Here is a 72,089-nt window from a genome sequence, read left to right on the forward strand (position 1 = left end):
TGCACCGATGACAACTTACTTACATGATCTTACTCAATCCTTAGGTAGGTATGGTGGACTCTTCAAATAAGATTTGGATTTAAGGGTTTTTGGATGCATAAGTAGTATCTCTACTTAGTGCGGAATTTTTGGCTAGCAAAGATGGGGGCAAGCACAACATGTTGAAGGATCTATGACAATATAACTTCTATGTGAATATGAACAAACATAAATCATTATGTTATCTTCCTTGTCCAACGTCAAAAAATTTGGCATATAATATTTTGATGGGGGCTCAAAATCACAAAAGATTTCCAAGATAGTATATTTGCATGCAAATTTTCTCTTCCCTTATTAATTCTTTCATGAATTGCATCATTGACCAATGCTATGTTTGTCAATCTCCAATAAAATTTTGTACTTATACTCTTCCTTATGTGATGCCATTACTTACCATAAGATTAGCATATGATCTTTTTCATCTATTTCCTTTCCCTTTTTATTGAACATTAAAGTAAAGAAAACTAAACTCAAACTAAACTTTATTATATATCTCGCACACGATTACAAAGATAGATCACTAGGCAAACTTTCGAAAAGAAAGGATCGAACTAAACTTTTATTCATCTAAAGCAAAAGATAACTATGGATCGAACTAAGGTAAGTAAAGGCAAAAGATAGTGGAGGTGATACAATATCGGGGCACCTCCCCCAAGCTTGGCACAAGCCAAGGGGAGTGCCCATACCCGATACTCAATTTTATTTTGGCGATGAAGAAAGTGGTGGTGTGGATGAAGTAGAGGGCTTGTCCGTATTCTTTAGCTTACGCTTTAGGATGGAATTTTCCTCCTTCAATTCAAAGATCGCCTGCTCGAGCTCCAATACCTTTTTTGCATAGATCTTTCTTGCTTTCCTGCAAAATACGAATGGGGATAAACTGGATCTTAGGTTTCTTTGCTTTGTTGGGAAGACTTGACTTCTTGAATTCCACGTGCATGGCCCCAGGTTGAGGCAATGGAACTTCATCCTCGTATTAGCTCATTTCCTCCTCCCCTTTAGGATCATAATCTGCTTCTTCCTCCGTAGTCTAGCTATAGTGCTCTACATCCCCACAAGCCTTAGGGTATGCGATATAATCAGAAACATAGTTCTCACTCACCAAGTCTTGGGATGACATATTTTCAGATCTATAAGGAAAACAACGAGAAAAGAAAACATAAGATCTCTCCATGATACAGAGGTCAATAGGTTCAGGGGATATATAAAGATTTTTTATCTTGAGAAACAAGCAAATGGAAGAAAAAACAGAGTCTGGAAAGTAGTCGAGTTGGGCACGGTCCACCTCGGCGCGCCTGGCAAGCCAGGCATGCCTTGGTGTCTTGTGCCCACAAGGGGTGCCTTCCTGGTTGTTTCTTATTTTCCTAATTTTTGTTTTATTCCAAAATGGACAGAAAATATTTTTGCGGATTTTTCGTAGTCCATTTGCTTACCGTATCACGTACCTCCCTTTTTCACAATTCTAGAGTGTTCCAGAAGGTTTCTTTTATGTGTTCTTCCAGTGTCATAGTTTGGATAATATTGCTTTCAACATTAATGGGTGTACCTGAGATATCTGTTTCATTCATTGCTCATTAACAACCTTGGGGTTAGTACCTTCAGCATTATTTAATTTGATGGCTCCAGGTCGATAAACCTCCTTGATAACATAGGGTCCTTCCCATTTGGAGAGGATTTTTCCTGCAAAGAATCTGAAATGAGAGTTGTACAAAAGAACATATTCTCCAACCTTGACCTCACTCTTTTGGATTCTTTTCATGGCATCTTTTAACCTTTTCTTTAAATAACTTGGTATTTGCATAAGCTTGGGTTCTCCATTCATCTAGTGAGCTAATATCAAATAACCTCTTTTCACAAGCAAGTTTCAAATCAAAGTTGAGTTCTTTAATTGCCCAATATGCTTTATGTTCTAACTCAAGAGGCAAATGACAAGATTTTCCATAAACCATTGTATAAGGAGACGTACCCATAGGATTTTTATATGTTGTTCTATTGGCCCAAAGTGCATCATCTAATTTCTTAGACCAATTCTTTCGGGACATATTGATAGTTTTTTGTAATATTAAGTTTATTTCTCTACTGCTAAGTTCAACTTGACCACTAGTCTGAGTTTGATAGGGTGATACAATTCTAGGGTTAACATCATATTTAGCAAGCATTTTACGGAAAGCACCATGAATAAAGTGTGAACCACCATCAGTCATTAAATATCTAGGGACTCCAAACCTTCGGAAAATGACTTCCTTAAGCATTTTAATAGAGGTGTTGTGATCAGCACTACTAGTTGGAATAGCTTCTACCCACTTAGTAATAAAATCAATATCAACCAAAATATGTGTATACCCTTTAGAGGAAGGAAAAGGTCCCATGTAATAAAATCCCCATACAACAAATGGTTCAACAACAAGATAATAATTCATAGGCATTTCTGGATGCTTACCAATATTTCCAATTCTTTGACATTCATACCAAGATAAAACAAACTTACGAGCATATTTGAAGAGAGTAGGCCAATAAAAACTGGATTGCAATACCTTGAGAGTAGTTCTATCTCCCACATGATGTCCTCCGTAAGCTTCGGAGTGTCAATTATGTAGGATTTGTTCATGTTCATGCTTAGTTACACGACATCTAACAACACCATCTACTGCTTCTTTATAAAGACGTGGGTCATCCCAAAAGTAATGTCTTAAATCATAGAAGAATTTTTTCTTTTTTGGTATGTGAAGCTAGGTGGTATGTATTTAGAAACAATATAATTTGCATAGTCAGCAAACCAAGGAGTGTCATGAGAAACATTTATTGCAGCTAATTGTTCATTTGTAAAACTATCATTAATAGGTTGTGGGTCATGAAGAATAGTTTCTAACCTAGACAAGTTACCATCTTCAGGGTTCTTAGCCCCTTTTCTATCAATGATATGTAAGTCAAATTCTTGTAGCAAAAGAACCCATCTAATAAGTCTAGGTTTAGCATCTTTCTTTTCCATAAGATATGTTATAGCAGCATGACTGATGCGAACAATCACTTCAGAATCAGCAATGTCAGATCTAAATTTATCACAAGCAAACACGATTGCTAAAATTTCTTTTTCAGTAGTAGCATAATTGCGTTGGGCACTATTTAGAGTTTTACTAGCATAATTAATAACATTTAATTTCTTATAAACTCTTTGTCCTATAAAAGCACCAACATCATAGTCACTAGCATCACACATAATTTCAAAAGGCAAGTTCCAATTAGGTGGTTGAACAACAGGTGCAGAAATTAAGGCTTTCTTAAGTGTTTCAAAGGCTTCTACACAATCATCATAAAAAACAAATGGGACATCCTTTTGTAAAAGATTTGTAAGAGGCCTAGAAATTTAGGAGAAGTATTTAATAAATCTCCAATAGAAACCAGCATGACTGAGGAAACTACGAATACCTTTGACATCTTTAGGCCATGGCATTTTCTCAATTGCATCAACTTTAGCTTTCTCCACCTCAATACCTCATTCGGAAATTTTATGTCCCAAGACAATACCTTCATTAACCATAAAGTGGCACTTCTGCCAATTCATGACGAGATCAATTTGCTCACATCTCTGCAAAACTCATTCAAGGTTACTCAAGCAATCATCCAATGAAGTTCCATAAACTAAAAAACCATCCATGAAAACCTCAACAATCTTTTCACAAAAGTTAGAGAATAAAATAGTCATATATTTTTGAAAGGTAGCAGGTGCATTGCATAAACCAAAAGGCATACATCTATAAGCATAAGTTCCAAAAGGACAAGTAAAGGTGGTTTTCTCTTGATCAGGTTGTGAGACATGTATTTGAGAAAAACCGGAATATCCATCAAGGAAGCAAAAATGTGTGTGCTTTGACGACCTTTCTAGCATTCAATCAATAAGAGGTAGAGGGTAATGATATTTTCTTGTAGCTTTATTTAATTTTCTAAAATCAATTACCATTCTGTAGCCAATGATAATTTGTTGTGGGGTAAGTTCATTTTTATCATTAGGAACAACAGTAATACCCCCATTTTAAGGGACATAATGAACGAGACATACCCATCTACTATTAGCTACAAGATAGATTATACCTGCTTCCAGAAGCTTCAATATTTCAGTCCTCGCCACTTCTTCCATTTTAGGATTTAAACATCATTGGTGATCAACAACGGGTTTAGCATCAGGCTCAATATTAGTTTTGTGATGATAGAGAGTGGGACTAATGCCCTTTAAATCATCAAGAGTGTATCCAGTAGCAGCTCGGTGCTTCTTCAGAACCTTCAATAATCTTTCTTCTTCATGTTCCGAAAGGTTAGCACTAATAATAAGAGGATATATCTTTTTCTCATCAAGATAAGCATATTTCAAAGTGTGTGGCAATTGTTTCAATCCAAACACAGGATCACCTTTAGGTGGAGGAGGACCTCCTCGAGTTTCAATGGGCAAAATTTGTTTAAGTAAAGGACCTTGTTCAAAGAAATTTTTATCTATTTCATTTCTTTCATGCAAATGCATATCACTTTCATGGTCAAGCAAATATTATTCTAGAGGATCAGTAGGAGGTATGGCAATAGAAGCAAGACCAATTATTTCATCCTTACTAGAAAATTCATTCTTATGGTGCTTTCTACTAAACTTGGAAAAATTAAACTCATGAGACTCATCATCAAAACTAACACCGACAGTTTGCTTCTTGCAATCTATTTTAGGATTAATAGTGTTCTAGAAAGGTCTACCAAAGATAATGGGACAAAATTCATCTTGTGGGGAACCAAGAACAAGAAAATCAGTAGGATTTTATTTTCCCACACAAGATTCAACATCTCTAGCAATCCCAATTGGTGTGATGGTGTCTCCATTAGCAAGTTTAATAGTAACATCTATGTCTTCTATTTCAACGGGTGCTATATCATTCATAATTTCTTGATATAAGGTAAAAGGAATAGCACCTATGTCTCTTAAACCATGATAATGGTGCTATCCTATTTTAACTGAGACAACAAGCATGCCAACAACGAGTGTATGTTTATCTTTTCATCGGGTTTGGCAATTCTAGCAGCTTCATCACAGAAGTAAGTAACATGCCCATCTATATTTTCAACCCGGAGATCTTTAACCATAGCAACACTAGGTTCTACTTTGATTTGTTTAGTAGGTTTGTAAGTTCTAATATAACTTTTCTTGACCACAGTTGAAACTTTAGCATGTTCCTTTATCCTAACAGGGAAGGTGGTTTTTCAATATAAGCAGCAGGAACAACTGGATCAAAATTATAAATAATAGTCTCATCTCTAGCTATTACCAGTTCTTTAATTTATTCTTTGATAGGTGAGTGATAGTTAAACCACTTCTCTGTAGGGAGATCAACATGAGTAGCAAATGATTCAAAAAAGGAGGCTACTATCTCAGAGTCAAGTCCATTTTTGGTGCTAAACTTTTGAAAATCATCGGTATTCATAAAAGATTTAACACAATCATACTTGAGCTTCATACCTGACTCTTTACCTTTGTCGAGTTCCCAATCTTCAGAGTTACGTTTAATTATTTCTAAAATATCCCACCGGAAGTCAATAGTCTTCTTCATAAAGGAACCAGTACAAGAAGTATCGAGCATGGATCGATCATCATGAGAAAGCCGAGCATAAAAATTCTGAATAATAATTTCTCTTGAGAGCTCATGATTGGGGCATGAATATAACATTGACTTAAGCCTCCCCCAAGCTAGAGTGATAATTTCTCCATCACGAGGCAAAAAACTATATATACAATTCCGATCATGGTGAACTAGATGCATAGGATAATTTTTTGTTGAAATTCCAATTTCAATCGATTCCAATTCCAAGATCCAATATCAGTGCATAGCCTATACCATGACAATGCTTTTCCCTTCAAAGATAAAGGGAAAACCTTCTTCTTAGCTTCATCTCCGGGTAAATCTGCAAGCTTACATAATCCACATATATCAAGTGCGTATCAGGATGTTCGGTTCTGTCTCCTGCATAAGGATTAGCTAGCAGTTGTTCTATCATACCCGAAGGAATTTCATAACCAATATTTTCAGTAGGTGCAGTAGGTTGAGGGGTAAATATTTGTGCTTCCGGTCGAGGTGAAGACACCACGAACAAACCCTTCAAAGGATTGTTTTCCATAGTAAGAAGTGACAATAAATTTCAGCATGTAGTAATATTTTTTTCCTTACCAATTCACAATTACCAAGAGCGCTTCACTCCCCGAAAACGGCGCTAGAAAAGAGACTTGATGACCCACAAGTATAGAGGATCAATCATAGTCCTTTAGATAAGTAAGAGTGTCGAACCCAATGAGGAGCAGAAGTAAATGACAAGTAGTTTTCAGCAAGGTATTCTGTGCAAGCATTGAAATTATAAGAAACGAGTAGTTAGATAGCAAGATAATATGTAATGAGCAAGTAACGGTAATGGTAACAAAAGTTCAGAAAGGTAGCCCAATCCTTTTGATGAAAAGTACAAGCCAAAACAGTCGCTTATGATAAGCAAAGTGTTCTTGAGGGTACACGGGAATTTCATCTAGTTACTTTCATCATGTTGGTTTGATTTGTGTTCACTACTTTGATAATTTGATATGTGGGTGGATCGGTGTTTAGTTATTGTTCTTACTTGAACAAACCTCCTAATTGTGATTAACCCCCTCGCAAGAATCTACAACTACGAGAAAAGTATTAAGAATAAATCTAACCATAGCATTAAACTTTTGGATCCAAATCAGTCCCTTACGGAATAGCGCATAAACTAGGGTTTAAGATTCTATCACTCTCACAACCCATCATCTAATAACTACTCCACAATACACTCGCTTAGGCCCAAATATGGTGATGTGTCATGTAGTCGATGTTCACATGACAACACTAAGGGAATCACAAAATACATACTATCAAAATATTGAATACATATCAAGTTCACATGATTACTTGCAACAAGATTTCTCCCGTGACCTCAAGAACAAAAGTAACTACTCACAAATGATAATCATGCTCAAGATCAGAGGGGTATTAAATAGCATAATTGATCTGAACATATAATCTTCCACCAAATAAACCATATCGTAATCAACTAGAAGATGTAATTAGCACTACTACTCACCCACAAGCACCAATATATATTTTTGGTACAAAGATTTAACTCAAGAGATGAACTAGGGTTTGAGAGGAGATAGTGTTGTTGAAGATGTTGATGGAGAATGCCCTCCCCAAGATTGGGGAGTTTTTTGTGATGATGATGACGATGATTTCTCCCTCTGGGTGCGCTTAGCACTAGCTCAAACCAGGCGGTGGAGCCGGCAGCCGAGGCTGGAGCTTTAGCCTTATCAGTGGCCATCGGGCGAGATCTCAGTGAGGAGGATCGACAGATCTGGAGGATTCTTCCAGCGTAGGGAGAGAAGGGAATCTGGAGCAAGACAAAAGGAAGGCAATGAAGGCTCAGCAGCAGGTGTCGGCCCTTTTGTCAGCCGGGAACGGTTGCCAAGTTAGCGTGGGGAAGTGGAGACGCCCACGTCCCATCAATCGCGATGCGTCGTCCAAGGCCACAGGCGGTTAGGGACCGTGGCGCTCCACACTTGCCCTTTGGCTTCTCCTAGAAGCCATGTCCGAGCGCGCCTTGGGCCCGGGGGCTACTGTCTGCGTGCTGGATACGGGGGTACCCAGACTTGCCTGCCTGCGGCCCATGGTGTGGCTCCATCGACGGCCTGGTATGGCCCATCAACTAAAGACCCTTGCGAGGGACCAATCCTCGTGAGGCGTACGACACAAAGACCTCCAAGGGGATCGGCCTCCTCAGGCTGGCTCCCGAGGAGCGGAGATCTCTATGCAAGGAGCACCTCACGAGCCTCAGCTGACAGGAGCCATGACCACCAAGGCCAGGTGGGCGCCAGGCGGGCGCTACTGGGTGCAGTGTACCAGCTTCCTCTTTGGTGCCAAGGGGGCAAGCAGCAGGCGCAGAGTCCCGAGGAATCAGCCAAAGGTTTCCATTTTGGTGCAACCACACCAAGACCACCAAGACGGCAGGTCGGAGGTCATCGCCGAGCCCACCACAGCGTCATGACCAGAATCTTTTGCAGGCGAAGACCACATTAGTCAGGATAGGATGTACTTGTTGTCTCCCTTCAAATCTGGCCGTTGTGGGATCCCTTCCCGCCAACATTTGGGAAGATGACCAAGGCCTCTATAAATAGGACCTAGCCATAACCATAGGGAATGGGGGATTGATCGGATCCATTCCACCGTCGCCATCTCACCAGCTCTCTTGAGCTCAAGAACACCTCACCTCCTGAGGATGTTCAACCACTGTACTAGTTCATCCTCGGCCCCTTGAGGCAAATCCACCACAAAGCAGGAGTAGGATTTTACGCCGCAAGGTGGCCCGAATCTGGGTAAACTGCTGTATCTTTCCTTCCCTTGGAGCTCGGTGCGCTAGGCTATGAGGTTTCATGAGTTAGCAGGCTAGGTAGATGGAGATCTCCACACGCACCCCAGAGTTTGAACCTCTCAAGGGTTTGCGGAACCCGAAATCCAACAAAAGTACATCATCTAGACCTTCCTGGCACACTTGATCTTGACGCTGTGGCTGTCAGTGTACTCGTCGGTTACGGGAAGTAGACACGCCCTCATGTCCAAGATCCGCCTGTACATGTCGTAGCATGCGTATGTGTCATGGCCGCATAGGTTATGTAGGCTAGATTCAGAGGTACCTCTCACGTGTTCAGGTTGTTGGTATCGACGTCTTCTTTCATGTTGTCATAGTAGGGGTTAATGATGGTCGTGGCAAGGTCAACCATGGAGTCCTTCTCCTGCCCGTTGCCGATGATCTTGTGTTGCTTCTGGATGTCAACAAGCTTGTTGCACCAGATGGCCGAATCGTAAAGCACAGTTGCGTTCTTCTTGCTCTCCACCATAGAGAAGGTGCAGTTTGCGATGCCAATGAAACGGGCGAATGCTCTAGAACCTCTGATGGCCCTACAACATTGTTAGACGAGAACCTTGTCCCCGCACGCATACCTGAGCGACGGTGATCCGCTAGTCCCTGTCAGGAGACGAATGGATTGGCACAAGGCCTAGTCCTGCGACCTTCTGCTTTCTCCTCCTTTAGGTACTGCTTAAAATTGGCGAGGCAGAGCTTCACCAAGTCCGGATCGTTGGTGTACATCACATTCAACTTGGTGTTGTCATGGGTCTGAAGGACGATCTCAAAGGTGAACTCCTTGCTGAAGTCCATATCCAGCAGGCTCACTCCTCGGATCGCCATTGGAGTCTCTTCAAGTGAACGAGTGGGTAGGCGGCGGCAGTAGCTCGTTTTTAGCTCTTGGGAACTGCATTCAACAGTAAACTGAGTTTGTACATGAGACAACAGTTACTACCCCTCCCACGCCCACTGCACGCCCGATAGAACATGCACCCTCGGCGCATTCAAATGCCTCCATTAAACCTGCGTGGAATCCGAGAAACCTATTTTCACCACACGTCGGTTAACGAGCGGGTCTGTATTGGTACTGTAATAGCAAGTGTTAGTCGTCACTTTACTTAAATTTTAATAGCTTTAATTAAAATTTATTCTTAAAACAAGCAAAGCATTGGCTCGTTCTAACAGTGCCACAACAATTAGAATTATTATTCTCAGGACGCACACGATCAGCTCATTTGCCACACTTTCATATAGACAATACTAGCAAGTTTGAATAGCTTTTTATGGTTGTCGTCCTCTGCATCATCATGTCGTGTTTCCCAGCTTGCAAGATTTAGAACCAACCAATAAGATTCAAATTGCAAGATCCAGAACCAACCCATTAGATCCTTTGGATAATCTCGGGATTGAATCCATCGTGGATAGCCGTGTCATACAACCCGAGAACTTGGCAAATGCTCTTGACCATCACAACATCTCTAGTTGAGTATTCCTGTTTGCACAGATAAGAAAGAGCATGATTATTATAATAGTGGCACTAGTTGAAGCAAACTTTATTTCCATAATGAGAAAAGATAGCATTATTTAAAAAAATACAATGTTAGCACTGTATGACAAAGCACAATCATGTTAAAAATGGACAGTACTGACCTGTGTGAGATGACTTTGGGAGATCAAGTTATTATTCATGTCCCCATATCTTGCCATGAAGGGAATTCGTTGACATCCATTAACACCTCAGTGTGGCAGTAGAAGGAGGAGCGTCGACTCATTTCAATCACTTTTTTTTGCAGTTCAACTAAAATTATGGCGCCCGCCAGTTAGAGAGGGGGTCGCGCCACCTCAACGGTACGCGTGATGGACTCAACTAGTTCAGTGCAGCTATGTGATTGATGTAGTGCACATGGGCTTGATTCTACCAGATAGGTCTTCTGCAAGCTATCTATATTGGAAATGAAATGGTAGCTAAGACATTAGCTCTATTTTAAATGTGTTATTACTTCATTTTATCAGTGGCAGTAGTGGCGCCAAAAGATTGCCTCAAATTATTAGTGGCATTAAATTAAGATGCAAAAATAATATCATTATTGCTTTCTCATAGCAGTGCCAAAACAGTAGCACAAGATCACTAGCTGGATGCAGAGTCAAAATCAACCAAAAAGGAACATACCTGGTCATGGGAACTATAACTGAGAGAGGGGCCAACGCCACCATGAATCGATGTGGTGAACCAGCATATCCACTCTGACGATTGCTACCTCTTGAGCACTGCGTTGGATTTCCCCGAAGAGGAGAGGATGATGCAGCAAAGTAGCGTAAGTATTTCCCTCAGTTTTTGAGAACCAAGGTATCAATCCGGTAGGAGACCACGCACAAGTCCCTCGTACCTACACAAAACGATAGCTCCTCGCAACCAACGCGATTAGGGGTTGTCAATCCCTTCACAGTCACTTACGAGAGTGAGATCTGATAGAGATGATAAATAATATTTTTGGTATTTTTGGTATAGAGATGCAAAGTGAAAAGTAAAAGGCAAAGTAAAAACAAAGCAAGTAATAAAGTAATGGAGATTGATATTATGAGAATAGACCCGGGGGCCATAGGTTTCACTAGTGGCTTCTCTCAAGAGCATAGATATTCCACGGTGGGTGAACAAATTACTGTTGAGCAATTGATAGAATTGAGCATAGTTATGAGTATATCTAGGTATGATCATGTATATAGGCATCATGTCCAAGACAAGTAAATCGAAACGATTCTGCATCTACTACTATCACTCCACTCATCAACCGCTATCCAGCATGCATCTAGAGTATTAAGTTAAAAACAGAGTAACGCCTTAAGCAAGAGACATGATGTAGAGGGATAAATTCATGCAATATGATAAAAACCCCATCTTGTTATCCTCGATGGCAACAATACAATACGTGCCTTGCTGCCCCTTGTTTCACTGGGAAAGGACACCGCAAGATTGAACCCAAAGCTAAGCACTTCTCCCATTGCAAGAACTACGAATCTAGTTGGCCAAACCAAACGGATAATTCGAAGAGACTTGCAAAGATAACTCAATCATACATAAAAGAATTCAGAGAAGATTCAAATACTATTCATAGATAAGCTGGATCATAAACCCACAATTCATCGGTCTCAACAAACACATCGCAAAAAGAAGATTACATCAAATAGATCTGCACGAGAGAGGGGGAGAACATTGTATTGCGATCCAAAAAGAGAGAAGAAGCCATCTAGCTACTAGCTATGGACCCGAAGGTCTGAAGTAAACTACTCACACTTCATCGGAGGGGCTATGGTGTTGATGTAGAAGCCCTCCATGGTGGATTCCCCCTTCGGTGGAGCTCCGGAATAGGCCACAAGATGGGATCTCGTGGATACAGAAGGTTGCGGCGGTGGAATTAGGTTTTTGGCTCCTTTTCTGTTCGTTTGAGGATACATAGGTATATATAGGAGGAAGGAGTACGTCGGTGGAGCAACAGGGGGGCCACGAGGCAGGGGGGCGCGCCCTAGGGGGGGCGCCCCCCACCCTCGTGACCACCTCTGTTACTTCTTGGAGTAGGGTCCAAGTCTCCTGGATCACGTTCGGTGAGAAAATCTCGTTCCCGAAGGTTTCATTCCTTTTGGACTCCATTTGATATTCCGTTTCTTCGGAACACTGAAATAGGCAAAAAACAGCAATTCTGGGTTGGGCCTCCGGTTAATAGGTTAGTCCCAAAAATAATATAAAAGTGGAAAATAAAATCCAATATAGTCCAAAACAGTAGATAAAGTAGCACGGAGCAATAAAAAATTATAGATACGTTGGAGACGTATCAGGCATCCCTAAGCTTAATTCCTGCTCGTCCTCGAGTAGGTAAATGATAAAAAAGAATTTTTGATGCGGAGTGATACTTTGGCATAATTTCAATGTAAATCTTCTTAATTGTGGCATGAATATTCAGATCCGAAAGATTCAAGACAAAAGTTCATATTGATATAAAAAATAATAATACTTCAAGCATACTAATCAAAGCAATCATGTTTTCTCAAAATAGCATGGCAAAAGAAAGTTCATCCCTACAAAATCATATAGTTAGGCTATGCTTCATTTTCGTCACACAAAGATGTTCCCAACTTCTATACCCCCGATGACAAGCCAAGCAATTGTTTCATACTTAAATAATCTCAAACTTTTACAACCTTTACGCAATACATGAGAGTGAGCCATGGATATAGCATTATGGGTGGAATAGAGTATGATGATGGGGATTGTGTGGAGAAGACAAAAAAGGAGAAAGTCTCACATTGACGAGGCTAATCAACGGGCTATGGAGATGCCCATCAATTGATGTCCACATGAGGAGTAGGGATTGCCATGCAACGGATGCACTAGAGCTATGAATGCTAAACAAAAGAAAAACTAGTGGGTGTGCATCCAACTTGCTTGCTCATGAAGACCTAGGGCATTTGAGGAAGCCCATCGTAGGAATATACAAATCCACCACCGTGCTCTGAAAGATCTAAGTGAAGTACTAGAGCAAAAATTATCACGCTCAAAAGATAAAAGTGAAGCACTACGAGCAAAACTATCAGGCTCAAAAGATATAAGTGAAGCACATAGATTATTCTAGCAAATTCCAATTTATGTATGGCTCTCTCAAAAGGTGTGTACAGAAAGGATGATTGTGGTAAACTAACAAGCAAAGACACAAATAATACAAGACGCTCCAAGCAAAACACATATCATGTGGTGAATAAAAATATAGCTCCAAGTAAATTACCGATGGAAGTAGACGAAAGAGGGGATGCCTTCCGGGGCATCCCCAAGCTTTGAATTTTTGGTGTCCTTGGTTTATCTTGGGGGTTCCATGCGCATCCCCAAGCTTAGGCTCTTGCCACTCCTTGTTCCATAATCCATCAAAAGAATTCACTCAAAACTTGAAAACTTCACAACACAAAACTCAATAGAAATCTCGTGAGCTCCGTTAGAGAAAGAAAACAAAAGACTGCTTCAAGGTACTGTAATGAACTCATTCTTTATTTATATTGGTGTTATACCTACTGTATTCCAACTTCTCTATGGTTCATAAACTATTTTACTAGCCATAGAGTCATCAAAATAAGCAAACAACACACGCAAAACAGAATCTGTCAAAAACAGAACAGTCTGTAGCAATCTGTAACTAAAGGAAACTTCTAGAACTCTAAAAATCCTACCAAAATAGGAATTCCTGTAAAATTTGTTTATTGAACAGAAGAAAAAACAATCAACACAAAATCACGTTCCTGTGATTTAACAAAATTATATTCGTGTGTGTAAAGTTTCTGTTTTTCAGCAGAATCAAATCAACTATCAATGTAGGTTATCATATAGGCTCTACTTGGCACAAACACTAATTAAAAGATAAAACCACATCTAAACAGAGGCTATATGGATTATTTATTCCTAAACAGAAGCAAAAACAAAAAAACAAAAATAAAATTGGGTTGCCTCCCAACAAGCGCTATCGTTTAACGCCCCTAGCTAGGCATAAAAGCAAGGATAGATCTAGGTATTGCCATCTTTGGTAGGCAATCCATAAGTGGCTCTCATGATAGATTCATATGGTAATTTTATTTTCTTTCTAGGGAAGTGTTCCATGCCCTTCTTTAAGGGAAATTGAAATATAATATTCCCTTCCTTCATATCAATAATTGCACCAATCGTTCTAAGGAAAGGTCTACCAAGAATAATAGGACATGAAGGATTGCAATCTATATCAAGAACTATAAAATCTACGGGCACATAATTCCTATTTGCAACAATAATAACATCATTAATTCTTCCCATAGGCTTTTTAATAGTGGAATCCTCAAGATGCAAGTTTAGAGAGCAATCATCAAAGTCACAGAAATCTAGCAAATCACACAAAGTTTTGGGAATAGTAGAGACACTAGCACCCAAATCACACAAAGCATGAAACTCATAATCTTTAATTTTAATTTTAATAGTAGGTTCCCACTCATCATAGAGTTTTCTAGGGATAGAAACTTTCAACTCAAGTTTTTCTTCATAAGATTGCATCAAGGCATCAACAATGTGTTCGATAAAGGCCTTATTTTGACTATAAGCATGAGGAGAATCTAGCACGGATTGCAACAAGGAAATACAATCAATTAAAGAGCAATTTTCATAATTAAATTCCTTGAGATCCAAAATAGTGGGTTTAGCAACATCTAGGTTTTTATTTATTTCAATCCCACTTTTATCAATTTCATCATCAAGATCTAGAAACTCCGAATTCTTAGAATGCCTTCTAGGTAAAGGAAGATCATATTCAGTTTCATCAAGATTCATATTGCAAAACAAAGATTTAATGGGGGACACATCAATAACTTTTAGATCTTCATCTTGATTTTCATAGGAATTGGAAGAACACGCTTTAGTAAAGGCATCTTTGGAAGCACGCATCCTAGCGGTTCTTTCCTTGCACTCATCAATGGAAATTCTCATGGCTTTAAGAGACTCATTGATATCATGCTTAGGAGGAATAGATCTAATCTTTAAAGAATCAATGTCAAGAGAAATTCTATCAACGTTCCTAGCTAAATCATCAACTTTAAGCAATTTCTCTTCAAGCAAAGCATTAAAATTCTTTTGTGAATTCATAAACTCTTTAACACTGCTCTCAAATACAGAGGGAATCTTATTAAAATTTCCATAAGAGTTGTTGTAGGAATTTCCATAATTATTAGAAGGATTACTAGGATAAGGCCTAGGATTAAAATTCCCTCTATACGCATTGTTTCCAAAACTATTCCTACCAACAAAATTCACATCCATAGATTCATTATTATTCTCAATCAAAGTAGACAAAGGCATATCATTAGGATCAAGAGAAGTATTTTTAGTAGCAAACATCTTCATAAGTTCATCCATCTTTTCACTCAAAACATTGATTTCTTCTATAGCATGCATTTTACTGGAAGATCTTTCGGTGTGCCATTGAGAATAATTAGCCATAATATCAAGAAATTTGGTAGCATCTCCTAACGTAATTTCCATAAACGTGCCTCCCGCGGCCGAATCTAAAAGATTTCTAGAAGCAAAATTAAATCCGGCATAAATTTTTTGTATGATCATCCATAAATTCAAACCATGAGTATGGCAATTGCGAAGCATCAATTTCATTATTTCCCAAGATTGGGCAACATGCTCATGATCAAGTTGTTTAAAATTCATAATATCGCTCCTAAGAGTGATGATCTTAGCGGGAGGAAAATACTTAGAGATAAAAGCATCTTTGCACTTGTTCCAAGAATCAATACTATTTTTAGGCAAAGACGAAAACCAAACTTTAACACGATCTCTAAGTGAAAACGGAAATAACTTCAATTTGACAATATTGTTATCCGTATCTTTCTTATTTTGCATATCACACAAATCAACAAAATTGTTTAAATGAGTAGCGGCATCTTCACTAGGAAGGCCGGTGAATTGATCTTTCATCACAAGATTCAGCAAAGCGGTATTGATTTCACAAGACTCATCATTATTAAGAGGGGCAATCAGAGTACTAAGGAAATCATTAATATTGGTATTCGAGAAGTCACACAATTTGGTATTATCTTTCGCCATGGCAACAAGTAATCCAACACGCAAGCAAACAGAAAGGCAACGGGAAAAGGGAAATGGGAAAAAAGGAGGAGATTGGGAAAGAGAGGGCGAATAAAACGGCAAGGGTGAAGTGGGGGAGAGGAAAATGAGAGGCAAAAGGCAAATAATGTAATGCGAGAGATAGGGATTGTGATGGGTACTTGGAATGGTTGACTTGCTCTTGCGTGAGCCTCCCCGGGAACGGCGCCAGAAATTCTTCTTGCTACCTCTTGAGCACTGCGTTGGATTTCCCCGAAGAGGAGAGGATGATTCAGCAAAGTAGCGTAAGAATTTTCCTCAGTTTTTGAGAACCAAGGTATCAATCCAGTAGGAGACCACACACAAGTCCCTCGTAACTACACAAAACGATAGCTCCTCGCAACCAACGCGATTAGGGGTTGTCGATCCCTTCACGGTCACTTACGAGAGTGAGATCTGATAGAGATGATAAATAATATTTTTGGTATTTTTGGTATAGAGATGCAAAGTGAAAAGTAAAAGGCAAAGTAAAAACAAAGCAAGTAATAAAGTAATGGAGATTGATATGATGAGAATAGACCCGGGGGCCATAGGTTTCACTAGTGGCTTCTCTCAAGAGCATAGATATTCCACAGTGGGTGAACAAATTATTGTTGAGCAATTGATAGAATTGAGAATAGTTATGAGTATATCTAGGTATGATCATGTATATAGGCATCACGTCCAAGACAAGTAGATCGAAACGATTCTGCATCTACTACTATTACTCCACTCATCAACCGCTATCCAGCATGCATCTAGAGTATTAAGTTAAAAACAGAGTAACGCCTTAAGCAAGATGACATGATGTAGAGGGATAAATTCATGCAAGATGATAAAAACCCCATCTTGTTATCCTCGATGGCAACAATACAATATGTGCCTTGCTGCCCCTTCTGTCACTGGGAAAGGACACCGCAAGATTGAACCCAAAGCTAAGCACTTATGCCATTGCAAGAACTACCAATCTAGTTGGCCAAACCAAACGGATAATTTGAAGAGACTTGCAAAGATAACTCAATCATACATAAAAGAATTCAGAGAAGATTCAAATATTATTCATAGATAAGCTGGATCATAAACCCACAATTCACCGGTCTCAACAAACACACCGCAAAAAGAAGATTACATCGAATAGATCTCCACGAGAGAGGGGGAGAACATTGTATTGAGATCCAAAAAGAGAGAAGAAGCCATCTAGCTACTAGCTATGGACCCGAAGGTCTGAAGTAAACTACTCACACTTCATCGGAGGCGCTATGTTGTTGATGTAGAAGCCCTCCATGGTGGATGCGCCCTCCGGCGGAGCTCCGGAACAGGCCCCAAGATGGGATCTCGTGGATACAAAAGGTTGCGACGATGGATTTAGGTTTTTGGCTCCTTTTCTGATCGTTTTGGGATACGTAGGTATATATAGGAGGAAGGAGTACGTCGGTGGAGCAACAGGGGGTCACGAGGCAGGGGGCACGCCCTAGGGGGGGCGCCCCCCATTCTCATGAACGCCTCTGTTACTTCTTAGAGTAGGGTCCAAGTCTCCTGGATCACGTTCGGTGATAAAATCATGTTCCCGAAGGTTTGATTCCGTTTGGACTCCGTTTGATATTCCGTTTCTTCGAAACACTAAAATAGGCAAAAAAACAGCAATTCTGGGCTTGGCCTCCGGTTAATAGGTTAGTCCCCAAAATAATATAAAAGTGGAAAATAAAGCCCAATATAGTCCAAAACAGAAGCTAAAGTAGCATGGAGCAATCATAAATTATAGATACATTGGAGACGTATCAACGATTCACTTCATGCGACTTTTTCTGCAGTTCAACTGAAATGAAGCAAAGATTGCATCATCTGGCTAGCAAGAAGTAGTTGCTCTCATGAGCTGGCAGGTTCTTCTTTAGTAGTTATACTAAAATTGTGCAACATTAAGGTTGGCTGTTCTGCTCATGCAAGGTGCAACTATAATTTGCTTACCTTTTGTGCAGTTCCACTAAAATAAAGTGCCATTGCAGTGACAGTGACAGTTCATCTTGCAAAGGCTAATAAAATATTGCATGAGATTACCAGCAGAGCTTGATGGAGATTCTGGAAACTTTGATCAGCATTTTGTGCAGTTCCACCAAAATTGAGAGACGTTGCCCATGTGACATTATAGTTGAACTGCACAAGACACTCATTCCAAAAAAAGTGTTTTGTGCAGTTCACCAAAAGGTCACAATAGCAACAAGGTGAAATGGATATCCCTATCCGTGAAATGAAAAGAAGCGTTTTAATTATGTTCATGGCAATCATGCAAGGATAATACACATTTTAAAATGGCAGCATTGCTTCATGTTACTAGAAGCATTACGGTCAACAATGACATCCGTGAAATATGGGATTACTTTAATGAGGGCATTGCTGTTTCCCAGATACAATAGATCGACAACAGCTAAAGAGTTGGTTTAAGGCATGGGACAGTGGGGGCACCAGGACACTCAACAGCGTAAACAAGCAACTTACTTATCATACTGGGAAAATAGCATGAGTTTTATTGTAGTGTACCAGTTTCCTCTTCGGTGCAAAGGAGGCAAGCAGCAGGCACAGAGTCCCGAGGAATCAGCCAAAGGTTTCCATTTTGGTGCAACGAGACCAAGACCGCTAGGGCGGCAGGACGGAGGTCATCGCCGAGCCTACCGCAGAGTCACGACCAGAAGCCTTGCACGCGAAGACCACTTTAGTCAGGATAGGATGTACTTGTTGTATCCCTTCAAATCCGGCCGTTGTGAGATCCCTTCCCGCCAACATTTGGGAAGAGAACCAAGGCCACTATAAATAGGACCTAGCCACCACCATAGAGAGGGGGTCGAATCCACAAAAGAGAGCACGGGATCAGATCCATTCCGCTGTCGCCATCTCACTAGTTCAGTTGAGCTCAAGAATACCTCACGTCCTGAGGTTGTTCAACCATTGTACTAGTTAATCCTCAGTCCCATGAGGCAATCCACCACAAATCTAGAGTAGGGTATTACACCGCAAGGTGGGCCGAACCAGGATAAACTACTATGTCTTTCTTTCCCTTCGAGCCCGACGCGCTAGGCTGTGAGGCCTCGCGAGTAGCAGGCTGGGTAGGTTGAGATCTCCGCACGCACCCAGAGTTCGAACCCCTCAAGGGTTTGCGGAACCCAAAATCCGACATTTGGCGCGCTAGGTAGGGCGGCGTCGGATCTTCACTTCCATCGATCAATTAACCGCTATTCCGACACTTCCATGGCTGACGCACGTCGGGCTCGTGCTGAGTGCCGGATTGAGGTTGCCGCCTGCGTCACTCAGACGGCACCGGCGGGCAACGCCTGTCCTTGTCATCCTCCATCACCGGTCGCTAATGCCCCCACTAGCCCTGCTGGCCACGAATGGCAAGCTTCATCGCTTCACCCCTCTAAGCGCCGCGACGGGCGCACCGCCACTCCGTCGCTGACTCCGGCTGCTTCATCTTCCCATGTGCGCCGTGGCCCGGTGAACGCGCAAGCTGCCCTGCTCATGGTGCGGGAGCTCCTTCGCTACTGCCCCGTCGACGACTTCTACAAGGAGTGGCTCGAATGCATCGCCGAGCTCGTCAGTGCCGCCAGAGACTCTACTGCGCCGGCCCGCTCACTGCCTCAGCAGCCGCCACCTGCGGGCGATGTGGCTCATGGGGCACCTCCATTGCCTCTAGTCCAGGGCGCCATCGTCAAGCCAAGGTAGGTAGCGCTATGGCATGACCCACAGTGTCAGGCGCCTGCGGGCGAAGGAGCAAGCTGTCAAGTGGTGCAGCGGCCCCATGAAGATGCACGTGCGCTTCCCACACCTCCACGTCAAGACCGTGCGCTGCATGTGGTGGTGGCATGCGAGCATCAAACCAGGCTCCACTACCCCGATGGGCTCCCGTGAGCCCAGTAGTGTGCCCTGCGTTCACCCCGGAGCTGCGCAACATCATCTGGCAAACCAAGTTCAAGCCTGACCTTCCCCCATGCTACGACGGCACCGCCGACCACGCCGAGTCCATGCAACTCTACGACCTGAGCATCGAGGGGGCCAGCGGTGACAAAAAGATCATGACAAACTGGTTCGCCATGGCCCTCAAGGACGGCGCACGCTCCTGGCTCCTGAACCTTCCTGTGTCATCGGTCTCCTCCTGGGATGAGATGCGCTACCGGTTCATCGCAACTTCTAGGGCACTCGCAACCGCACTTGGGCCGTGGGTGACCTACGACGCATCAAGCAGCAGTCCGGAGAGACCCTGCAGAAGTACATATAGCGCTTCAACAATGTTCGCCTCAAGATCCCCAAGGTGTTGGACGAGGCCATCATCTCACCGTTCATAGATGGCGTCCGCGACGTCAAGATGAAGGAGGAGCTCGCCATACATGAAGACCCTTGCACATCTATGGAGATGTTGAACATGGCGAACAAGTGCGCGAGGGATGAGGAGGGATGCCTCTCCCTCCTCGAGCTCCCCGATACAAACCCAGAAGTAAAGAAAGCCAAGGCCAAGGACGTGAAGCGCAAGGGACCTATTGTGCTCACAGCCGAACCAGAGATGAAGTGTGGCTGCGATCACCCTAAGTTGTCCAAGGGAAGATGTCCGTGCTACGTCTTCCACAACGTACATAGCCACAACACCAACGACTGTCAGGAGCTCAGGGCCCTCCGCGACGGGCGTCTTGGTCGTCGCCCCGAGCGCAATGATCGAGGCTACGGCCGCGGATGTGGCTGATGTGGAGGATGCTGGGACGGACGCGACCATTGCTAGGAGTGGTGAGACCAGCCTCTGAGGACCGCTGGTAGGGCCAGCATCGCAAAGGCGCCTGGAGGGACCAGCCTCGCGAGGATCGGCCTCAGGGCAACACTGGTCTTCCTCTGCTACCTCCACCACCAAGAAGGAACGAAGACCACCACCAAGACGAGGGGGCTAGGGGCTTCCAAGAGCCTCGTGCCATCGCCTGCATCTTGGGCGGCTCCTAGGCCCCAGCCTCTCATTGCGCCTTCAAGCAGTTCGCGCGTGAGGTGAACGCAGCCCTCCCCAAGCCAGAGGTAGCACGCCCGCTCAGTTGGTCCAAGTACGCCATCACCTTCAACTCCTTCGACCAGCTCAAGTGCACGGCCACAGCTAGCGCGCTCCCGATGCTCTGCTTGCCCATCATCAGCAACGTACTCGTCACCAAGACACTCATCGGTGGTGCTGCAGGGCTCAATGTTCTCTCTGTCCAGACGTTCAACAGGATCCAAGTGCCATACCACTAGCTCCAGCCTACCAAACCCTTCTCAGGTGTGACCGATGGCTCCACACATCCAATCGGACAAGTCCGCCTCCCTGTCACCTTCGGCAAGCGCAACAACTACCGCGGTGAGCTCATCAACTTCGATGTCGCCGACATTCGCCTACCATACAATGACATCCTTGGGTACCCAGCCCTATCCAAGTTCATGGCGGAGATGCACCTCGGCTACAACGTCCTCAAGATGCCAGGGAGCGGCGGCATCATCATGGTCGCATGCGAGGAAAGGACGCGGTGTGCTCTCCTGGGTGCACCTACCAAGCTGCAGCGGTTGAGAACCCCGAAGACAAGGGTGATGCCCTCCCTCTAGAGGTTTCCCCCAGGACAAAGAAGCAACTACTGGGCCAAGGATCTCAGGAGGAGGCATCTCCTCATGGTGGAGCATTGAGCCTCGCGTCCGTCGACGGGGCGCCTTCACCTATCGCATAGGAAGGCACACCCGGCGCCCTCCTCAGGTTGGGCTCGGGGGCTCTCCTTTGGAGGGCCTATGACCTAGCCAACTCCACGAGGGAGGCGCTCGAGCACCATGTGGAGGCGTGCTTCAGCGCATGCTTCCGAGGAGAAAGCACAGGGCGCGAGACACCAGGCTCTCAGGAGTTCATCAACAAGGCAGTCAAGGAGATTCTAGAGGCAAGGGCTCTGCAAGGCGATCGCCGCCCACCACCAGGCGTGGCTCCTTGCCCTGGTGAGGGCGAGGAGATCTGCTTTGTAATGCCCCGACACTGATGCTCCAGTTGCCTTCCATTTATTTTAGTTGTTGCCGTGTGCTTATTGTGTTTGTTGCATTATCATAATTGTTTTACATATTTCATTCCTATATGTTTATGCCATGATCATGTTGAGTGCCTTGCCATATTTTCTCTTCTTGCATCATGATCATCATTGGTTATGTTGCATTGCCATGCCAATCTGATTGTCATATTGCATTATGTTGTTGCCATGTTCATCTTGTGCATTTCCCCTTATATATCTTGTGTGTTTCTCTAGTTGATGTGTGTGCATCACCCCTTGCCATCTCTCTCTCTCTCTCTTGATCCATGGCCATGCACCACCACCTCCTCTTTCCTTCTTCTTTCTTTCATTTTGGCAAGTGACATTTTTCCCTCCTCCATAAATGTTTATTCTTTTCCTGATGCTAGTTCACCATGCCTACACCCTCTCTGCCAATTTTTAGCTCATTTGAAGATGTTTTGGTTGGGTTCAAAAATGGCTCAAGTTTGAATTTAATTCAAACTTGAATTTTTTTTCTACCTCTAAAAATGTCTGTCGGTGTCAAAATCGGCAGATCTCGGGTAGGGGGTTCCAAACTGTGCGTCTAAGGCTAATGGTAACAGGAGCGCGGGGGATACGATGTTTACCCAGGTTCGGGCCCTCTCGATGGAGGTAATACCCTACTTCATGCTTGATTGATCTTGATGATATGAGTATTACAAGAGTTGATCTACCATGAGATCGTAGAGGCTAAACCCTAGAAGCTAGCCTATGATTATGATTGTTGTTGTCCTACGGACTAAACCCTCCGATTTATATAGACACGGTAGGGGGCTAGGGTTACACAGAGTCGGTTACAGAGAAGGAGATCTACATATCCGAATTGCCAAGCTTGCCTTCCACGCAAAGGAGAGTCCCATCCGGACACGGGACGAAGTCTTCAATCTTGTATCTTCATAGTCCAATAGTCCGGCCAAAGTATATAGTCCGGCTGTCCGAGGACCCCTTAATCTAGGACTCCCTAAGTAGCCCCTGAACCAGGCTTCAATGACGATGATTCTGGCGCGTAGATTATCTTCGGCATTGCAAGGTGGGTTCCTTCTCCGAATATTCCGTAAAAGATTCTGAACACGAGAGTCATGTCTAGCTCTGCAAAACAAATTCCACATACCACCATAGAGATCACAATATCCCAAAAATCTAATATGTTGACAACTTTTCATAGCGTGACATCACGCCACGGCCCGGTCATTATGCGAACCATTTTTCTCCACCAGCCACTACACGTGTTGCGAGGCGGTTTTATTGGCACGTCTTGTCGAAGCAGAGATCGTGTTCCCCTTATCACGGGATTCTCATCAATACAGGTGTGGCTAACCCAACCGTGCTTGTTTAATATGACTCCTCGATTTTAGGCAAGTCCCAAATGGTCACGCGGGGGACGCTTGATATTCGTCCACTTTATAAGGGGGCCAAGGCCTGTCCTTTTCTTCCCATGCTTGATCCTTTCCCTCCAGCACCTCGAGTTCCGACACCCAAGGCTCAAGCTAAGTGCTTCGGATCTTCAACCATGTCTGGATCCAAAATTCAAGGCCGGTGGATGGCCTCCTCTGTCATAGAGGAGGACATCAAGAAGCTTAGGCAGGCCAGGTATGTCACGGCCGAAATCCCGCACAGGCTGCCTGCTCAAGGGCAGGTCATCCCCACTCCCGAACCCAACAAGAGTGTCGTATTTATTTCCCACTTCCTCCGAGGGCTAGGTTTTAGTATTGATCCCTTCGTGAGAGGGCTCATGTTCTATTACGGGCTAGATTTCCATGATCTGGCTCCGGATTCCATCCTTCACATCTTGTCATTTATCATCGTGTGTGAAGCCTTCCTCCACATCACCCCCACTTCGGCCTATGGCTCAAGAACTTCAATGTGAGGCCGAAGATGATTGAAGGGCGTCACAAGGAGTGCAGAGCCGCTACAATAAGCAAAGGCGCCGACGCCCCATGGCCAAAGGGTTCCTTCCATGGAGGTTTCCGACTTATGGCAGCGGGAGTGGTTTTACATCACAGCTCCCCGAGGTACAAAGTGGGCGGCCGCTCCAGCGTTCTGCTCGGGCCCTTCGCCTCAACTGGCGTCATGGATCAACAAGGGGCTGGACTGGGGGCCAGTTAATGGCGTGCTGACACTGCAAAGCCGCATCCGAGACCTCCTAAAGAGGGATGTCAGTCTTGTCAAAGTAATGCAAGTAATGCTGGTCCGTCCGGTCCTGCCATGCCAACGCCGATCTCTCAGTATGTGGGAGTTCAATTCAGAAGGACCACAGACTAATCAACAATTCTTCTGCGTGACGCTCAAAGAGATGTATGGATTGCTCTTCGGATCACGAATAAAGTGTCCGGACACCACTGAGGACGCGGGTCTCAACTGTAACCATCCGGATACCCACGTAAGTAATTCCACTACCGAACGTGCCATCCTTTATGTTTGTTACAACATCATTCTGAAAAATTGCTCTCTTCCAGGACTGGATAAGAAAGGCGGAGAGGATCAGGTGTTCGGCCCCCCTTCCTGAAGGTTCGGCGAATCCTTTATTAACTAGGATGCTTGAGCACGCACCGTATGAGGTGCCGTCAGGAGAAGATGAGGGGAGGAATAGAGAAGCCACAGTTGGGCTTCACACTTTACACATCCAAATCAGGGGAGTAAGTGCCTCCGCGAAGGAGGATAACCAGGGAGGTGAATCTAAAATCCCCTCTCCACACGGGAAGAAAAGGGCCACCTCTAAAGACTTGGAGATGGAGTTTTCCAAACGAGGGAAGAAACCCTCGCCAGGGGGCCCTGCCTCAGAGGGCGTCCTTACCGCACATCGCCCGCAAGGGGTCCAGCCCTCAACCGAGCTGTAAGTAAAAAAAGTACTTTGGTAAATATATCCTGTTTTGTCTCTGAGAATAATGACCGAGACATATTTGTTGTAGTCCGGCTTGTAGACCTTCTCCACAGAGTTGGTCTTCGGGGGATCTTCTTCCAGAGATGATGGAGAGCGAAACGCCTCCTCCTGCCTCCCCGCCACATGGGGCGGACGACCCCGAGGTGTCGTCACGGAGGATTTCTCCTGATCCGCCAAGGCCAGAAGCCAACACTTCGCTTCACGAAGTCCGAAGTATTTGGCTCCCAAAGAGATCAACAGAAAGAGTGCGGGATTGTCCGGCACACGACCAGACACACTGATGGGTCGTTTGGAGAGAGTGGTTGTCTCAGAGACGCATCGTACCTTAATGGGTACGGTGGTTGAGAGGATTTCATCCGCCAAAAGTGGCTTGAATGAAGCTTTTACGAGTCTACTGAGAGGCTTTGAGGTACGCAAATAATAATATATGTATTTTTGATGGTACCGCACATGCTAGGTGTGCTCTATATAGATAGTAGCCCCTGAGACTCTGGTTGCCATCCAGAGGTGGCAAACAGAGGATCATAATCCCAGGTAATTATCGTGCTGCTTTTATGTGCAGGCGGCTGATTGTCCGGCGGTTGACCGGACTGCTGATTTTGCTGAACTGAAGTGGCAGCTTGACGTGGCAGATGCCGACATCGCGCTTGTTAACAAGCGGCTTGACGAGGCCCAGGGTATGTATGTTCGGCTTGTCATCAAATGGTAAGAGGAGCATGATGCTAGTATCTATAATATACTATGACTGCAGATAGAGATGATGCCGTAGAGACCCTTGGGCGGAGCTTGCCCGAGCCAAGGAACAAGCCCGAATAAGTCATGCGACCGCCCTAAAGGCGGTCGAATAGTTAAGAGCCGAACAGGCTGCTCATCGCGAGAGCGAAGAAAGGATAGCCAATAGGTCCGTTGAGCTAAAAGATGCCACCGACCGCTATGAGCTCCTTGAAAAGGAAAGCCAAGCGAAAGCGGCTGACCTGAAGAAGGCCCTCGAGGCAGCCAAGGAAACCCGCTCTGAAATGAGAGGGATAAGGGAGGAGCTTCATGAAGCCGGATATATCACGGCTCGGAGGCCCGATTTGTTGTGGATGAAGTTCGGAGATCTGAAGTATGCCTCTCTGGATCAGTTGTGGAGTGCTGCAGACGCGTATGCAGACCTGGCAAAGAGTGATGCTGATGCGACTGAGTTTTACAAAGATCAGAAAGATCATGGGGTGGAAAGGTTGTTCTGGTCGCAGTTCAGTGCCCCGACGCATCCGCTGCCGTTGAATGAAAGAATGGCCGCATGAGCCGAACTCCATAGGCTGTCCGGGCTTGCTATGAGGTCTGTCGTGGATCATCTTTGGCCAAAGGGACCAAGGCCGGATAGTTATTTTGGCTTGGTGCAACAATTCCTTGGTGTTGTGTCGCATATTCTACACTGTGAAGAGGTCGGCGTGCATGGAGGGTGCGCAGATGGCTCTTGCCCGTGCTAAGACATACTGGGCAGGGATGGAGGCCACCGCTATTGCAACCCGGGGTCCGGTGGGAGGCCAGGACCCGGCCAAGCACTATTTTTAAGAAGTCTTAGAAAGCGCCCGTTTAATAGAAGCTCAGTGCTCGAAGAGTGCCATTTTCGAGTGACATGTATCTCAAATGTAAAAACAATGCTATTCTTGATTATAAAGGTTGTGTTTATACTTTTGCCCGAAAGTATTATAGTGCCTCTTGTGCGGCTGTTTATGTATGCATATAACCTGGTAGTTTGCAGTTGTCGGCTTCGGCCCCCACGCATATAATGCGGGGGTGTTCGAGAAAGCGTGTAGTCACACTTGATCCAACGTCTTGGTCCGTTAAGGAGGTGATAGCGCGGTGAACCAGGCAATCAGACTATATAGCTTTAACACTTTCACTTAGCCATAGGAGTTTGATGGTGGGGCTACTATATAGCCCCTGGTACTTTCGCGTTCATCCGAATATGGTGCACGTAAGTACATGACCGGGAAACTGGTCCTTCATTAATGCGGAGGAATCGCGAAGATTTCGCCGAGTCATCGAGTGGTTGACCAGTCTCTCGCTATATCATGACAGTCAGTTTTTGACTTTATCTACGGAGGTGATCATCCAGATGAACCAGGGCACAATCGCAGTAGTTCTCCCGGTGCCGCCTTAACCGATAGAGCGGAACATAAGGTAGCAAAACATGGGAGCCGGGCAAACCCAACATTTGACCAAAGACATGATTCGGAGCTGATGCATGTAAGGCCAAACTCGCGACGCCGAACACTCCCTAAGGTATTCGGACTTTACAACATATACTGACCTGAATAACGCCCTCGATAATGTGCCATGAGTTTCCAGGTACGTGCATTAGTCTGGCGTGACAAAATGCCAATAACGCCAGTATCCCTCCCGGTTTTGTTAAGTATCCGGAGGGGAAGAAGCAACAAGATACATTAAAAAAGGTTTACGCTGGGTGTTAATCTAAAAAGAAACCTTTGAGCGGGGCCCTGCTACACGTCTGCGCCTTTATCTCCATTGTGCCATATCCTGGAAGGCTGTAGCATGATGATCATCTGAAAAAAAGGAAAAACCTAGGTAAAAGACTTCGTGCGAAGAGTTGGTTAATCTGAATGAACCATGAAAATGTAATATGTTATTGTATTAATAGGGTCGAGCCAAGCTATGGGCTTTTTCTATTGCGAGCAGCCCCTAGCACCACTTATGGGGGTATATCTATCAAACTCAGCTCAGGTTTATCTGGGCTGTTACATCTGGTGGAGCGTCGGACTCGTCTAACCGTGTCCGGTCTTGACGACCGACCGTTTATTCTGGTTGGAGGGGCTGCTTAGTGTTCGGCTGCTAGAGCCGCCACATACTCTTCCGCACGTAAGGAACGCTCTGTATTTTCGCTAACTGTGATGACGCCACGTGGACCAGGCATCTTAAGTTTAAGATAGGCGTAGTGCAGTACTGCATTAAAACGAGCGAAGGCCATTCTTCCAACTAGGGCGTGATAGCCACTTTGGAATGGAGTGATGTCGAAGGTTAATTCTTCGCTTCTGAAGTTGTCGGGAGAACTGAATACAACCTATGGTACTAGAGAGCCCATGCAGCAGGTCTTGACGCCTGGTATCACTCCTTTAAAGGTTGTATTGCTTTGGCTGATTCTTGACGGGTCTATCCCCATTTTGCGGACAGTGTCCTGATATATTAGGTTTAGACTAAAGCCGCCGTCCATAAGGACTCGGGTGAGATGGTATACATCAATTATTGGGTCGATCACCAAGGCAGCCGATCATCCGTGCCGGATACTAGTCGGATGATCCCTGCGATCAAAGGTGATCGGGCAGGCCGACCAGGGATTGAATTTGGGGGCGACGGGCTCTACAACGTATACGTCTCGGAGTGCGCGCTTGCACCTTCTTTTTGGAATGTGAGTTGCGTAAATCATATTCACTGTTTTGACTTCTGGTGGGAATTTTTTCTGTCCCCCAGTGTTCGGCTGGCGAGACTCATCCTCGTCTTCACTTGGCGTCTCCCTCCCCTTGTGTTCGGCATTTAGCTTGCCGGCCTGCTTGAAAACCCAGCACTCTCTGTGGGTGTGATTTGCAGGTTTTTTGGGGGTGCCATGAATCTGACATAATTTGTCTAGAATCTTATTTAGGTTGGACGGTCCATCTATGTTGCCTTTAAATGGCTTATTCCGTTGACCTGGTCGAGAGCCCCTGAATCCGGCGTTGACCCTCGTGTTCTCTGGGCTGTCTTCATTGTCTCGATGCTTGTTTTTATTGCGTCGCGGCTTCCCATCGCCATCCCTGACGTCAGATGTGCCTGGGTCGCTAGTGCCGCTACGGGCCAGCCAACTGTCCTCGCCCGCGCAAAAGTAGGTCATAAGGCCCGTTAAGGCTGCCATTGTCCTCGGCTTTTCCTGGCCGAGGTGTTTGGCAAGCCATTCGTCCCGGACACTGTGTTTGAAGGCCGCTAAGGCTTCGGCATCTGGGCAGTCGACGATTTGATTCTTCTTAGTAAGAAATCTATTCCAAAGCTTTCGGGCTGACTCTCTGGGCTGTTGAATTATGTGACTTAAGTCATCTGCATCCGGAGGTCGGACATAGGTGCCTTGAAAATTGGCCCTAAAAGCATCCTCGTGTTCTTCCCAACTTCCAATTGAGTTTTCAGGGAGGCTTTTCAACCGGTGCCGAGTTGGTCCTTTCAACTTGAGGGGTAGGTATTTAATGGCGTGGAGATCATCTCCGCGGGCCATGTTGATGTGAAGGATAAAGTTCTCAATCCAGGCCCCAGGGTCTATCATTGCGTCTGTATTCACGGGTTTAAATCCTTCTGGAAATTCATGGTCTAGCACCGCATCGGTGAAGCACAGGGGGTGTGCGGCACCCCTGTATCTGGATGTGTCGTGGCATGCTATCGACGGTTGTTGTGTTCGGTGCTGATTCCTAGCTCGTATTCGATCAATGTGATCGTTTTGGTAGCTCTGATCCTATGCCAAAGAGTGCTTCCTAGATCCATAGTTGGACCTAGCCATACCGGATTTTTTGTCCAGCAGATCATGTAAATCGTGTGCTGACTTGTGTGCGGCATCATTAGCCATCCTGTCGCGGCCACGGGGTGGTCGGTCCGGCTGATGGGTCGTTTTCGACTGAATGGGCTCCATGGCCTCGTCGTCGAATTCGGGTAGCAGCTTGCGCTTTGGATTGCTCTTTGTGTGGCTATCGCCACGTATTTCTCTTCAGTGTCAAGCACCTTGTTCCATCTGCGATTGAGCCTATCCTTTGCGGCCTTAAGCCTTTGCTTCTGCTTCTTTAAGCTCCTCGCGGTGGCAATAAGCCTTCTGTGGAGGTTCTCTTGTTCTAAGTGTTTTTCTGGGATGATGAGTGCATCAACGTCCAGACTGTTCTCCTCTCCGGAGACAGGTGTCACGATTGGTTTTTCAATAAAATACTTATTGAGAAAATTGATCTTTTGATCCCAGTATAGGAAAAGTTATCCTCACTGGTAGACAAATACTTGATATACAGAGGACCAGTAGCATTAAATATATTATAGGGTTGAGCTGAGGCTGCTCAACAATTTATTACAAACACGCCAATATCATGCATAAGGGCGGTTATGACACAGGGGTGTGGTGACATGCTACTAGCTCGAGATAAAAAGTGGTGGTGGATAACTTGACTCCTAACTGGCAGCTCATCGAGCGTCGAGGTGAGGCTCGATGAATTTATTTCTGGGGTGGCGGAAGCGGATATAATACAGTGACCAAATGCAGGATCACACGGGACTGACTGGGACTCCTCTAGGCGTCGGACTCGCTATCGAACTCTTCATCCATGAGATCGCCTTCATCAACATCTGGCCAAATCAACAAGCCAGTTGAGTACTTTGAAAGTACTCGCAAGACAGTTCGGACAAAAGATATAACAAATGCATGCATGAATGCGTCATGAGCAAAAATAATGATGCTCATCCCAATAATAAAATTTGCACGACTTGATAAGTAAAACAAATAACTGAAACCGATCGGGTGTCTGGAGCGACGCCTCGAAGGGTAAACAAATAAAGCTCACGCCGCAGTCGGGCGTCTAAGCGACACCACATAAAGGGTTTATAAAAGAAATGCCACAGTCGGGCGTCTCAGCGACACCACATAAAGGGCTTATAAAAGAAATGCCACAGTCGGGCGTCTCAGCGACACCACATAAAGGGCTTATAAAAGAAATGCCACAGTCGGGCGTCTCAGTGACACCACATAAAGGGCTTAATAAAGAAATGCCACAGTCGGGCGTCTCAGCGACACCACATAAAGGGCTTATAAAAGGAATGCCACAGTCGGACGTCTGAGCGACATCGCAGAAAGGGCTTATCTCGATAATAAATAACAAGTGTGCCACAGTCGGACGTCTGAGCGACATCACAGAAAGGCTTATATCAAATGTAAATAACCAGTATGCCACAGTCGGATGTCTGAGCGACATCACAGAGAGGGCTTATATCAAATGTAAACAGAAAGTTAGTCCATCTACAAGAATAAACTTTTAACCGGATTTAACACTCATGTAGTTCACCGGAGTTTTGTCACTGAGGCTGATATCTGACAAGATAAGATGAACACAGTACTTGGACATGTACAAGATGATTTAAAGGATTTGTGACTCTGCAGAGTTTGTACTAACTGTCCACAGCCAATGGATTTCCGTAGTCACGAAGGACTAGTTCCATTTACGATGTCTCGGTAGAAACACATTTAACCAGTACACACCCATTCCACCTCACGATGCCAGGAATCACCCTAGACAACGTCCAAGAAAAACTTTGAGACGGGGAGGTCACAACCTCGAATAGCATGGGATCAAATTTCTATACGCGTGCTCTAAGGGGTGCCCCCCTCTCGGTCCCAACCGGAAACACCCATGCCCCCTGACCGGATGACGGGCTTTAATCCAGGGCGATGGAACCCTCATCCCGGCCTCTCTATTTGGTGTGTACCAGGAAAACGGTTTGCAACTTACTAAGCCATATTCCTTGCGGAAAACATGTGGCAGTACAGGATTTTTCCAAGGGAAGCATCGAAAAATTATTTTGCAAAGCAAAACTCTTCGAAATGAATGAGTGAGAAGCTCCGGAATCAAACAAAACCATGGCAGGTATTGTGTTGACATGGTACGTACCGAGTACAATATCTGGGGCGTTCTGTGCTTCCTCTTTGGTCACGTGGTTCAGATGACCCTTCCTGTGGTTGTTATTGGGGTTGAAATTGTTTCGCTTTGGCGCTGAATTATTGCCACCATTGTTAGGCTTTGGGGTTGAGTTCCTTGGCTTGGGGCAGTGCTTGGCATAATGCCCTTCTTCTCCACAAGCGTAACAAGTAACGCCTGGGCGGTATGTGAACTCCTTGTCTCTTGCATGAAAATTCTTGATTGGGCGTGAATTATTCGTCGGGGTTTTGTGTGTTCCACCCTTCTGAAATTCCGTCTTGCTTCTGTGGTTGCGAGAAAAAGTACACTGGTCCCTTTTGCGTTTGCGGAAATCTTCCAAGCTGCGTCGCTCATTTTCCAGAGTAATGGCCTTATCCACCAGTGTTTTAAAATCTGGGAAGGTATGCACAACCAGCTGGCATTTAAGTGCGGGTGCCAGGCCTTCCAAGAATTTTTCCATCTTCTTGCTCTCGGTCATGTGCTCTTCGTTGGCGTAGCGAGACAGCAGAGTGAATTGTCTGTTGTATTCTGACACTGTCATGGTCCTTTGCTTGAGGTCATCAAATTCTCTCTTCTTGATTTTCATAACACTCTTAGGAATGTGTGCCCCACGAAAACCTTCCTTGAAATCCTCTCAGGTTATTTCATTTTCGTTGGGGTGCATGTGCAGGAAGTTTTCCCACCACGATGCAGGTGCTCCGGTGAGATAATGTGGTGCATACAATACTTTTTCAAGGCCTGAACACTGTGCAATAATGAATTTTCTTTCCATGTCTCGTAGCCAGTCGTCGGCCTCAAGAGGCTTGTCAGTATGAGAAAATGTTGGGGGACGCGTCTTCTGTAACTCAGACAACTTGGATTGCTGCTGATACTGACCATGGTGATTTCCCATATTGATGAATTGGTTCATCATTTCCTGGTGTTGTTGCTGACTCTGTTCATGCAGACGACACACTTGGGTAAATGTTGTTTCACTGTCCTGTTGACTTGTTTGTCCCTGAGTGAAATTGTGGTTTGGTGGTGTGCCATAATTTTCTTCGGGCTGATTTGGCATGGAGCGCGTCCACGGACGAGACATCTTTCACTCTGGGGATATATTTTGTGAAACTCGTAAGACAAGAAAGAGAGTCGCAAAAGTCAATAAAATCACACATAACTAAAATTTTAAAACTCCAGGATTTTTTTTGAAAATACACGATTGCGCGCGGAGAAGGACTATTACATATCTTACACGCAAACATAATTATACATTACATCACTCAGGATATGCGTACATAATCCTGACATGTTATTGAGACTAGTGCACTTCTCCAGATCCTACATGATGCGCAAATAGGCTACTTCTCACTACCTATGTACATATAAACATATCACACAAGTCGGTACATCGCATGGCGTCTAAACGTACTCAGTCGGAGATGGTGAGGATCTCCCTTGGCCTGCCAAGGGTGAGACGCAGTGACGCTGGGGAATCAACCTCCTCCTCGCTAATAGGTTCCAGATGAGAAGCACTGCGCTGAGTTGATGGAGCAGGTGCCATAGGCGGAGTAACACGAATATGAGTGGGCGGAATAGGTGGAGTAGCACGTATGGGAGTGGGTGCAATAAGTCGTGCAGAGCGAACGAGAGTGGTTGCAATAGCTTGGTTAAATTCCTCAGTGGTAGGCAGACGACAAGCAGTGGCGAGAATGGTAGGTGAATGAGAAGCTGAGGACGAGATGAAAGTAAGCGGTGGAGCAGTGTGCAGGAGTTCCCTCCTGTTGGCGGCACAGCCATGGACTGAGTCCATGCGGGCAGCTGCGAGGTCGTCCACCATGTTGTCGAAGGCTGCCTCCAGGGCTCGAAGGTACTCGACAAGCATCTCAAAGGCCTCGTCTCGCTCTCCTCTGGGGCAAGAGAATGAGTAGTGACAGGTGTATGGCACGTGGCATGGAAGGTAGCGGTAGCGACGGGTCTTCATTGCAGGAAGGACATCCCGAAGATGAGCTATCGCCTCGCGGGCAGCCATCTGCATAGCATGCCTCTCTCTAGGCATGGCTCTCCCCAAGAATCGGAAGCAGCATACCTCAGCACGCCCTCCCCTGAATTGCACCGCGGCCTGGTGCATGGTCAGACTGTCGTTGATCTTGTGTGGATAAAGTGTGAAGACTGGGCGCACGGATGGCCCCATCGCGACCTGAACAATGAAGGAGAGGAGCTTGACGAGCCCCTCAGGCACGTTGGCGAACATCTATGACTCACAGTCGTTGCCAGCCATCTACAAAAGTAGGCAAAAATTCTGAGTGATCACATCACAAATTTTATGCTGACTGTCAGAAAAATGACTACATTTGCAAAAACATGAATAAACTCTATTATGCTAATAACTGATTAGTGGTCGCACCTAGTGGCTTCCTACAGTCAGCCTGGCTCTGGTACCAAGTCTATCACGACCGGTTTTTCAATAAAATACTAATTGAAAAAATCGATCTTTTGATCCCAGTATAGGAAAAGTTATCCTCACTGGAAGACAAATACTTGATATACAGAGGACCAGTAGCATTAAATATATTACAGGGTTGAGCTGAGGCTGCTCAACAATTTATTACAAACACGCCAATATCATGCATAAGGGCGGTTATGACACAGGGGTGTGGTGACATGCTACTAGCTCGAGATAAAAAGTGGTGGTGGATAACTTGACTCCTAACTGGCAGCTCATCGAGCGTCGAGGTGAGGCTCGATGAAATTACTCGCAAGAGATCGCCTTCATCAACATCTGGCCAAATCAACAAGCCAGGTGAGTACTTTGAAAGTACTCGCAAGACAGTTCGGACAAAAGATATAACAAATGCATGCATGAATGCGTCATGAGCAAAAATAATGATGCTCATCCCAATAATAAAATTTGCACGACTTGATAAGTAAAACAAATAACTGAAAAACCGATCGGGTGTCTGAAGCGACGGCTCGAAGGGTAAATAAATAAAGCTCATGCCGTAGTCGGGCGTCTAAGCGACACCGCATAAAGGGTTTATAAAAGAAATGCCACAGTCGGGCGTCTCAGCGACACCACATAAAGGGCTTATAAAAGAAATGCCATAGTCGGGCGTCTCAGCGACACCACATAAAGGGCTTATAAAAGAAATGCCATAGTCGGGCGTCTAAGCGACACCACATAAAGGGCTTATAAAAGAAATGCCACAGTCGGGTGTCTCAGCGACACCACATAAAGGGCTTATAAAAGAAATGCCACAGTCGGACGTCTGAGCGACATTGCAAAAAGGGCTTATCTCGATAATAAATAACAAGTGTGCCACAGTCGGACGTATGAGCGACATCACAGAAAGGGCTTATATCAAATGTAAATAACCAGTATGCCACAGTCGGATGTCTGAGCGACATCACAGAGAGGGCTTATATCAAATGTAAACAACAAGTTAGTCCATCCACAAGAATAAACTTTTAACCGGATTTAACACTCATGTAGTTCACCGGAGTTTTGTCATTGAGGCTGATATCTGACAAGATAAGATGAACACAGTACTTGGACATGTACAAGATGATTTAAAGGATTTGTGACTCTGCAGAGTTTGTACTAACTGTCCACAGCCAACGGATTTCCATAGTCACGAAGGACTAGTTCCGTTTATGGTGTTTCGGTAGAAACACATTTAACCAGTACACACCCATTCCACCTCACGATGCCAGGAATCACCCTAGACAACGTCCAAGAAAAACTTTGAGATGGGGAGGTCACAACCTCGAATAGCATGTGATCAAATTTCTATACGCGCGCTCTAAGGGGTGCCCCCCTCTCGGTCCCAACCGGAAACACCCATGCCCCTGACCGGATGACGGGCTTTAATCCAGGTCCATGGAACCCTCATCCCGGCCTCTCTATTTGGTGTGTTCCAGGAAAATGGTTTGCAACTTACTAAGCCATATTCCTTGCGGAAAACATGTGGCAGTACAGGAAAGGAAATGAATGGGGATGTGATTTGATTCACGATGACACTGAAGTCAAATAGACTGGCATACGACTGGCATGCCACAACACTGCCATCTTACCCATCCTCATGCCATCACATGGCCATGCAAATATGTATCCAACAACATATGGGTTTCCAAAACTCACTTTCCACTTCTTTGCATGAAATATAACATTCAAAGAAATGTTCATAAACATGCCATGAAACTCCTAAATGCAAACATGCATCAAACACTCATCATATCAAGAGTTCAAACATGCTTGCCTGGTTCGGAGTAGTCGGAGTCTAACTTGGTGAAGTTCGCGGCTCCGTCACCTCCTCCGGTATCTACGGTATAAGAAAAATATGCACGTAACATAAATACCGCGAGGTGCACAAAAGTATTCCAAAAAAATTCTCAATTAAATCTGGTAAAAAACTACACAAAATTTTAAAGAGAACAGAAAAAGAATCAAACCAAAATCCTTCTCTGTTTAAAAGTTATAAGGGTTTTGATTCAGGGACCTTTCTGTAATGAAACAAAAAACTCTTAGGGGGTTCTGCAGAAAAGTCCAGAAAACGATTCGTTAAATAAGAAAGAGAGACTGACAGGCGAGTCCCACCCGTCAGGTTTGAATATTCAAACGAGGGAGACGGGGCTCGACGGTGCCCGAGAGCTGCGGTGGTCGCCGACGGCGATCCACGGCGAGGCAGGGGGATCGGGTGGTACCTCCGTGTTCAGTATGTCCTTCCGCGTCGGTGGGTGGTGGTGGTGGTCGCCGGCGAGCGCCACGTCGACGGCGGCCCTTGCTCCGGCGGACGGTGGTTCGGGTAGTCGTGGACCTCGTCGGAGAGAGCTGCTGGGGTCAAATTGGAGTGGGGTTTAGTCTCCTAGAGGTGTCATGAGGCTACGGGCAAGTCTAGGGCGGTGGAGGAGTTCTCACCAGAGAGAACGCTGCCGGATCCCAAAGCGGACGGAGGTGGCCGGAGTTGAGGAAGAAGGGCCCCTCGAGGCTCTTCCAGTGGCTGGGCGGGGTCTGGTGAGGTGGTGGAGATGTGCGGGGTCGAGAGCGAGCTCGGAGGCGCTATTTGTAGCCGGCCCGAGGCGGTTGCCGTGAACGGGATAAGTCCGGCGAGCGATTACGGCAGCGCTGTGGCTAGACGGTTGGTTTAGGGGCTTGAGCATCGTCTAGATGGAGCATTGATTCCATTCCAGTGTCTAACTCAGCATGGCAGGAGTGGTTACGGTCTGTCCCCGACGGAACGGCCGTACGGCACGTCGGCGGCAGAGAGCGCGCCCTGAGCGTGCCAGGCCATGGCGACGGTGCTGCATGTGTGCGCTGGCAAGGGAGACGGCCACGCGGACCTCCCAGGTGGCTTGGGCGGTGCCGAACGGTGTTATGCCGCAGGGTGCCCCCTGTCGGCCGCCACGGGAGGTTCTGCCGCCGCGGAAGACGCCGGCGCAGGCGGGCTAGGGTGCCACCGACACCAGGAACGAGCCAAGCGCGCATGCGGTGCTCCGGACAAGGAGGAGGGGCCGTGCTCAACGTGCCAGGTGCACGGTTGACATGTGACTGAACTCTGACGAAGAAACGACACTGAAACTCTGAATTTTCTGAAGATGCATAGTAACAATGCAGGCCAGGTGTTCGACAGAATGATTTTGGCATGTGGGGATTTTTCCTTGAGCTGATTTTTGGTGGAGTGGTCTCTCATTGCAACTGGGGGTTGCCTGAATTTTGGTGGAATTTTTGGAGAAGTGGAGATATGAATTTCACCAAATTTGACAAATCTGGTCCAAACTTGCAGAGAGTGAATTTTGAAAATTTTGAAAAGAACAAGAGTGGATCTTGATTGTTCTAGGTTGTGGGTGCTATGGACTATCCAGAGGAGTAGATTTGAGATCAAAGTTCAAAGGCATTAAGGTACTTGCTTTGCAAATTACCTAGGCTCAAAATAAAGGACAAAATTGTTTTGGAAAAAGAAATAAATGAGATAAAATCCAAAAATGGATTTAACTAGTTGGGACAGAATGTTTGGGTTGTCCCAAAGTGGAAGGAGGGGTTTTGGGAGAATTTTACCACAAGAGGCATGGTAAAAACAAGAATGGATCAAAACCAAAGAATAGCCCAAAACCAAAAAGGTTTTCTTTTTAGAAGAAACTAAATCCAAGAAAAGATTTTGAGAAGGAAAACTCAGAAGAGAGGTTTTTAAGAAGGGTTTAAATGACCTTCTTTAAACCAAGCAAGGCTCTTGCTGAAAACAAAAACAACAAAATTTTTGGAGTGTCACAACAGGTTGATGAATTTTACCCTCGGGATCGGCGTCATCAGACGTCGGCTCCTAACTATGTTCACCGTCCCCTGGATCGTCCTGCTCCATCGCTGGGTCCATGGGGTCATTGATTCCTTTGGAGTCGACCGGGGTATTATTCTTTCTTGCGTTGTTGTCACTGTTTTTACTGTGGCGGGATTTAGAGCGGCGCCTGCAGTGTCGCTTTGGTGGCTTATCGAGGGAATTATCCTTCGTTTCATCATCGCCATCGCCTTCTTTTGGCGTGTCCACCATATATATGTCATATGATGAGGTGGCAGTCTAGCGCCCAGTGGGTGGTGGTTCCTGTTCTTCTCCAGCATTGTTGTAAATACCGTCGATGTCTTCGGAGTCAAAATCGAGCATGTCGGTTAAGTCATCGACAGTGGCTATGAAGTGGGTGGTGGGTGGGGAACGAATTTCTTCATCATCCGCTTCCCACTCGAGCCGGACATAGTTCGTCCAAGAGTCCCCTGACAGAGAGAGAGAGACTTTAATGAATTTAGCACGTCACCCAGGGGCGAGTGTTGAAAGATGTCCGCGGAGGTGAACTCCATGATCGGTGCCCAATCAGATTCGATAGGCATGGATGTACGCGGTTCGGAGCCTGTAGCCGGAGATGAGTCCGAGGGTTCGATGACACCGGTTTCACAGGAGATGGGGTCAGTGTTCGTCTCCAACGCCGATGAGTGTGTGGCCTCCGTGGTGGGGTCCATCCACCCGTCCTCGGATGGCGCGATATGCTCCGAATTGATTCCCGGGGCCGCCACAGGCGCGATCTCCCGAACACTGTCCAGTTGTAGACCTAAGTCATGCTCATCGTGACTGTTCAGCGTACCTGACATGGGCTCGAATCCATCAAAGATCAAGTCTCCGCTGATGTCGGTGGTATAGTTCAAGCTTCCAAACCTGACCTGATGGCCAGGGGCATATCTATCGATCTGCTCCAGATGGCCAAGCGAGTTGGCCCGCAGTACGAAGCCACCGAATATTAAGATCTGTCCGGGGAGGAAAACCTCCCCCTGGACCGCGTCATTGAAGATGATTGAAGGAGCCATCAAGCCCTATCGTGATGGCATAGTGGAACTCTCAATGAAAGCACCAATGTCGGTGTCAAAACCGAAGGATCTCGGGTAGGGGGTCCCGAACTGTGTGTCTAAGGCTAATGGTTACAGGAGGCGGGGGACACGATGTTTACCCAGGTTCGGGCCCTCTCGATGGAGGTAATACCCTACTTCTTGCTTGATTGCTCTTAATGATATGAGTATTACAAGAGTTGATCTACCATGAGATCATAGAGGCTAAACCCTGGAAGCTAGCCTATGATTATGATTGTTGTTGTCCTACGGACTAGACCCTCCGGTTTATATAGACACCGGAGGGGGCTAGGGTTACACAGAGTCGGTTACAGAGAAGGAGATCTACATATCCGAATTGCCAAGCTTGCCTTCCACGCAAAGGAGAGTCCCATCCGGACACGGGACGAAATCTTCAATCTTGTATCTTCATAGTCGAACAGTCCGGCAAAAGTATATAGTCCGGCTGTCCGAGGACCCCTTAATCCAGGACTCCCTCAATGTCCAAAGCAATTTTATCAAATAGAGATTAATTCCAGGAGCATGAGGATACTCTTATATCTGCCAAATTCATCTCCTACCTCCCTGGCATTTTCCTTTTCTTCACCTGTGAATTTCAAATTTACAGAATTAAGAAGAAAAGGGGAAGCCCTCCCAGTGTAGCAACTTGGGCCTTTTCCCTCACCTGCAGCCCAACCAAGCCTAGCAGCAGCTCTAGGGCAGCCCACCTGGCCCAACTCTGTTCACGGCCACCTGCTCCGTTTCCCCTCCGTCTTCCTCACTCCAAATTCAGAGCACTCACGCCGTCGCGCCGTGAGATCACGGACGTCGAGGCCAGCGGCACCTGCGCCCCCCTATAAAGCCAGTGCCTCACCCCCCTATAAAGCATGTGCCTCGCCCCTAGGGTTTACCTCTTCGCCCTCAAGCCGCCCCACCTTTCTCTTCGTTCGTCTTCTCCTTCGTTCCCAAGTGAGGAAGCATAGAGAGATCAGAGAAGAACCGTCGGCGCCCGTCGTCGTCCTCGCATACGGCTTGTGTCAAAATCTTCTCCGGCATGTCATCCAACACCCCATCACCCTCCTCGACCGATCTCGGGAGTTAGTTGGGTGGGAGCCTCCCCCACGTGCCTCCTTGATGTCGTCGTCGCCATGACCGTGGTTGGGCCGAGTTGATGCTCGAGCCCAGCATAGCAGCCGATGTCCCCGACCTTCTTCCTCTGTGGCAAGTCGCACAACTCCGGCAACACCTTCCCGCACCTCTCCGAGCACTGGATCGCCAATGCTAGCTTCTTCCCCGACGTCCTCTTCTTCGTCTTCTTCATGGAGAAGAGAAACATCAAGTTCAGCGAGCTCCCTCATCACCTCCGTCGTCTCTCCATCCAATTTGTCTTCGCCAGCACCGCCATGGTGAGCAGCCTCTCCTCCAAGCCTCTTAACCCTGTCGGTTTCCTCACCGTAGCAGTTCTGCTTGTGTCTGAAGGCCAATCGCCACGCTCTCGCCATGCGGATGAAACAGAGAGCTTATCTCTCTGTCCGCCTCCAGCCGTGCATAGCACCTTGCTGCCACACATGCGCACCGCCTCCCACATAGCATGCCCACGTCGCCCGTCTCCTACGGCAGCCGCATTGCCTCGCCATGCATCACCGCATGGCCACAAGCTCCTGCTCCCACACATGCCGCTGTCTTCGTTTCCTTGTTGCACGTTCGCTGCACACCTCCATGCACACGCATCTACACCCGCGCACGGCCGCGCTCGATTGCGAGCCCGTGGCCCTACTTCATCTTGCTGCCGCCATGTCCAAGGTGACCTCGAGCTCGTCTTCGAGTCTTCCCGCACACCCGAGCCTTCTGCATGATCTATCCATTCATGCGCACGCACACAACACAGCTCGTGCCCCACGTCCGTGCTGCCCGCCGTATTGTCGCTCCGCCGAGCACCGCCAGCCTCATGCCTCGATGTGCCCGAGTTGAGCTCCTGCTTGTACCCGAGCGCACGCACGGGCACAATACTGACAAGCAGCAGCCGCTTGCCCACGCGCCAACATGTTGTTCCCGCACGCCCGCCGCCGTCTACGGAGCCCTGCCGTTTCGCCGTTTATCGCTGGCAACGACGCCATCTCCTTTGTCTCCGTAGAAGAAGACAAGACAGGGCCTCGGACTGGTTAAAACTAGCTCGGCCGCAACCTTGCCGAACTATCAGAGCCTAGCCCAGTGGCTCAACCCTCTCCCGCTTACACCGCAGACCCGGGTTTGAATCTCCATCTGGCCAGTGGTGAAGATGCCCAATTTTTTCCATTTTGGTCTCTATGACAGTAGACCCCACTCGTCATCCTCTCTGCCCACACACACCCCTGTTCACACCCACACTCCTGCCACCTCAGCACGTCGGGGCCCCTCATCATTGAAAGTGGTTGGCTAAGCCCGTGTTCCCCTGTTGTTTTTTTTCTTTTGCATAATTTCAGAAAATGCCCCTGTTTTGTATTGTTAATAACAAAATATGCATGCATCCAAATTAAGCAAACTATATATGTAAAATGCTTAGAATCTTATCTAGTTTCATAATATCCAACTTTCATCCATGCTAAAATTGCTTAAACCTGCGGTTTGCATTAATTCACATTAATAACATGCTAAAGTGGTTTATTTCATAACCAAATAACAGTAGCTTCGAATTTAATAAACTTTATATGTATATGGGGTGGAAAATGCATAGATTAACATGGTGCCCTTTAACTTGTTGTTTAATAACATTAACATAATGTTTTGTTCAGATCTGGACCAATTTCTAAATTTGCATACGAGGACTTACCGGAATTGTTATATGTTGTTTCTAGCCTCATTTAAACTTGACTTGGTGTGATGTTCTTGTATGCATCATCTCTTGCCATGAGTAGCATCATATAGCCTTGTCATGCATCATACTTGGTTGTGCATCATGTCATGTTATGTGTTGTCTGTTTACCTTGTAGTTTGTTTCTCTCCGGTTGTGCTTCTTATCGATAGTTCCTGTTTTGTTGCGACCGTGAGGATTCGTTCGACTACGCTTGGTTCGTCTACGCCCGTTCATATTCTTCATGGATTTGTTCTTCTTCCTAGAGGACTTTCAGGCAAGATGACCGTTACCCTGGATCTCACCACTATCATTGTTATGCTAGTTGTGTTGATGTTATTGCTATGTCGCGCTTCCTACCACTTGTTTTCAAGCCTCCCAAATTGCCATGACAGCCTCTAACCTTTTCACCCTTCCTAGCAAACCATTGTTTGGCCATGTTACCGCTTTGCTCAGCCCTTCTTATAACATTACTAGTTGCAGGTGCAGGTGCAGTTGCAGGTTCTTCCATGTTGGGACATGGATGTTTTGGGATATCACAGTATCTCTTATTTAATTAATGCATCTATATACTTAGTAAAGGGTGGAAGGCTCGGCCTTTTGCCTGGTGTTTTGTTCCCCTCTTGCCGCCCTAGTTTCTTTCATACCGGTGTTATGTTCCTTGATTTTGCATCCCTGACACGGTGAGGGGTATGGGACCCTCTTGACAGTTCGCTTTGAATAAAACTCTTCCAGGAAGGTCCAACATTTGTTTTCCATTTTCCTAATAACAACTAAAACTTAAATAGGGGATTTTCCATGGACCCCTAGTATTTTTAATCAACCCCCGAGGCCAATGCTCCTCTGAGTGTTGATCCAACCTGGGCGATGTCCCGCGCCCCCTGGGAAACCATGGTCTCGGCCAACCTGACGTCTTGCCCATCCATTGTACCCTGAGAACGAGATACGTGCAGCTCCTATTGGGATTTGTCGGCACACCGAGAGGTCTTGCTGGTTTTGTTTTACGATTGTCGAAATGTCTTGTGCACCGGGACCCCGAGTCTGATCGGATGTCTCGCGATGGAGGATTATCTCCGCGGTTCGTGAGCTTGTAATGGGCTAAGTTGGGACACCCCTGCAGGGTTTGATCTTTCGAAAGCCGTTCCCGCGGTTATGTGGCAGATGGGAGTTTTTAATATCCGGTTGTAGCGAACTTGAGACCAGATTCGAATTAAAATACCCAACCGCGTGTGTAACCGTGACGGTCTCTTTTCGAGTGGGTCGAGAAGAGAACACGGTTGGGCTATGTTTGAACGAAGTAGTTCAGGATCACTTCTTAATCATTACTAGTTTGCGACGGTTTGCGTAGCTTCTCATCTTATTCTTGTACTCGTAAGTTAGCCACCATACATTGCTTAGTTTCTTGATGCAACCTCACCACTTATCCATTCCATACCCACTAAGCTTTGCTAGTCTTGAAACCCATGGTAATGGGATTGCTGAGTCCTCGTGGCTCACAGATTACTACAACAACAGTTGCAGGTACAGATAGTGCGATGATCATGACGTGAGAGCGATGCTTGTTTGTTTGGAGTTCTTCTTCTGCTTCTTCCTCGTTCAGGGGATCGGCTCCTGGTCGGCAACCTGGGCTAGCAGGGTGGATGTCATTTGATTTTCTATTTGTGTTTCATCCGTAGTCGGATGTTGCTCTCATGTATGATGTTGTTGTATTCTTGTGGCATTGTATGCCTTTTGTATGTATCCCCAACTATTATGTAATGGTACGATGTAATGATATCCACCTTGCAAAAGCGTCTCCAATATGCGCTTCTGTCCTTGGTGGAACCTTCGAGTTCCTTTAGGATAGGGTCGCATATTGGGCATGACACGTGTCTGCATCGACATCCCAGGGCTCAACAGGGCCGTGTCTCAGGAGCTCTTCTGGCCGTCCTGTGTCAGCCGATGTGAGGGTCCCCCTCATAGCTATGTTTGCATGCCCTTCGGCTTGTCAAGCACGGGTGTTGCATTTCAACGCCATGTGTGGGACGTCCTGATGGCTCGGGAGGCTAGGCATACGGCGATCCTGGCGGAGATGGACATGGATCCTCACGAGCCCACCAGGTCCCCGGAGCCTCACGAGGTTCAGGGCCGGGGTGGCTCGTGAGGAGCGACTTCAGCAAGGAGCACATCCTACTACCCCGACATCTCTTCAGCAACGGTTCCAGGTGACATCTTTTAGTTCGTTCAGTTTGGGGGCGCCCATCGGGCTACACTATCCCCAAGTCGCGTGGGTCCGTCGCTGTGGCATGTATCCTTCTTGCATTCGCCAGTATTGCCTAACCGTCTCTCATGAGCTTATTTATGATCATCACCTGCTTGCTTCGAATCCTATCCGCATCGCGGTCTCCCTACATTCCTGACTCATCCTTTACTCATCCCACAACTGGGGCTACTCACGCTGGCACGACGCTTGTGCTTGGGTCCATCTCTACAACGCTGATAAATCCGAGGACCGAGCTCTGGCTCGTGACCCGCCTCGCGCACGCCACTTCACCAGGTCCCCGGTGCATTCGTCTTCCTGCGAAAGGATCAAGGGTAGGTAGACAACACTGTAGGGGGTCTTATTCTCTCCCACAGGCTAACACGCAGGTACACCTGAGGCCTAGCTACGGGCGGGCCCCGGCGGTGACCTCTTTCTCCCGCGAGTTGCTTGCGCGTTAAAGGGGGGGCACCTGAGCATCGTGCCTCAAGAGCTCCTTCTGGCTCTCCAGCCCTCACCCCTGGCCTTGACAATGGCATCGTGACCTGGCCTACCAACAGCGGCTGAGCCTGCTCCAGTACGCGAGGACGTAGAGCACCTGGACAAGTGAGGAAAGGAGTGAGTGTTGCGGGCCCTACAAGTGACGCTATCACAAAGTCACGAATGGGCATCACCCAGGGGAATCTCTACTGGTTTGCTAAAATATAAGTTGCTCGCATGACAGCATAAGCCTCACAACCCAATCACTCGACTCTCGCAGCCCCACTCGGGCAGTGTCACTCCCCTTTCTGTTCTTGGGCAGCTGCTTGCATGCCTAGGGGGCACTCCTCAGCATCGTGTCTCAGGAGCTCTCACAGGACCTCGGGCCGCTCACCTCCTGGCCTTGACCACGGCATCGCGACCTGGCGTACCAGCGATGGCTGAAGCCTGCCTGGGGACTGGGTCCTGTCGGTGTAGAGCGTTACACTGCCTAGGAGGAGGAAAGGGAGGACTGTGCCCAAGTGGGATATGTGATTTCATCATGAAGACAAGAAAAGCAACGCTGGAGTTAAAACATTTCGATTCTTACACGCCGCCGCGGGGCTAGTCCTAATTCCGCACAGGGAAACAAAAGAAGAAAAGGCTTCAAGGAACCAGGCGGGCACACATCACCGACGATGTGGAGCGGCTGCTGTTGCCGTGCTCCGGGCACGGAGGGACCTTGGAGGCATGTAGCTGTCGTCGCTGGACTCTGGAGATTCGCTGGGCTCAGGAGAGTCGCTGGATTCCCAGGAGTCGTCGCTGCTGTTGGAGGAGGCACTGATGGGGATGGAGGCGGCGCCAGTGCCCACGGTTGCGTCCCATGGGCTACTTCCTCCGGGGCAGCACTCCAGCCGCCGGCCTTCCTCGTCGAAGACCTTGAAGAACAGGGTGGAGGCGCCATCGTACTCGAAATGGATCGCGAGGGCTCCCTCTGCACAGTAGGCTCGAGCTACCTCGCCCCACCCGCGGTCATGAAGATGTCGCCGGGGGGCACCACCTCGACTTTAGCCTCGGTGGCCAGGGTGCAGCACCCAGCGTGTTACGGCCACAACTCAAGCAGCCCCCTCGGCGGCAGCTCGTCGGTGAAGAACCTTGGGAATCGGATCCACAAGGAGGGAGGCATCACCTCCCACACCACGAATTCATGTGAGCTACCCTGGGCATGGGTCCGTGTCTCAGCGGGCAGAACAGCGATGGCTCGTCCACCACCACCAGGGATTGCTCGACGACGTGCACTGTCGTCCTGTGCACGGGCGTACATGGGAAGGGGGAAGACGGTCGGAGGCCTTGCTTGCAAAGGCATGGTCACCTACTAACTCGCTCCGGTGTCGCAGGGGCGGCAGAACCGTTCCTTCGGCGGAAGTGGGTCAGGCCCCTCCTAAGGGGCCTTTCCCTTTTCTGCCACAGAAAACCACCTGATCGACGCCATGAATTCTACGGCAAGATGAAGAAGAAGAGGAGAGCCCAGTAGCAAGAAGATGGAGGAAGAGATGAGCGAGGGGGGCTTCGCCCCTCCCCTCATTTATAGTTAGAGGGAGGCCAACCGCTGGCCTCCACGATCCCGTGTAATGATGATCTTCTGCATGCAGCAATGACTCGTCAAGTCGAACGGTTGCCGAGGCAGCATGGGGAAGTGGATACGCCCATGTCCCATCAATCGCCACGTGTCGTCCAAGGCCGCATGCGGTTAGGGCCCGCTGCGCTCCACACTTGCCCTTTGGCTTCGCCTAGAAGCCAAGTCCGAGCGCGCCTTGGGCCCGGGGGCTACTGTCGGTGTTCTGGATATGGGGCCTCCCAGTAGCGAGAAGACGGAGGAAGACATAAGTGAGGGGGGCTCTGCCCCTCCCCTCATTTATAGTCAGAGGGAGGCCAACCGCCGGCCTCCACGATCCCGTGTAATGATGATCTTCTGCATGCAGCAATGACTCATCAAGTCGAACGGTTGCCGAGGCAGCATGGGGAAGTGGATACACCCACGTCCCATCAATCGCCATGTGTCATCCAAGGCCGCATGCGGTTGGGGCCCGCTGTGCTCCACACTTTCCCTTTGGCTTTGCCTAGAAGCCAAGTCCGAGCGCTCCTTGGGCCCGGGGGCTACTGTCGGTGTTCTGGATACGGGAGTTCCCAGACTTGCCTGCCTGTAGCCCACGGCGTGGCTCCATCAACGGCCTGGTACAGCCCAACTTCAGCATCAACAACTCAAGACCCATGTGAGGGGCCAAGCCTCGTGAGGCAGATGACACCAAGACCTCCAAGGGGATCGGCCTTCTCAGGCTGGCTCCCGAGGAGCAGAGATATCTATGCAAGGTGCACCTCCCGAGTCTCATCTGACGTGAGCCATGACGATCAAGGCCAGGCAGGTGCCAGGCGGGCGCCAGCGGGCGCAGTGTACGAGTTTCCTCTCCGGTGCAAAGGAGGCAAGCAGTAGGCGCAGATTCCTGAGGAATCAGCCAAAGGTTTCCATTCTGATGGAACAAGACCAAGACCGCCAGGACGGAGGTCATCGTTGAGCCCACTGCAGCTTCACAACCAGATGCTTTTGCAGGCGAAGACCACTTTAGCCAGGATAGGATATAGTTGTTGTCTCCCTTCAAATCCGGCCGTTGTGAGATCCCTTCCTGCCAACATTTGGGAAGAGCACCAAGGCCACTATAAATAGGACCTAGCCACCACCATAGAGAGAGGGTCGAATCCACAAAAGAGAGCACGGGATCAGATCCATTCCGCTCTCGCTATCTCACCAGCTCACTTGAGCTCAAGAACACCTCACATCCTGAGGCTGTTCAACCACTGTACTAGTTCATCCTCAGCCCCTTGAGGCAATCCACCACAAAGTTGGAGTAGGGTATTACACTGCAAGGTGGCCCGAACTAGGATAAATTGTTGTGTCTTTCTTTCCCTTTGAGCTCGACATGCTAGGCTGTGAGGCTTCGCGAGTAGCAAACTAGGTAGGTTGAGATCTCTGCACACACCCCAGATTTTGAACCCCTCAAGGGTTTGCAGAACCCGAAATCCGACAGCGAATGACACAGGCGTGCTGTACTTGTTCCACTTTCTCATTTTGAACTCGTCACATGTAGTAACACTCACTTTTGAATACTCTGTATATAAGTTTGGTTGTCACGCTAATATATATACTCCCTCCATGTAGGTTGGGTCTCATACTTATTCCCTCCGTCCGTTGAAAATTGTGCATATAGAAGCTTTAGGACAAATTATGGAGTCGAGTAAATAATGCACTGGAAAGATGCAAGCCACCATCAATCATCTCTTTAATTACCCAACCCGTAGTGAGCTAAGTGCATGTAGAAATTAAGGAGACCATACGTAGAATGTTATTGGTCTTGATTACAGTGTGATGAGAGGGAAACATTTTTCCTACTTTAAAGTGCAGTGGTAACCGGAAAAGGCATTGGAAACATAGAAGTAAACTCTTTTGTAACAAATTTCAAAGCTAAATGTACACTCTTCACCGGATGGAGGGAGTAAAGCTGAAGTCAAAATTTGGCACAACAAGCGATGGTAACCAGTCTACCTCCATCCTGGTTTATTGGTCCCCATCGTAATCTGTGCCAAATATTAACCATAAAATTGAGTAACAAAATGTTCAAGCATGTCATGAAATTATATCATTGAAAACTATGTTCAAATATGAATCCAACGATATTAATTTTGTTGACTTGAACTAACATTTTGTCAGTTGAATCTTTGGTCAAAATTTAGCACAAATTACAAAAGGGACTAATAAACCAGGACGTAGGTAGTAAACCAGGACACAGATAGTGATACTATGTATAATTAATGCCAAATAATGGCAAGGGATCACACATGTCATTTACGTCTTGAATAAAAATGCCATACACTAACACATTAAGGCCACGAGGCGATGCAGTGCTGGTTACAGGAGGCAAGAAGAAAGATGCATCCATCAATGACCTCCTCCTCCTCGACTCAGGGCGCCGGCCCATCGAACGACGGCTAAGTAGCAGCGGCTTTCTTGGCGAGGACAACGTGTTTCCAAACAATGGCGTCCAAAGATTCTAGCCGGTGGAAGAAGGACAACGTCTTTCTATCCTCGCTGGACTTGTAGTGGCCTATGTAGACGATTTCCTCGTAGACATGGTGTGCAGGTCAACGGTTTCTTGCATGGCAAGGTGCTGCATGGCGAGCGCGGCCTTGAGGTGCACATTCTTCATCGTGACCTACGGTAGCAGCAGGGCCACCAGTGCTTCAAAGAGTTTGTCACCTTGGAGGCCGATGAGGGTGGCAGGCAACAAGGAGCCTGGGCGCGCGTGCTGGAGGGGCACGGCAAGGTCGTCCGCGCGCTTGTTGAGGATGGTGAACTAGCGGATGGTTTCATGGAATTGTCACGGCAGATGTCCTTAGTGTGAGGACTTAGTCGTGACGCCAACGCATCTATGTGGTAGCTTGAGAGGGGTTGATCGGGACGAGAGACGCGACACACAAGACAAGGATTTAGACAGCTTTGGGCCCCGAGAAACATCATCCGGTAATAGCCCTACATGCTGTTTGTGGCTAGATCTCATTATGCTCATCAGGGAGACGTCGCATAAGCCGTCTCCCCTTTAGTTGTGTCTAGCCTTAGAGATTGTTTCTTTCTTGTCCCTCTTGGGGTGCCCTGCCCCTCCTTATATAAGTTGAAGGGGAGGGTTACATGTGGAGTGCTATTAGGATTAGGACTAGTCTATTACAAGTGGAATCCTAGTCTACTCCCTTAAGGGAAAACTCCTTATGCCTTTCCTCGTAAACCGGCCAACCATAACATGAGCCGGCCCTCTGGGCCTTGGGCCTAGTCTTCTATCTGACCCACCGTTAGGGCCACGTGTGAGTCGCCAAGCTCATGAGTCGTTAGTCCTTCGGCTAGTTACCAATGAAAATGCCAAGCCCGGCCGGGTCATACTCCCGGCCGGGTCATACCGCGGGGTATATCCCCGACATTAGCCCCCAGTTTATTTTGTTTTTATCCATGTTAAACTGATCCTGTAATTAAACATAAGAACAAACTTGATAGGTTGTGCTCCGGGTTAAATATATTCCTGAACTGGCACCTGATCATCCTTAAGTCCTTGTCATTTCCTCCTGGATGCATACTCAAGATCTTATAGCAAATTTCCTTTAACAGATATGTCCAAACCTTGCCAATGCAAAAAATCCAGGCACTTCTTCTAAACAATCCGGGTCAATAAGCCAGCTTCATAACCAATTTGCTGACATTGGCTCTTGTAGAGAAATATTATAAGAAATAATCCATTTGAGTCGGCCTTCAATGCTCTGACTTGACAAAAATATTGGTCTTGAAATATTCAACTGATATTCAGCCAGTTTAAAGATGTAGATCTTGCCGATTTATGATTGCCTAAATTGCCGGGTTATAAATAAATGATACCAGGTCATGATTGTTGCAAACACCGGGTTAATCTGTTCTGCTCCAAACTAAGAATTTGAAGATTTTTTCTCCCTTATATGCATATCACCTGTAGCCCCCAAGTGCCGGGTTGTCATGCTTGCAGCAACCTGGGACTTGTAATTGCCTTATGCTCATGAAAACTTCAACCAGTGTAGCCCCCAAGGGCCAGGCCATTATGCAATAATGAGCATGGACTTTGTAGATATAACCATGTAAACTTGAACAGCAACGTGTAGCCCCCAAGGGCCGACTCGGTAAGATAATACTGAGCTGGGACTTTGTATATAATTCATTGAAAAGAATATCATATGATGTAACCCCATGATCGGGCTTGAACCCACGTCCACAAGGTTAAGAGCTTTGTGCTTTACCAACTTAGCAATGGACCCTTCAATATAATGGATTAAGACTTGTGTACCTTGAATTGTTGACAGGAGCAATTGGTAGCCCTGGACCAACTGAGCAATGGACCCTTCAATATAAAATGACTTTGCATTAGGCCCCAAGTGTCATCGTGCATGCTTGCAGCGACATGAGACTTGCATATTTGATGTAATCTCAACTTGAATAATGTAGCCCCCAAGTGCCGGGTCGTAAGCCTGCAGCGACTCAGGACTATTCCTTCCAGAATAAATCATATCCTTTGATAAAATAATAGCCATTGCACCAAAGCGACTTTGAATACCTTATCTGTTGACAAGTAAATCCGGATTTTAAATACCCGGCGGCTCTTGGCCGATGGCGATTTAATACGCCTCCATTGTAAGCCGGAATTTTTATAACCCGGCAGCTTATAGCCTTTGAGAAATTCCAGAATGGATAATCATTTTGAAGCATCAATTTTGATAATGAGCTTGAACTTAATCATTTATATAAGTCATATTTCTGCAAATCCTGCGCAGAGTTTAAACAACATATGCCCTGGCGACTTAACATCAAAGCCAGGGCGGGTAACAACCCAAACATAATATAGTCTTTATGCAATTATGGAAAAGACTAGGATCAAGGCCATTCAAGCCTAAACATATTGGCGACTTAACATCAAAAGCCAGGGCGGGTTATCAAACCTTGCATATTTATATAATCAGGAAAACATACATGTAGAAATTGGCTCATACTGTCGGCTTACATCGCCGTATGCATTAAAGGTAACAATCCAAAGATTTATAAGCGCATTATTCCCATGGCGCAATCCAAAATGATACTGGCGACTTAAAGTCCATAGCCAAGGCCGGTTTTGAAAAACTTGTGATAGAATCGTACTACCAGCTTATGAGACCAATGCAGTAAGGGTGATAACCCAATCTTTAGAAGCCAACACTTCCAAATGTTTGATGATTGTCATATGCTGGCGACTTATCGTCCAAAGCCACGCCGGGTTAATCGAAACCACATATATGCTTCAGATATGAACAAAAAGTCTCAAGATATACCCTTTTCAAAAAAAATTAAAGCCAAATAGAGAGAAAAATCAAGGCTTCTGATTTGAATACGACCAGTAAACCATTCCAAAGGGGTTAAGCTAGGATTCGACTACGATCATGTAGCCCCCAGTGGCTTTGGCATTGCGCCGATCAAGAGGATACTGACAGCTATGTTCTCTTTGGTTCATAATATTGTCTTTATGCATTTATGGAAAAGACTAGGATCAAGGCCATTCAAGCCTAAACATATTGGCGACTTAACATCAAAAGCCAGGGCGGGTTATCCAACCTCGCATATTTATATAATCAGGAAAACATACATGTAGAAATTGACTCATACTGCCGGCTTACATCATCGTATGCATTGAAGGTAACAATGCAAAGAATTATAAGCGCATTATTCCCATGGTGCAATCCAAAATGATACTGGCGACTTAAATCCATAGCCAAGGCCGGTTTTAAAAAACCTGTGATAGAATCGTACTGCTAGCTTATGAGACCAATGCAGTAAGGGTGATAACCCAATCTTTAGAAGCCAACACTTCCAAATGTCTGATGATTGTCATATGCTGGCGACTTATCGTCCAAAGCCACGCTGGGTTAATCGAAACCACATATATGCTTCAGATATTAAAAAAAGTCTCAAGATATATCCTTTTCAAAAAAAAAATTAAAGCCAAATAGAGAGAAAAAAATCAAGGCTTCTGATTTGAATACGACCAGTAAACCGTTCCAAAGGGGTTAAGCTAGGATTCGCCTACGATCATGTAGCCCCAGTGGCTTTGGTGTTGCCCCGATCAAGAGGATACCGACAACTATGTTCTCTTTGGTTCATAATATAGTCTTTATGCAATTATGGAAAAGACTAGGATCAAGGCCATTCAAGCATAACATATTGGCGACTTAACATCAAAAGCCAGGGCGGGTTATCCAACCTCGCATATTTATATAATCAGGAAAACATACATGTAGAAATTGGCTCATACTGCCGGCTTACATCGCCGTATGCATTGAAGGTAACAATCCAAAGATTTATAAGCGCATTATTCCCATGGCGCAATCCAAAATGATATTGGCGCCTTAAATTCCATAGCCAAGGCCGGTTTTGAAAAACCTGTGATAGAATCGTACTACCAGCTTATGAGACCAATGCAGTAAGGGTGATAACCCAATCTTTAGAAGCCAACACTTCCAAATGTTTGATGATTGTCATATGCTGGTGACTTATCGTCCAAAGCCACGTCGGGTTAATCGAAACCACATATATGCTTCAGATATGAACAAAAAGTCTCAAGATATACCCTTTTCAAAAAAATTAAAGCCAAATAGAGAGAAAAATCAAGGCTTCTGAGTTGAATACGACCAGTAAACCGTTCCAAAGGGGTTAAGCTAGGATTCGACTACGATCATGTAGCCCCCAGTGGCTTTGGCGTTGCACCGATCAAGAGGATACCGACAGCTATGTTCTCTTTGGTTCATAATATTGTCTTTATGCAATAATGAAAAAGACTAGGATCAAGGCCATTCAAGCCTAAATCGCTTTGCGACCTAACATCAAAAACCAGGGCGGGTTATCCAACCTCGCATATTTATATAATCAGGAAAACATACATGTAGAAATTGGCTCATACTGCCGGCTTACATCATCGTATGCATTGAAGGTAACAATGCAAAGAATTATAAGCGCATTATTCCCATGGTGCAATCCAAAATGATACTAGCGACTTAAAGTCCATAGCCAAGGCCGGTTTAAAAAAACCTGTGATAGAATTACTGCCAGCTTATGAGACCAATGTAGTAAGGGTGATAACCCAATCTTTAGAAGCCAACACTTCCAAATGTCTGATGATTGTCATATGCTGGCGACTTATCGTCCAAAGCCACGCCGGATTAATCGGAACCACATATATGCTTTAGATATGAACAAAAAGTCTCAAGATATACCCTTTTCAAAAAAATTAAAGCCAAATAGAGAGAAAAAAATCAAGGCTTCTGATTTGAATACGACCAGTAAACCGTTCCAAAGGGGTTAAGCTAGGATTCGCCTACGATCATGTAGCCCCCAGTGGCTTTGGCGTTGCCCCGATCAAGAGGATACCGACAGCTATGTTCTCTTTGGTTCATAATATAGTCTTTATGCAATTATGGAAAAGACTAGGATCAAGGCCATTCAAGCCTAAACATATTGGCGACTTAACATCAAAAGCCAGGGTGGGTTATCCAACCTCGCATATCTATATAATCAGGAAAACATACATGTAGAAATTGGCTCATACTGCCGGCTTACATCGCTGTATGCATTGAAGGTAACAATCCAAAGATTGATAAGTGCATTATTCCCATGGCGCAATCCAAAATGATACTGGCGACTTAAAGTCCATAGCCAAGGCCGGTTTTGAAAAACCTGTGATAGAATCGTATTGCCAGCTTATGAGACCAATGCAGTAAGGGTGATAACCCAATCTTTAGAAGCCAACACTTCCAAATGTTTGATGATTGTCATATGCTGGCGACTTATCGTCCAAAGCCACGCCGGGTTAATCGAAACCACATATGTCCTTCAGATATGAACGAAAAGTCTCAAGATATACCATTTTCAAAAAAATTAAAGCCAAATAGAGAGAAAAAGATCAAGGCTTCTGATTTGAATACGACCAGTAAATCATTCCAGAGGGGTTAAGCTAGGATTCGACTACGATCATGTAGCCCCCAGTGGATTTGGCGTTGCGCCGATCAAGAGGATACCGACAGCTATGTTCTCTTTGGTTCAAATATGACCTATGTTTGAACAGGAAGCCCCCAAATGACCTTGAGAGTTCTTTAACAACGCTGATTCGAATACGATCAACGTCGGACCCAAAGAGGGTTAAGCTATGATTCAGATATGATCAAGAAGCCCCCTAGTGGGTTTGGCATTGTGCCGATCAAGAGGGTACCGACAGCTATGTTCTCTTTGGTTCGAATACGACCTATGTTTGAACAGGAAGCCCCCAAGTGACCATATAAGTTTTGGCATTGCGCCGATCAAGAGGGTATCGACAACTATGCTCGATGAGCAGGAAGCCCCCAAGTGACTATAATAAGATAAGACGTAAGGCAGGATACCCATGTTTGAACCGCGCATCATGGCAGCAAGTTCTCTTTGGCAACCTTCAATTTTTCTGAGAACTCGAATTTGCGAGAGACTAATTCTTTTTGAACAGGAACTTTAAACCGGATTTAAGAGCTTCAGAGCTTTGTGGGAGACATATTTCCCTTGAGCCAGATTGTAAACCGGAAGCATTATTGTGAGCCGGAATTTTTCTGACGACCTTTTAAATTTTCATTGATAGAGCCGTAACCTCCGGGGCCGGGTTATTTTTCACTCCAATGACCCGGAGTTTTGGATTGCATTGAAACCAGCCAACGCTGCCGAGTCATATCATTGTAGTCCCCAAGCCTCAAGACGACTCGAGGAGTTTGCTTGAGATTCTCCGTATTTGACCATAGCAGAAGGTATATATCATTATGTTGGTAGCGTGATGTGAATCCACAGAATGTTGAGGTGACTGCGACAGGTTATAAATGATCTCGTATGAGCCGTGTCAGCAACTCGGCCAATGGTTCCTTCCAACTGGCTATTTGAAGTTAACCAAACTGTAGTGGCAGCGACTTGTGCGTCTGCCCATTGAGCCATCCAGTGTAGATGGCGGCTTATAATACATGATAATTTGCTCCAGAGTTTTTGGAAGAAAAACCAGGCTACCCAAGTAGTGACTGGCTTTATACTCAATAAACAACTCATGCAGATAGGTGCGGTCCAGTGTGTTGATGTAGACCAGGCCGCGAGAGACGGACGACAAAAACGACCACGACTTCAGAGGCAACACAGATAGATGATTCAGCCGCAGCGCTATAAGATGGTGTAGACTGGCGAGTCAATCGCTAGCGCGTGGACCGGCGAGTCAATCGCAGGTGTGGTAAGCCGCGCGGACGACGAGTCAATCACAGGCGGTCCCAGGAAGTTGATGTAGATCAAGCTGCACGAACGGCGGCTTGCGCACCCCCGTTCAACAGCAAGAGGGACGCCGTCACATATTCCATAGACACAGCAGGACACCGCCTTTTATAATGTATCGTTGTCCCTGCATACAGAGAATATGCAGAGTAGAATAGCTCTCAATTTTTTTAATATGTACTAAAAAATAAACTGGACTATTATGTCACCTGATGATCTGATCGGTAGATGATCTGTGTGGAATCGTGCTTCAGACTTCCATTCAACAGATGATCCATGTGCAGACTGAAAAGGTCCAGAGGATTACGAATACTGGTAATGATAGACTAGTATAGCCTCACGTCATTTGAAATGACAATCTGCGGTAGCACTTTTCACATGATATGCTTTGGAAAATCAATGGTTGTCGGGGGCCATGTCGCTAGTGGATGTCCCATACGTGGCTTTTATTCTGTCTCTCTCTTTTCCTCTTTCTTTCCAACGATGGACAAGGAAGCTTCCCCTCTTTTTTATGCTTGTTCCTCTGGTGACTCGACTTGGCGTGATGCCGTGGCGTAACAGCCTCACTAAGTCAGGCTATTGCCCCTGCAACTCCCTTACTGCTCTGTTTGTTGCAGCAGCGGTGGATTCAAACAACTTGGTAAGACCGATTTAAAAACAGGCCAGCGATCGCGAACTTGGAGGCGTCGGCGTCTTGGCGGAGCCGAGGTGCTCGAAGGCCGCAGAAAACTGGAGGACCTGGGCGCATAGAGGCTTGTAGAAAAAATGAACCGCCACAGAGGAAGGCGCGAGCGGATCCAGCGGCTTGGTGTTTTAACCTTAGCAGGGGCGCGAGCGAGTCTGGCGGCTTGGCGGAGGTGGTTAACCATAGCAAAGGCAGTGATTTGCATGTGTAGTAGGGTGAGTTGCACGGACGGGGCACGCAGTGGTGCGAGCCGGCAGAGGGCGCAACAACATCCGGCCACGCGAGCCAGCAGGAGACACGGCAGCAACCGGCAGCACAACAGGAGGCGAGGTTGGGCTGCAGCAGGCTCCATGGAAACTGGTTGATTAGGGCGAGTTATGGCAGTGGCGACTTGGCATGTGTCTGCAATGGCAGCTCTGGGCGCGGTGAAGCAGGATCGTCTTGGTTGTTTTGAGGATGACCGGCGGCTCCACGGAGATGAAGTGAAGCGGCAGCGTTGACTTGCAGACGGAGGCAGGCAGCTCGGAGGCGCACCGGCATGGGCGGATCCCAGCAGCGGAGGCAGTTCAACGAGGTGAGGGCGGCTCGTAGTGGAGACGAAGCGGTCTAGGCCGGTTTTCCTCCTCCGAGTCATTGTACTTTTGATGAATCTGTCTCCGCATCTTCCAGGTCGTGGCCCCTTATTTTTCACGGGTCAAACTGCCCTTTTATCAATAGCAGTACAGAAGTAATACCACCAAATCGATCTTTGACTTGACAGCGGCTTATATACTTTTTGCCATGGATGGTAAGTGTATCAGATTATCCCTCGGAGTTGCTTGCAGCAAGTAAACAATCGATCCAATATTTGCTTTATCAAAGGATGCCGTGACATATTAGCTTCTTCATATTGATGTGATTGCTGACAGATTCTCATGTGGACTAGTAGTCCATCTAGTTTGATTAAACAATTATGTCTTCTCATGGACAACATTAATGACAAAACATCTTTGGTTCTGCCTACTGCCGTCAATATGAATCTTCTCAGGACTCGTGGTGTATATACAGTTGAACAAGTCTAGTTGAGGATTATGCGTGCACAATCGGTGATCCAATGATTTGATAAATAGTGTGCACCTTTGAAAGATGACATAACACTGTAGATTAACCTTCTCTTGGTCTTGATGGATTATGTCCACAGAGGAAACAATTGTCATATGGAGGATCACGAGATTGCGGCAGTGGACCCATTGTATCCTTCGATAATCCCTTTCCTTTTTCTGATCTTGATTGATGAATCTCCGAGACGATGCGTGCGCCGGCTTGTCTTTCTCTAGAAAATTGCAAATCCTCGATCCCTTGGAAAGATCCCTCCAAGAACTTAACACCATCATGCGTGACCCCCACGGTGGGCGCCAACTGTCGTGGAATTGTCACGGCATATGTCCTTAGTGTGAGGACTTAGTCGTGAGGCCAACGCATCTATGTGGTAGCTTGAGTGGGGTTGATCGGGACGAGAGACGCAACACACAAGACAAGGATTTAGACAGCTTCAGGCCTCGGGAAACATCATCCGGTAATAGCCCTACATGCTGTTTGTGGCTAGATCTCATTATGCTCATCAGGGAGACGCTGCATAAGCCAGCTCTCCTTTAGTTGTGTCTAGCCTTAGAGATTGTTTCTTGCTTGTCCCTCTTGGGGTGCCCTGCCCCTCCTTATATAAGTTGAAGGGGCGGGTTACATGTGGAGTCCTATTAGGATTAGGACTAGTCTATTAGAATTGGAATCCTAGTCTGCTCCCTTAAGGGAAAACTCCTTATGCCTTTCCTCGTAAACTGTCCCACCATAACATGAGTCGGCCTTCTAGGAGTTGGGCCTAGTCTTCTATCTGAACCGCCGTTAGGGCCACGTGTGAGTCGCCAGGCTTGTGAGTCGTCAGTCCTCCGGCGAGTTACCAATGAAAATGCCATGCCCGGCCGGGTCATACTTCCGGCCGGGTCATACCGCGGGGAATATCCCCTACAGATGGAGCGGACCATCATCTCGCCCATGCGAGAGGCGAAGCCGGCGGTCGCAAGCATCGTCTGGAAATGTTGCATGGTGCGGGGCCGTAGGCCAGTGTCTTGGATGATCTAGCATAGCCGAATGCCACTCACGTCCATTGACGCCATGGGTGCTTGTGGCTTCTGGTCACTTGGCCTTGGTATTGGATTGGAGTGAGTAGTGTTGCGTGATACGTCTCCATCGTATCTACTTTTTGAAACACTTTTGCCCTTGTTTTGCTCTCCAACTTGTATGATTTGAATGGAACTAACCCGGACTGATGCTGTTTTCAGCAGAACTGCCATGGTGTTATTTTTGTGCAGAAATAAAAGTTCTGGGAATGACCTACAAATCCACGGAGCAACTTTTTAGTATTAATAAAAAATACTGGTGAAAGAATCAGCACCAGGGGGCCCACACCCTGGCCACGAGGGTGGGGGCGCGCCCCCTCCCCTAGGGCCTCCACCGACCTCAACTCCAACTCCATATATTCAAGTTCACGAAGAAAAAAATCAGAGAGAAAGGTTCATCGCGTTTTACGATATAGAGCCGCCGCGAAGCCCTAAACTCTCTCGATAGGGCTGATCTGGAGTCCGTTCGGTGCTCCGGAGAGGGGGATTCGTCACCGTCGTCATCATCAACCATCCTCCATCACCAATTTCATGATGCTCACCGCCGTGCGTGAGTAATTCCATCATAGGCTTGCTGGACGTTGATGGGTTGGATGAGATTTACCATGTAATCAAGTTAGTTTTGTTAGGGTTTGATCCCTAGTATCCACTATGTTCTGAGATTGATGTTGCTATGACTTTGCTATGCTTAATGCTTGTCACTCGGGCTCCATGATTTCAGATCTGAACCTATTATGTTTTCATGAATATATGTGAGTTCTTGATCCTATCTTGCAAGTCTATAGTCACCTATTATGTGTTATGATCCGACAACCCCGAAGTGACAATAATCGGGATACTTCTCGGTGATGACCAAAGTTTGAGGAGTTCATGTACTCATTAAGTGCTAATGCTTTGGTCCGGTACTCTATTAAAAGGAGGCATTAATATCCCTTAGTTTCCATTAGCACCGCACTGCCACGGATGGGTAGGACAAAAGATGTCATGCAAGTTCTTTTCCATAAGCACGTATGACTATATTCTGAATACACGCCTACATTACATTGATGAATTGGAGCTAGTTCTGTGTCACCCTATGTTATAACTATTACATGAGGAATCGCATCCGACATAATTTTCCATCACTGATCCAATGCTTACGAGCTTTTCACATATTGCACTTTGCTTATTTACTTTACCGTTGCCACTGTTACAATTACTACAAAACTGCTACTGTTACTTTTGCTACTGTTACTATTTCTTCCATACTACTTTGCTACTAAATACTTTGCTGTGGATATTAAGTTATCCAGGTGTGGTTGAATTGACAACTCAACTGCTAATACTTGAGAATATTCTTTGGCTCCCCTTGTGTCGAATCAATAAATTTGGGTTGAATACTCTACCCTCGAAAACTGTTGCGATCCCCTATACTTGTGGGTTATCAAGACTATTTTCTGGCGTTGTTGCCGGGGAGCATAGCTCTATTCTTTGACTCACCTGGGATTTATATCTGCTGATCACTATGAGGAACTTGAAATACGAAAGAACTAAGATTTATCCCTCAACTACGAGGGGAGGTAAGGAACTGCCATCTAGCTCTACACTACATTCTCCTTCTATTATGAGTAAACTTGCGACACCTAAACCTGCTTCTGCTATTAATTCTGATATGTCGCATGTTATTGATGATGCCAGTTCGACTATGCATGATACTTATGATGAAACTACTTCTGTGCTTGATACTATTGTGCCATTAAGTGAATTTCTTGATGAACAACTTGCTAGGGCTAGAGAGAATGAAATTCTTGAAACTGATATTATTGATGATAGTGATGATGAAGGTTCTCCCCCTAAATATGAATTGCACGTTGTTCCTGAGGGTTATGTTATGGATGAAGAAACTCCTAGAGATTTTCTTTCCTGCAATGATAGATCTAATCTTAAGAAGTTATTAGCTAAACTGAAACAGAAATCTGTGAATGCTAGAATGAAATATGACCCTGCTTTTGCTACTTCACCTATCTTTGTAACTGATAAGGATTTTGATTTCTCTATCAATCCTGAGATAATTACTTTGGATGAATCTGATCCTTTCTATGGCTATGAATCTGAAACTGTTGTGGCACATCTTACTAAATTGAATGATATAGCCACCCTGTTCACTAATGATGAGAAATCTCGCTACTATTATATCCTTAAGATATTTCCATTCTCATTAAAGGGTGATGCTAAACCGTGGTTTAACTCTCTTGATCCTGGTTGTGTGCGTAGTCCCAGGATATGATTTATTACTTCTCTGCTAAATGTTTCCCTGCTCATAAGAAACAAGCTGCCTTGAGGGAAATATATAATTTTGTGCAAATTGAAGAAGAAAGTCTCCCACAAGCTTGGGGGAGGCTTATCCGATTACTTAATGCTTCCAAAGACCACTTGGATAGTTGTGCTGGTTGTATTTTCAGGGAAAGAATAGTCGATCAAGCTGAATTGCTATTGAATAATATGTTGACTAATGAAAATAATTGGACACTTCCTAAGCCAACTCCTGAGCCAACTCCTAAGCCAACTCCAAAGAAAAGGGGCGTTTTATTTCTCAGTCCTGAAGATATGCAAGAGGCAAAGAAATCTACGAAAGAAAAAGGTATTAAAGCTGAAGATGTTAAGAATTTACCTCCTGTTGAAGAAATACATGGCCTTAATATACCACCTGTCGAAGAAACACATGGTCTTGATAACCCGACACAGGTAGTAATGGTAAATTCTCTCTATAGATATGATAAAGTTGAAATCCCGTCTACTAAGTTTGCTAGCCAATGCTTGGATGAATTAGATGACTTTATGGCTAGGCAAGAAAACTTCAATGCTTATGTTGGTAGACAATTAAAAAGTAATGCTTCTATGATTGGACACTTGAGTGATTATATGGCTAGAGTTAAAGGTGAACTTAAACTCACCAGTAAACATGCTTCTATGGTCACCATTCAAGTAGAACAAGTACTTAAAGCTCAAAGTGATTTGCTTGATGAATTAAATAATGAAAATGATTTTGCTGTTAGAGTGGCTACTAGAACTGGTAGAATGACTCAGGAACTTTTGTATCCTGAAGGCCACCCAAAGAGAATTGAGTAAGATTCTCAGAGAAATAATATTGATGCACCTAGTTCTTCTAAAAAGAAGAAGAAGAAAATTGATAAGACTTTACATGCTTCTAGTGAACCTGTTGTAGACACACCTGAGAATCCCAATGATATTTCTATTTCTAATGCTGAAATGCAATCTGGTGATGAACATGAACCTAGTGATAATGTTAATGATAATGTTCATGTTGATGCTCAACCTAGAAATAGTCATGATGTAGAGATTGAACCTGTTGTTGAACTTGATAACCCACAATCAAAGAATCAACATTATTGTGGCACCCCAGCTCAGAGAAAACCGGAACGCCCCGTATTCCAGCCCAAAGATCGAGGAGAAGTCTTCTGGAATACGTCACTGCTTAGCATAGAACAATCCAGCCTTCTATTATTACACGAATATGAATACAAGGTCTCCGATATTACAATGAATAACATCGTTACGACGACACTATGCCATCCTCAGTTGCTCTATGGAAGCAGCAGAAACATCTCGAAGCAGTGGAATAACTCTAGCAGCGGAGCAACGACGACGGTGGTGAACTCCAATCCGTAGGGACTCTGGCTAGAATGCTTATCCTAGCTCGCACGAACGGAAATCACAACAAGCAAGCAATCAAATCCGGCATGACCTGCAAGCTGGCATGACACGCCAGGTCAGTACATTGAATGTATTTGCAAGCTCACAAATAACGAGAAGCATTCAAGACAACAACAGCATGGCAATTACAGGTTAAACATGAATTATCATGATATCATCAGAACTATATAACATGGCATGACCAACATAAACACGATACAGCTATCACGACATGAACATATTAATCCGACAATACTAGCATCCAACATGATGACACTTCATGCACCATTTATTATGATCAAGTTACCTCGTAACCAACATATGCATCACTTACCAACCTCGGACATCACACGATCATCTCAGGATCAAATCAAGCTTGGTATAAACAATACTGTAGTAATCAGTAAATAACCACAAGGAGCTTGACCTTTACCCACGACTCTCGTACAACATCACGAATATACAACAACTCGGTATCCTTGATACCATTGTGATCCTTAAAACGATCACCACCCGACCAACACTTGGCCCGTGATCCTAACGGCGATCACAACCCGACCACCACATGGCCCGTGATCCTTATGGCGATCACCACCCGACCAACACATGGCCCGTCTCGTTGTTATTAAACACATTATTCTTATTACTGTTGACTCATGGTGTGACCTTCTCTCGACCAGGGCCCTTATCCGCGGGTGCGGCTATCGATAGATTTAATATACACTCTGCAGAGGTTAATACACTGTACCCATACTACGGAACCCATGGCCTCACTCTCCCATTTGGGTGGACCAACGGCGTTCCGACAAAACCGATCTATTGTGATGACACTCTCCCGACCCTTCCGACTCAGACCCCACTGGGCTAGTCCTGGGTGGCCCCGTGTCTACCTCCAGACACCTCGACCACCATCATGGCCACGATCCACACTGGGATCCGGTACCAAAATTAACTTAACAATGGGCTCACAAGGTTATGCTCCTCCTACCTGATCAGGGTAGCACGCGCCCATAACCTTCCTAAATTGAGGTACCGACCAGAGGCACGACAATAGACCCAGTTAGGACCGTCCCATACCGGTAAGCGTGGTTGCACTGGTCAGCACCGATTAAGCGGCACCATGACTCATCCAACAGGTGTTCAAGTTCAATTTAATCCGGTTAACTTGAATGTAAATATGCTAAGTCATGATAAAATAACATGATGCCAACTATAATACATGAACATGATATCAACAGCATCATGAGAGTATCACATAACTTTCCACCATATCAACAATAAATCATATCCACTAAGCATGGCATACTGACTAGCACGACCATCTCCAACATCAACATTTACTATTAACAAGTATAAACATATGAAAGATAATACTAGCAGGTATAACATGATCATAGAGTATAAGACAACATAGCACAAAAGTGAACATGCAAATCTGAACATTACTGGAACAATGATAACCATATTTTCAACAAGCTAATATTTAATAAAGATTCAAGTTGAAAACCATGGCTACAGCATGACTATCATGCAAGTGGGTATTGTGGCTTGCCTGGGGATGAAGAAGGCACCGGGGAGAAGTGCGATGAAGCCGCGAAATGAAACACCAGAAAACATTCTCTCTCGGAGGGGGCTGAATAAGGGCAAGGGCATCAAGGTCATTTTCAACAGTGTGAAACCAAAGTGAAAACATGACCAACAGAACAGGCTCAACGAAACGAAGAAGTGAGTGTTGGTTTCATCTCATTTTGAGCTACGGATAAAAAGTTATGGATTGTTTTTTGTTAGGGACCTATCTGCAAGAAAAATACTTTCAAACAGGGGCCTGGACAGAAAACTGGAAAGTGGTATTTGGGGAATACGCCTTCGAATCAGGAAAATGTCGTCGCACCTAGCGCCTCCACAAATCTGACGTGGCAACGACCGGGTCAAAACGGCAGAGGCGGGGTCGGGCGCCTGGGCCACTGCCAGGTGGGGTCGCGGGGCCCGCTGCTTGGTCAACTCCCTCTCCCGCCTCCTCCTTCTTCTTCCCTGTGCCTGCTCGCTGGACAGGGAGTGGGTCGACAGCGTCGATGGGATTTTGGCTAGCTCCGGCCACCATTTGAGACGCCGCGACCACCAGCGAAGTCAGGAGGCTGCCGCGCCTCCATTATAGGGACGCAAGACCGACGGAGATGCCCGGAGTGGTGATCGATGAGAGAGTGGCAGGCGAGGTCGTCGGCCGAGATGGGTGCTAGCGATGTGGTTGCCCCGGAGGAGAAACGAAGAGGTGGGGAGGATTAAAGGGTCGAGGAGACTCCTCTGGTGGTGGTAGGAGAGCGCAGAGAGTTTTGGTTGGCGCAAATTTGAGAGAAGGTCCGAGGCGACCATGGCGGCCATCTGAGACGGGGAAAGCTCTCGAGCTCGAATGAGAGGCTGGGAGGGGTAGTGGAGAGTGGCTGAGATGATGAGGTGCTCGGGAAAGCTTCGGGGTGGCCTATATATAGGCAGGGCGAGGAGGGGAGGCCATGTACGAGTGGTCGTGGCTCGGGTGCCACCGCTCGCGTCCGGCCGCACTCTGGCGATGGCAACGATCACGGGAGGGTGCGGGATCACGACGAGGGAGGTGCGGACGAGCAACAGTGGTGCACAGGGAAGAAGGGGCCGAGGGGAAACAGAGGAAGAAGACGAGCGCCATTAAAGCTCGGTCGGCCACAGTGCGTCCGTGGGCGCACGGCGACGACATCTGACGGAGGGGCTGACGGAGGGGGAGAAGGCTCCAGGAGGACGGCGACGACGCGGGCAATCTACTGGACATGCTCACGGGCGCGAAGACAGCGAGAGGGAGAGGGGCCCGAGCACAAACGACGTTCTGGCCGCGCACAGTTCATACCAAAACGGTGGTCACCACGTGCACTGGTGCTCACAGTGGCACACGGCCGGCCAAACGATGTCTGGGAGCATGTCCTTCCTGGGGAGGTTGCAGTTGTGATCGTAACTCGGTTAAACAGGCTCTGGTCAAAAAGAAATCATCCTCTGAAGTTTACTGCAGTAAACTTGATCATGTACTGCTGCTCAATAGGGACGTGATAGCGTCAAATGAAGTTGTCTAGGAGGTTTAGGTAAAGAAGGACTTACATCCTGGTAACTATGGATGGGTTTGGATCAAGATTTAATAGAGTTGCTTTGCAACTGCTAAATAGGGTCCAGAAACTAGATCATCATGGTGCACTCACATGATGTGTCAACTTGAGCTAAGATTGGGCAAAGCTTAGTCATTTGGTCATATGATGATGCTGTAAAAAGATCATGCTAAATGGACAAACCAAAATAGCGCTTGCTTCACTAACATCTCCTCTGGACAAAAACTTGGAATAATTATGGTGGTCAAATGGCTCAATGAAATGATGCCAAATTGGGTGGAGAGATATTTTATGGGTATAAGAATGATCTAGTAATTTATTAGGATTTTTGAAGCAATATAAAATATACTTGCTTCACAACCTGAAAATATTGCCAGAAACAAAGATTTGCTCCTGTGCTCACATAGATGATTGTATGTGGTTGCAAATGGTTGGAGGGGGTTAATATGAGCACATTAATGAGTGTGCAAAAGTTCAACTCATTTGGGTACTCCTAGATAGTACTTCCTTTACAAAGCTTTCTGTTTGGCAGAAACTTTGAAAAATCACTAAGGAAGATTGGCTTGGACAATAAATTTGACCTTGTGCATGAGGCAATTATTTGGACATATAAACATGCCCAAAAAGGTTGGGAGTCAATAGGAAAAATATAAATGACACTTCCTTCACAAAGTGCCATTCAGGGCAGAATATGAAATGAATTATTGGAGGATTATTTTTGAACATGGCAATGAAAAGTTTCGCCATATTTGATCAAGATATGACCCAAACAATTTATGAGAATTATTTGGGAATTTTTGGAATGATGGAAATATAGGTTGCTTCACAACCTAGGGCAATTGGAGTTATTCCTTTAATAGAAAAGGAATATTCCCAATAAAAAGAATATTGGGATTTGGGCTAGGATGGAAATGGAAAGGTCTAGGGAAGGATTTTGGGAATGACAAGCCACTCTGGAAACAAATAAGAGGGCATCTTCTTCAGTTTCTAGACCACAAAGCCACGGAAAAAGAAAACTCAGGCAAAAACCTCGGAAAAACAAAAGAAAAAGAAAGGGCCAAAAATCAGGCTGTCACAAACATTATCCCCTTAAAGAAATCCCGTCCTCGAGATTTTGTTGCTCAGGGAACAAGTATGAATATTCTGACTTAAGGAAACCGTTTCCAACTCGGGTATCCTTTTTCCTTTATTGTTGTTCCCACTAAATCTTTATCTGACTGGCCCTGGGGTGGTTTGCTTTACGGTATCCACATTCTGACAGTTCCTACCTCGCCTGCTCATGCTTATATAGGCTCTAATTTCTTTTTAGATCTGCTGACTAGCTGAGTGTGATTTAATTATACGACTGAAATATATGTCCGTCTCACAAATCCAAAAGTGATTTCTGCCGGGTGTGCTACCCGGCACTGACAACCTTTGTAAGTGCATCTAGTGCCCCTTAGTGATTTTGGTGTATTGAAGACTTATAGGTTAAGGGACTAATGCGTTTGTGAGTGTACACAGGTCTATAAGTCTATGAGGAGTTTGATATTTACAGAGAAAGTCGACGCCTAAAAATGAAGTTCTTCAAGTGAAGACTTTGATATTCTGAAGACTTTTTGAAGACTTTGAAAGTGAAGAAATTGGTGTGACCTTGAAGACTTGGTATTCATTTCTGGAACATGAAGCGTGAAGACTTTTGTTTTCGTAGTTTCATTTTCTCTTTCTTGAGTCATAGGAAACACCATACTGTTAAAGGGGGTCAAGGAAATACTAAGGAAAAATTTCCATGTGATGCTCAACTCAAAATCCTACATCTACCAATCCCTTCGAGTGAAGCCTTTGGAAATCTCATACAGTTCAGTCACTTTCTTCAGTGACAGAGACGAAGTTCTTCTGGTCACTGATGAATTTGTTCTGACTGAGGAGTTAGGAATTCGCCAGTGCGAATTACCTACACAGTGAGGAACATGATAGCCCTGAGGAATTTGAGAGTCAAATTTCTGACCGTTGCTGTGCTGCACGCCAGCTGTCCCAAAATATCTTATCCACCTAACGGTCATATGATTGAGGGGTATTTATGTCTTATCATGTCGGGCTGCTCCCTAGGCTATAAATAGCCGCCCCCTACAACCACTAGTTGGTTGGCTGCTCCGAGAGAACTTGACACTTGTCATTTGAGAGCAACCCATCCTTCGAGGACTTTGAGCGAAAATCATCAAGTGAGGAAAATCCCAAACCCAAACACCTACAAACCCCAAAGTGATTGAGAATCACTGAAGAAATTGATCCTGCGTGGATCCGACGCTTGTTACCTTTGAAGACTGTGCTTCTTCCAGACGGTTAGGCGTCAAGGTCTAGAGCATCCAAGAGGAATTGTGGATCGCCGAGTGACCAAGTCTGTGAAGGTTTGGAAGTCGCCTGAAGACTTACCACGAGTGATTGGACGGGATCTGCGTGATCTTAGTTCAAGGAGAATACGGTGAGGACTGGGTGTCCTGAGCTGCATGCTCAGAGACTGGGTGTTCGGGACTGCGTGTCCTAGAGTTTAAATACTCAGCCGCTCCAACCAGACATACAACTGAGACAGCAGTTGGAACTGGTATACCAAATCATTGTCTTCACCAACCTACTGGTTCTATTTCCTCAACCCTTTCATTTCCTCATTACCGTGTTGGCTGTTTGTTCATATCTGTGTTTGAAGACTTTGACTGAAGACTTTCTCAATTTCCTCAGTTCAATTTCTTCAGTCTGTTTTTCTTCATCTTGTGTTATCCTGTGATTACGCTTTCTGTACTCTGTGCTAGTCTTCATTTCATCATGATGACCATGCTTGTATTCTGTCATACTTACTTCTAAGTACTTATTCCGCTGCTAATAGTTCTTCGCTAAGGAATTTCCTCACCGGCAAATTCCTCAGTGAAGAATTCATAAAAATCGCCTATTCACCCCCCTCTAGTCGACATAACGCACTTTCAATTGGTATTAGAGCAAGGTACTCCCTTGTTCTGTGTGATTTTGGTTTAACCGCCTGGAGTTTTAGTTATGTCGACCGCAAGTATGAAGAAAGTGACATGCCCTATCTTTGACGGTCATGATTATCCCAAGTGGAAGGCCATGATGAGGAAGCGCCTCATGGCAAGGGACAGCAAGCTGTGGACCGTCACTGAGATTGGTCTTACTGATCTATGCAAGTCGGCGAACGCAGATGATATTCACAAATACACTCGACTTGACTTCATGGCGAAGGATATCATCTGTTCCTGCCTATCCAGAGATCAATTCAGGCACATTATGCATCTTTGCAATGCAAAGCTTATCTGGGACCGAATCTCCGACGTCTATGAAGGTCATCGAACCCGTCATGATCCTTGGTTTGAGGACTTCAAGGAATCTCTCAAAACAATGACTTTTGAACCAGAATCATCATCTTCTGCATCATGTCTCATGGCAAAGAGTGTCGAGGTAACCGAATGTTCCTCATCTGAATTTAGTGACTGTGAATCTGATGATGATGAATCTGATGATGATATTGAACCTAGCTATACCAAACTTGTTTGCATTGCCACCAAACAACAACATGCCTTGGAAAAGGTTCAAAACATGCTAGATAAGAGTGATGATATGTTAGGTGAAGAAATGGATCGCACTAAAGCCCTGACTGAAAATCTTCAGAGACTTCAGTCTAGGTTTGATAACCTTCAAAGTCATCATAACACTCTCTTATCTGATCATGAGAAACTTTCTTATGAATTTCTTCAAAGAAAGCAAGATCTTGAGAAGCTAAGAGTGAGTTATGAAGATCTTCAGAAGGAGCGCGATTCATTACTTGCTCAACAAATCAGCACTTCTCAGGAAGAATTTGTTCCTCCATGCTTAAAGTGCATTGAACGTGAATCTGCCAATTCTTCACCTGAATGTTCAAATGCTTCAACTGTTACAAATTCTTCACCTGCCTCTGCTATCACTAATTCCTCATCTGAGGACATTGCTAGTATCACTGATGATGCAGGGCTGAAGGAACTGTACACGACAGGCATGTACAAAAGCCTCAAAGGGCATCAGATTCTCTGTGATGTGCTCAAAAAGCAGATCCTCAACAGAAACCCTAGGAAAGAGGGTATTGCCTTTGAGAGGAAACTTAATGCTGATGGAACATATTGGAAGCCTGAGCAGTACCCCAAAACCTCATGGGTTGCTGCAAAGGGACCTCCAGTTGATCCATCCATGTTATCTGGCTTTACATGTGAATCTCCTCATTCTTCTGATGAGTCATTTGACTCCAACTATAAACTGTTCAAAAATCAGAATGGTGAAGTATTTGCTAGATATGTTGGGACTAACTGCAGGAACGGTTCCCCTATGAAGAAAATCTGGGTTCCCAAAAGTTATGTTGAAAGTCTTCAGGTGAATGTCTTCATGACACCACCTGTGAAGAATGGGAACCCCAGAACAGACTCTTCATATGGACCTAATTCTTCATATGGATCCAAGTCCTCATATGGACCAAATTCCTCATGTGGATCAAATTCCTCAAATGGATCAAAGTCCTCATATGACTATCATCATGCTAACAACTCTGTTTCGCAGGGTAGAGCTAAGGGCTACGAATATGCACATTATTCTTCAAATCATTATGTTCATAAGTCCTCGAAGAATTTCTCTGCTTACTCATATGCTTACCCTAACCCCTCTTATGTGAAACGAAATGGTTTGGCTTCTATGCCACCATTCTCGTATGGTGCTCACAGAGTGATGAACTCTTTGCCACCCCTTCAGATGTGGGTGGTGAAGAAAAAGAACTAATCTCTTCTGCAGGGTCAGGTCTCCAGACGTGCCTTAACGTCTGAAGAATTTGCTGGGGACCTGACAAAATTGCCTGAAAGGACGCAGGCTAACCATGATGAAATGAACTTTCATTTCACACGTCCTCATACTGCTATATTTGTTTACCGCTTGATGAAATTCATCTGATGAACTTAATATCATATTCTTCACTGATGAAGCATATGAGATTGTAAGTTACACTAATTCATCTGCAGGATAACCAACCCAAAACCACTGAATGGGTCCTCGATAGTGGATGTACAAATCACATGACTGGTGACAAGAATCTTTTGATGGATGCTCCCTTAACACCGTCACATCTGAAGCATATCATCTTTGCTGACAAAGGCAAAAGTCAGGTATTGGGTCTTGGTAAGGTTGCGATCTCTAAGGATAAACACATGGACAAAGTCATGCTTGTCGAGTCCTTAGGATACAACCTCATGTCAGTCTCAATGCTTTGTGATCTTGATATGGTTGTTGTCTTTGGCAAGTATCGCTGTGTTGTGATTATGGAAGCTGACAAATCCAAAGTCTTTGAAGGCTTTAGGAGAGGAGATTTGTATATCGTTGATTTCTCTACAGGACCACAACCAGCCGTGTGCCTACTTGCAAAAGCTTCAGAAGGTTGGCTATGGCATCGACGACTTGGTCACGCAGGCATGAGGAATTTGCACACGCTTGCGAAGAAGAAGCATGTCATTGGCATTGAGAATGTCAAATTCCTCAAGGATCACTTATGCGGAGCCTGTGAAGCTGGAAAAATTACCAAGGCCAAGCATCCAGCGAAGACTATCATGACCACTACTCGTCCATTCGAATTGCTTCACATGGACCTCTTCGGACCTAATCATTACTCAGTAGTCACTAATGCTGCTTCTCTATATGGTTTTGTCATTGTTGATGATTACTCTCGATATACATGGGTACACATTGTTACTTACAAACATGAAGTGCAGGAAGTCTTCAAACGATTTTCTTCGAGGGCTTCAACCAACTTTGGTGTGAAGATCAAGCACATCAGAAGTGACAATGGAACTGAGTTCAAGAATTCCGGTCTTGATGACTATCTTGATGAACTTGGTATTACTCATGAATTATCTGCTCCTTATACTCCTCAGCAAAATGGCGTCGTGGAGCGCAAGAACAGAACTCTTGTTGAGATGGCTCGCACTATGCTTGATGAATACAAAACGCCTGATCGTTTTTGGATTGATGCAATTGATACTGCGTGTCACATCATCAACAGAGTACATCTTCACAAATTCTTCAAGAAGACGGCCTATGAACTCCTCACTGACAAGAAACCCAATGTGAGTTATTTCAAAGTCTTCGGTGCTAGATGTTGGATTAGAGATCCTCACCACAATTCAAAATTCGCACCAAAAGCACATGAAGGTTTTATGCTTGGTTACGGAAAGGACTCGCACACCTACAGAGTCTTCAACATTGTTCTTCACAAGATTGTTGAAACTGTAGATGTGCGGTTCGATGAAACTAATGGCTCGCAAAGAGAGCACCTACCTTCTGTGTTAGATGAACCAGCACCTGAGGATTCTATCAAGTTCAAGGCAACTGAAGATGTCATTCCTACTGAAGATTTTGCTGAAGAATTCATTCCAGTACGCGAAGAACATCGAGCTGACGCACCTGAAGATAATGGTGCTGAGGAAAATGATCAAATACCTCGACGTCAACCAGCTCATCCTCGCGTTGCAAAAGAAGTACAAGTTGACAACATCATCGATGACATTGAAGCGCCAGGTCCTCTCACACGCTCAAAAGCTTCACATTTATCTAACTTTTGTGGGCACTATGCTTTTGTCTCTATCACAGAGCCCACTAAGGTAGATGAAGCATTTTTGGAGCCGGAGTGGATTCAGGCTATGCAAGAAGAATTACATCAGTTCGAGCTCAACAATGTCTGGGAACTGGTCAAATGTCCAGATCCTCACAAGCATAATATCATTGGCACAAAGTGGATCTACCGCAACAAGCAAGATGAAAATGGCCTTGTGGTAAGGAATAAGGCACGACTGGTAGCTCAAGGCTACACACAGGTTGAAGGAATTGATTTCAATGAAACTTTTGCAGCTGTTGCTAGACTT

This window comes from Triticum dicoccoides, chromosome 2B (assembly GCF_002162155.2).
Source record: "Triticum dicoccoides isolate Atlit2015 ecotype Zavitan chromosome 2B, WEW_v2.0, whole genome shotgun sequence".
Classification (NCBI taxonomy): domain Eukaryota; kingdom Viridiplantae; phylum Streptophyta; class Magnoliopsida; order Poales; family Poaceae; genus Triticum; species Triticum dicoccoides.